Below are 60,948 nucleotides of genomic sequence, written 5' to 3'. Positions count from 1 at the left end.
GGGTGTGGGCATCCATTATTTGTCTTACCTCCTTGGAGACCCCTCATAATCTACACCATCCAACAAGACTGCATTTATCAAAGTTGGTCATAGGTATCGATCTTACACAATATTCCATATGTCCTTTGCAACAAGAAGAATATATTGCATCATAAAAGTTCATAGTGATTGTCCCCATCCAATGTTTTCCTCAACAATAGCATGTGAAAAACTTCATTTTGGTCAACCATTGCCAATGATTGCACCAATTAATTTTTTTTTAAGAAAAAATGCACAGAAATCCACATGTACTTTAGAGCACAACCTACAAAAGACAACAAACTACATGAAAGTTGTGTTGCAACCTAAGATAGCTTAGAGCACAACCCACCAAAAATATTACAAACTACCTGAAGGTTATGTTGCAAGCCATGTTAGCTTAGAGCACAACCCACAAAGTGCAACTCTCACAGAGATTGGACAAACAGACAAAAATACCTACACAAAGCCGTCTATAGTGGAAATGGAGGTCAAAATGAGCCCAAATGAAAATTTCAGGAACAAATAGCTTTACAAGCTTGTCTGAAGTTTATGTTGCCCTAAGAATGTTTAACATTTAAATCACCCTAATGTGAAAAGGTGAGACGAGATGATGGTGGCAACATCGATCGAGTTGCTAATGCCTACTTTGAGAGACCAATGTTGTATGTATTGAGGGTTTAGGAAAGCATAAAAAGCTTTGAGAACAAGTTGAAGGGCACACAACACTAGAAGTATTGTTCCTTACTGTGCAAGGACAAGGATGACTGATGCGCTACATCGATGGATGTTTGTACATACCAGGAAAAAAACCCTCCTATTGAAGGGGAAAAGTCCCTTGGCGGTCGTCACGGCAGTTACACAGTGCCATATTATTATGGTAATATCCTAGCTTTTTTTCTTAAGGTAGAGGGTTATGGGCGGTTTGCGTAGACAATCTGGGTCCTTTGGCTCAATAATCATGAGGAAACTTTGACATCCGCTAAACCCACTTAATTGGGGATCAGGTATGGTAGAATATGCAGTTCCATGACTCACAAGATATCATGCTTCATTTCTTTACTTAGTTCTTTTGATCGATCTATCGATGGTCAAGGCTATGGCTGTGAACAGTCCTCACTTTCTTGGAGGCATATTCTGCGGGTTTTTGCTTAAGACACAAAATAGTTAACAATATTGTGCATGCTACAATAGCAAAAAGCCCCAGCTGTCATCTCGAGCAACACCAAGGATATTGCACTTGTTCTCACTGTTGTCACTACAATGTAAAGTCGCTCGTACCTTAAAATCAACTGGGCTTTTCTCTGTAAGTCGATAATGCTGGCAATTACATGGCTCAAAAGTTGTTGATTTCAAAAGTACACTTTTGTTCAATAAAAGGAAAAATTTTAGTGTCACCATGTTTTGGTGGAAATGTTTCATCACATGGAGAGTAAAGGCCAGTGGACACATTTTAATCCTTTTGCAAAAACCTCGGCCATTAGTGTTGATCAATGAAAACTTTCTAAAACCTCACTGATCCATCATTAAATCCTTATGTAATTAGTAGGATTGGGCCTTTAATGGCAAGGAACTCCACAGGCCCAACAAAATTACTCGAGTGCAACAAAAGCTTTGAAGCTTTCATTGAGGATAGCATATGTACAAGATGCCATTATTATGAATATTGCTCCCTCAAATTGCAGCTAAAGACTGGCTAACATCCATGTTGAATGTGTTAAAAAGTAGGAAAGTTAACTGGGTTTGAGGCCGACAGCAAGAGATTAGCAACGGCTACTTTATTTGGTTATATGCATTGAGAACTAGCCATCGACTTTAGACACTTTATAACCTTCAGTATATAGACACCCTCCATATGATGTTCTCCTTGCCTCTTGGAATGCTCTAATTTGAGGACCACAAATGCACAAAAGAATTGGGCGAGCATTGCCTACAATTTTGGGCTTATTAAAAGACCTCTTTTATAAAGAATACAATCTACAATAAAAGCAAGAGAGAACTCCTTTTGGAGGTGTGTATGTCGAGATATCTTTTAGAAGAGTTCTTGTAAGTTGAATGTCTTCCAAGCTTCCTGCAAAGAGAAGAACGCATATTAGCATTGGACGTCTTGAATTAGTACAGAAGCACATAGACTGAATATTGAAAGAAAGAGAGAGAGTTATTGTCCTCAGGAGATCACATATGACCCATGGGACCAGAACACGCGTACAAAAGAGTATATTCTATCGACATGGAGAGGGAGATGGTTGTTTCATTGGGGCAGCAACCCGAAGATCGTACAACTTGGTAGTCCTCAGTGGCTGGATGGAAACGACCTCAAAATTACAAAATTACAAAACAGAACAAGAGGAGAAAATGGAGAAGAAGTTGGACAACTAAGGGGTGGTGTTCAGCATTGTTGTTAGAAAGGTTCCACCAATTCTAATCACCAAGGACAATATTTTTGAAGTTGATTACTATACATAGGATCTAAACAATGCTTTTGCCAAGGTAAGGGAGGCTTTGGGAGAAGTCTCAAGCACGGCATAGGAAGGCAGCAGACAAGTATCGACATCACTTGCAATTGAAGGAAAATGATTGGATGCTACTTAAGTTTGAGAAAGCACACCTACGAAAGCGAAAGGGTAAGGAGAGGCTTTTTCCAAAGCTTAGCATGCGATACTATGGGCCCTTCCAAGTAAAGAAAAGATAAATGATTTATCCTTCAAACTGAAGTTACCAGATAATTGGAAGATTCACAATGCATTTGTATTAGACTTGGACAACCCAAGCCATAGATCTACTGCAACACTCGCAAAACTTTGCAAGCAACTATGCAAAACTTGAATAGCAAGAGAGAGAAAAGGAGAGTCGACAAGGCATGGCGTAGTCCCACACCCCGATGCATTGGCCCCAAAGACTAGCGCCCCTTCTTCGTATTTCTTCATTATCATGCTTCACAAAGTACAATGTCCAAGGGTCGTCCTTTTCTCAATACTCCCTGGCTAATTTGAGTAGAAGAAAGGCCCTCAGCTCACATGTAAAGGCCCTTGGCCAAACTCAAAAGCAGTCACATGAAATTATGCACTTCTAAAAGCTACTGGGCCCGAAATTGGCGCTCCAAAAGCTCAGCGCAATTGCAGAATTTTGTATGGCCTACCACGACAGCAACGTGATTTGCAAAAATCAGTAAAAATGCCACGTCATCAGCCTCTACGCAAATTTTTGGGCCTTGCTTTATTTATTAAGGGTTTAGGCCCCTCAATCAAGTCCTGCAAGTTGGTAGTGTTAGGTTTTTAAACCTAATTCCCTTTTGGACGACTCCACCAAATCCTGCAAGTCCGCACGACTTCTTTGCTTCTTTTCACTTAGGGTTTTAGGCCCCTGGACCAATCCTGCAGGCCATGCCACATCATCACTTTGTGACATATCTCCCTCTTGAAAGAATTGTAATCGCACTCGATTACTCCTACAAAACAGACATAGGACAAAAACCGATTTAGTAGACGCTAACTCTAAGAACCGACGTACTAGACCACACATGTCTAGCACTTGCACGAAGACAACAATCGTTGAACATTCACAGCACTATCCGCGTCGAGATCTTAGATAAAAATCATGATCATCGTAACTTATTTAGCAATCACATCCAGACCAAGTGTCACGTGACACATTCAACCCTATGTGTCCGTGGACAAGCTACATCATGATCAAGGTTCAGTTCAGTCAAATCAGTCTAGATTTAGAAGTGATCTGGCACTTTTGTGAGTCTGTCGCAGACCGTGCATGCCAAGACACTTAGTATAGATGCATATCCTCTGGTTGCACACAACATGATCATAAGCATTCCCATCGGAATCCATCAGAATCCATTAGGGGAATTTTCCATTGCATTTAGCCTATTTTTCCTATTTTTGACATTTTTCGCTTATTATTTTTAAGTGACTTTTGTTGGAAAGTAGATAGGGCAAATTGAGTAAGTTTGTATATAAGCAAACCTACACTAGCACTAAATGGCAGAAGAGGCAACAGGAGCCAAGCTCAGCAGGCAACTTCTCCAACAAGAACTTGGTGGACTTTCACTCCAAGCAGAGATTCCCCCCATGCTAGCGTTTTCTTCAACAGCATCACCGCCAGGACCTTCCCAAGCCTAGCATTTTGCATCAGTGTCATTGCCACAAAATGTCACAAAAATACGGAAGCGTAAACTGACGTTTAATTGCACTTCAAATACTCAAGAGAATTAGAGGGAGCGAGAAAACTTGACACTTCATTGGGGACCAGAAGATGGACTGGTCCCCCCCCATAAAGAGAATATCTTTATTACTAAGGGAGAATCTTTACAAGCACAGGAACGGGGCATACGCCCGTCCTCTATTCTTTCTTCTGTTCTATTCTGACTACTGACTGAGAAAGTGTTTCCACTTTCTTTCTGCTTAGGGGATTTTCCATCTTCTGCGAGACTGGTTGGAAGCTCTCGAAAAGAGAGTCTATCTTCCAAAACAGCTCATCGGAAGCTCTCACAGAGGAGAGTCCATCTTCCGTTATGTATTGCCTTCATGCTCATTCATTCATGCATCGAACACAAAAGAGAAAACAAGCAAAATGCACACGCACATGCTTGCTGTAATTTTCTGCACATAACCTGAAATTCTTACCTGTGCGCACCCCTACGCCGAAACAGAGGTCTTCTTCGCGATGGAATCACGCCAAACTTGATGTAGACTTAGGATAAGGAGAGAGAAGAGAATTTCTATGGCTGATCTGCTGAAAACAGCCCTAATCGAGGTGATTAGGAGCTGAAAACAGAGAATTACAGCAGCCGCACTCTGCTAAGAGAGCGTCTACGACAGCTTCTCGCGATGAAACTTCACCAGAAGGTGTCTATGACTGTGAGATCCCTTGTTCTTGACAATGGGAGCACAAGGCTACCACATATGTCGCAAGGGGCTGCTCTCAAGCTTCAATGGAGGGCTCCACCGCGTAGAGCACGCTCACATTAGGGGGGGTAGGTGCACTGCCAGCCCTGAAAATGGGGGAGGGGGAGCTCCTAAATAGCCATCAGGGAGAGGGGGCGCTAGGAAGAGAGAGAGGGTGAGAGTGAGAGTGAGAGAGAGTTAGTTTGCATTGGTAAGTGTGCCACTTGGCACACTTACTTTAAAAACTTAAAAACCATTCAACTTTTGACTTTAAAAACTTCTAGCTCATTAATTAAAAATGTGCAACTAACTAACAACTGCTACCAATGATTCTTTTATGAGAACACCAAAGGTCTGTCGGCGCAATGCCGCACCGGCACTGCACCGCCTTTACCTGTTCACACTTGTCCGGCCGCCCGCCCGGGCACGGACCGTTAAATTTAATTTCACGAAACTTACCCTAAGGCTTTATTAGCTTTATTAGCCTTAGGGTCACTGTTCTAAGGACCCCATCTCATTCATGTGCTTGTACTGACGCGCGTATTTTTCTTGAGCCTAAAATCTGAGGCTACTGCTTACCCCTTTCTGAAGACCTGATTTCCCAATCACTAGGGCTTCAGGGTAATTTCTGCTAAGGTCCCTCTGAGGTGTTCTAGCCCGCATTTAGGCTCACCTGAGGCCTTAGAACTGCTAGGTCTATTCTGGTGTACACACAACTAATTAGATAATTCTTTTCTCGTAAATAAATTAATTATTTACAAAGTCTGACTTAGTTACATCCCTCTTGGTTCTAAACAGTTGACCTCAACTGTAGAGCGTCAACATAACTGTGCAAGATGTCAGGGTAGTCCTTGAGATCGGACTCAGGCATCCACTTTGCATCTAAAGGAGTGTAATTCTTGAACTTGACTAAATACTTTCGATGTAGACTCCCCGACTTGAGTTGTCTCTCCGAGTGGTGTATTATCTGTTCAGGTTGAAGGATTTCCTCAGTCTCTTCGACTTCTGGAGGATCTTCTTGTACGGGCGCCACTGGAGGAGGTCCAACATATGATCGGAGGAGACTGACATGAAAAGCATTGTGGATGCGCCAGTTAGAAGGCAAATCCAATCTGAAAGTCACATCATTGACTTTATCTGTAATTTTGAAAGGGCCGTAAAATCTATAGGAAAGTTTGACAACTTTCCCTTTGCCGACCCGCTTTTTCAATCTAGCTTTCTCAAACCGAAGCAGGACATATTGTCCTTTTTCAAGATTGAGATTCCTTCTGTGCTTGTCTGCTTTTCTCTTTTGTTGCTCTTGAGTACGAAGAATCGCTTGCCTTACTTGTTGATGGACAATATCAATATTGCGCACAAATTTATCTGCGGCGAAGATGTTTTCTTTGGTCACCATAATAGGAAGTAAGAGTGGCGTCCCGTAAATAATTTCGAAGGGGGCTTTACCAGTTGAGGAATGTATGGTATTGTTATACGCAAACTCAACTATTGGTAAGTACTGTTCCCATTCGGATTGTCGTTCCGAAACATAGCACTTGAGGAGATCTAAAACAGTGGCATTAGCGATTTCGCTTTGACCATCTGTTTGAGGGTGATAAGCTGATAAAAAATCAAGCTTAGTTCCCAAGTTTTCAAACAATACCTGCCAAAATAGACTAGTCATGCGGGGATCTCTATCGCTGACAATAGTCTTTGGCAATCTATGGTGTTTAAAAATCTGAGCTAGAAATATTCTAGCCATGTGATCAGCTTTGATCGTCTTTTTTACTGGAAGAAAATGTGCTTGCTTACTGAACCTATCTACTATAGTCCAGATTGCATCATTTCCATTCTTGGATCTAGGAAGATCCGTAATAAAATCCATGGCAATACTTTCCCATGGCGTGTTAGGCACAGGGAGCGGCTGAAGTTTGCCATAAACTTTATGTCTGTCATATTTCACTTTTTGGCATACTAAACACTCACGTACATGTTTTTCAATGTCCGCACGGAGTGTTGGCCAAAAGAAATACCTTTCGAGGGCACTAGTGGTGGAAGCAATTCCCCGATGCCCGGCATAAGGAGAATTATGTGCTTCATCCATCACCTTTTGTCGTAAAGGCTGAGCTATGCATATTGCTTGTTGACGATAGAGTGTATTATCCCTGATAGAATAAGGTGGCTTTGAGTGACCAGCTTGAAGATCTGCCCAAATTGTGGCGAAGTCTGGATCTTGAGGATACATCTCGCTGAGAGATTCTAGTTCCTCATGATAAATTGTTGTTAGTGCATTGATCTTTGGACGCCTGGAGAGAGCATCTGCAACTGCATTCTTTGTTCCAGAAGTGTGTAAAATCTGAAAATGAAACATTGAAAGAAAGTTGGCCCATCTCATCTACTTTTCTGATAACTTTCTCTGTGTGAGAAAGTAGCGAAGACTTTGATGATCTGTCTTGATAATAAAATCAGCTCCTAATAGATAGTGTTTCCAAATGGAAAGAGCATGAATTACTGCCATTAGCTCTTTTTCGTATATGGAGGCATGCAACTCTTGCATCTTTAAGGTGCCGACTTTCATAGGCTATCGCGTGACCCTCTTGGTTCAAAACTGCTCCTACACAATCTCCAGATGCATCGCAGTATACCTCGAAAGGTTTGCGAAGATCAGGGACGGTAAGAACGGGTCCGTGACTGAGTAGATACTTAAGCTTTTCGAAATCTTGTTTTTGTCCAGACCCCCAATGGAATGGAATCCGCTTCTTTGTCAGGTCATGGAGGGGACCTGCTATCGCGGCAAAAGCTCGAATGAAACGCCGATAATAAGAACAGAGGCCAAGGAAACTTCGTACATCATGTACTGTAGTTGGCGTAGGCCATTCTACAACTGCTTGAATCTTATCAGGGTCCATTCTCACCTGGTTGTGAGATACTATATGGCCCAAATAGTGGATTTCTTTTAGAAAGAACTCACTCTTCTTAGCATTCACAAATAATTTGTGTTTGCGTAATTCTTCAAACACTAAGGCGAGATGCTTATAGTGTTCGTCTTCCGTCTCTGAGAAGATTAAGACGTCATCAAAGAAAACGCCTGTAAAGCTTCTGTATGAGTGGAAGATTCTATCCATCATTCTGTTGAATGTAGCTGGTGCATTAGTGAGCCCAAAAGGCATCACTAAGAATTCATACAACCTGAAGGTTGTTCTAAATGAAGTCTCATGCACATCCTGAGGAGCTATGCGGATTTGATGATAACCGCTCTTCAAGTCTATACAACTAAAGACACTGGCTCCTTGTAACTTATCAAGAATGTCGTCAATCCGAGGGATTGGAAATCGATTCTTGATTGTGATCTTGTTTAGAGATCTATAGTCTATGCACATGCGGAATGTGCCATCCTTTTTCTGTACTAGCAAGACAGGTGAACAATATGGAGAAGTACTAGGCCTTATTAAGCCCTTCTCCAAAAGTTCGTTAACCTGCTTGAGAATTTCCTCTTGCTGCATTAGACTAACTCGATAAGGGGGCTGATTTGGAGGAGAACTTCCTGGGATCAAATCAATGGTATGATCCTCAGGTCGCGAAGGTGGGAGTTCATTTGGAAGTTCATCTGCAAAACAATCTTTCTATTAACTTAAGTCTTTTTTGCTCTAAAGAGGAAGAAAGTTGTGAAACAGACACATCTCTCTCTCTTGCAAAAATCAAGTACGCTGAAACACACTTTTTCATTTCTTTCTTGATGGCAATGTGGTTGGCGATAGGAATACGCCAATCACCTGCATCTGCAAGTACAAGATACTCCTTTCCTTTATGAGCAAAAGATAAGGTTTTCTGAACATAATCAGGAATGGGATGCATCTTGTAGTGCCAAGGCATTCCCAAGATAACCTCGCATCCTTCAAGTGAAGCTAGTAAGAAAGACTCTTGATCCTTGTAGTCGTCGACCTTTATATTCAACTTCCCTATGATTGGAGTAGAGTTTGAGTTCTGCCCTTTGAAAGCAGATTGCGCTTAAATAGAGACTCCAAAACGATTGGGCTGCAAGTTCAGGTCGTCAGCTAGCTTGGTAGAGATGAAGTTGTCTGTGCTACCAGGGTCAAACAAAATAAGAGCCCGCTGGTTGTTGATACTACCCCATGCTTTGAGAAGAGCTCTTTCTTTTCCATCCTTGGTTGTATTTCCCTGTACATCTGGGACTGCATTGGAGGAGGGTGGTTGTGGAGGTTTGGTTGGACAGTCACCCTTCATATGTCCAACTTGTCCGCACTTGAAGCATCTTCCTTCACTAATGTAGGTTCGCAACTTAGCAGGAGAGAGATATCTCCCTTTCTTGGGCTGATTTGGCTTTGCTTCTGCTTCGGAGGTGGTTCTTTTCTTCTTTTGAGAAGAAGTAGAAGAGGTAGGTTGCTCATGGAGAGCCTTCTGCTTGGCATGGTAAGTGCTTTGCTCCATCTTCCTTGGAGTACCCTTGTCATGTATTCCATCAGCTATGCGGGCTGATTCCATAAGTATCTACAAGTTACCTCGAGGGTAAAGCTTCATAGCCTTTTGCAAGGCTTCATGCAAACCTGCTTCAAACTTGCGCATCTTCTCCGAATCGTCAATCTTCTTGAATGGAGTGACTTTCAAGAGAACGTCCCAAAACCTATCCACATAGCGTGGAACAGTTTCGTTCTCTGACTGTGAAAGTCGATCCCATTCTTTCTTTACCTCTTCCTCATAGTCTGGAGGAAGGAACTGTGCGTAGAACTCCTTCTTGAAAGCGGTCCAATCTTGGGGTTTGCGATCTTCCAGGATAAGGGTTAACCACCAATTGCTGGCGGTGCCTTTCAGGTACAAACTAACATGGCGAAGCTTGGATCTTTCTTTAAAATTCCCTTCAGCAAATGCAACTTCAAATTGGCGGATGAAAGCCAAAGCTTTGTCATTATCACGCCGTCCATTGTAGGTGTCGAATTTCACATCTTTATCTCCTGACTTGAATGTTTTCTGCCTGTGGTGCTTCTTCTTATGGTGCTCCTTCTTTCGATGCTTAGACTCCTTGGGGACAGGAGTCCTTTTCCTTGAATGTACTTCTTGCTGTGACGGATCGTCAAGAAACATGTCTTCTGGAGAAACTGTCTTCCAGATCCTTCATGAAAGAGAACTGAGGGGAATCAGGGGGATCCTGCTCTTGAACTTTTGGATTAAACCGCACATGACGTTCTGGAGATTTCTTCTGCCTCTCGTGCATGCGGGAAGTTCCAATCAAAGGATCTTTTCTTGGTTGTGGTGCCTTTGGGTTCTGCGGGATTTCTCCCGACCCCATCGGCATTTTCTCCTTCCCTTTTTCAAGAGTATGGAGAATCTTTTGGACTTCTGGATGGGAGAGAGCTTTCTGCAACTCTTCCACCTGTTGTTGAAGGAGAGATAACTCTATCTCGCGTCCTCCCATTTCTGCAGTCTGCCAAGAGTCGTCAATCCCTTCAGGAAGAGAGAGAGGACCTTGCTCTGATACCACTGTCACAAAAATACGGAAGCGTAAACTGACGTTTAATTGCACTTCAAATACTCAAGAGAATTAGAGGGAGCGAGAAAACTTGACACTTCATTGGGGACAAGAAGATGGGCTGGTCCCCCCCCATAAAGAGAATATCTTTATTACTAAGGGAGAATCTTTACAAGCACAGGAACGGGGCATACGCCCGTCCTCTATTCTTTCTTCTGTTCTGTTCTGACTACTGACTGAGAAAATGTTTCCACTTTCTTTCTGCTTAGGGGATTTCCCATCTTCTGCGAGACTGGTTGGAAGCTCTCGAAAAGAGAGTCTATCTTCCAAAACAGCTCATCGGAAGCTCTCACAGAGGAGAGTCCATCTTCCGTTATGTATTGCCTTCATGCTCATTCATTCATGCATCGAACACAAAAGAGAAAACAAGCAAAATGCACACGCACATGCTTGCTGTAATTTTCTGCACATAACCTGAAATTCTTACCTGTGCGCACCCCTACGCCGAAACAGAGGTCTTCTTCGCGATGGAATCGCGCCAAACTTGATGTAGACTTAGGATAAGGAGAGAGAAGAGAATTTCTATGGCTGATCTGCTGAAAACAGCCCTAATCGAGGTGATTAGGGGCTGAAAACAGAGAATTACAGCAGCCGCACTCTGCTAAGAGAGCGTCTACGGCAGCTTCTCGCGATGAAACTTCACCAGAAGGTGTCTATGACTGTGAGATCCCTTGTTCTTGACAATGGGAGCACAAGGCTACCACATATGTCGCAAGGGGCTGCTCTCAAGCTTCAATGGAGGGCTCCACCGCGTAGAGCACGCTCACATTAGGGGGGGTAGGTGCACTGCCAACCCTGAAAATGGGGGAGGGGGGGCTCCTAAATAGCCATCAGGGAGAGGGGGCGCTAGGAAGAGAGAGAGGGTGAGAGTGAGAGTGAGAGAGAGTTAGTTTGCATTGGTAAGTGTGCCACTTGGCACACTTACTTTAAAAACTTAAAAACCATTCAACTTTTGACTTTAAAAACTTCTAGCTCATTAATTAAAAATGTGCAACTAACTAACAACTGCTACCAATGATTCTTTTATGAGAACACCAAAGGTCTGTCGGCGCAATGCCGCACCGGCACTGCACCGCCTTTACCTGTTCACACTTGTCCGGCTGCCCGCCCGGGCACGGACCGTTAAATTTAATTTCACGAAACTTACCCTAAGGCTTTATTAGCTTTATTAGCCTTAGGGTCACTGTTCTAAGGACCCCATCTCATTCATGTGCTTGTACTGACACGCGTATTTTTCCTGAGCATAAAATCTGAGGCTACTGCTTACCCCTTTCTGAAGACCCGATTTCCCAATCACTAGGGCTTCAGGGTAATTTCTGCTAAAGTCCCTCTGAGGTGTTCTAGCCCGCATTTAGGCTCACCTGAGGCCTTAGAACTGCTAGGTCTATTCTGGTGTGCACACAACTAATTAGATAATTCTTTTCTCGTAAATAAATTAATTATTTACAAAGTCTGACTTAGTTACACAAAAGACCGGCAAGCTAGCGTTTTTGGAGACACATCAACCTATCGTTTTTGCAGATTTGCAACGTTTTCAGCCACAGCAATGCAGCGTTTTCAGCAATGAAGAACCTGCAAGTTCAGCCCCTAAAAGAGTAGCAGATTCAGCCCGGAAAGACCAACAGTTCTCAGCCCTTAAGAACCTCAGTTTTCAGCCCTAAACCTGCAGATTTTCAGCGTCAAAGACCTACGACCCAGAATCAGCGTTTTTGGGCCTGCAGCAAATTTCAGCCCATAGCGTTTTTGGACAACAGATACCAGATTGTAGATTTCAGCCCTTATGTCGGTCTCGCCATCCCCGTCGTCATCGCCGACATAGCCTAGACTTGCATCAGTCACATGCATTCAGTTTGTACCAGTTTGTGCAATCATAAGTAGACCACTCTCGCCATGACACCCAAAAGCATCTTCTCTCAAAAGCCCACGCAAGAGCTGCCAACCTCTACCAACGCAAAACGCATAAATCCATACAACCTGTGTCACGTGCACATCTAACCCTATGTGCATGTGGACAAGCTACTTCAGGTCCAGGGTTCAGGTAAGCTTAGAAAGCATTCTGGCACCTTTGTGAGCCTGTGAGCAGGCCGTGCATGTCCAAGCAGTGAGGCACTTAAGAGTAGTTGCATATCCTCTGGTTGCACACAGCATGATCATCAGAATTACAGTCAGTACCCATCATGAGCATTTTACAGTGCACAAAACCCATTTCCCCTATTTTATCCATTTTTCACTTATTATTAATAAGTGACTTTGTTGGGAAACTAGGTAGGGCAATTTTGCTAAGCAAGTATAAATAAAAACCTAGCACTGACACTTTCTGGCAGAAGAGGCAGCAGAAGTTCCCACCACTTGCAGTGCACCTTCTCAGCAAGACCAGCAGGATCCCTTAGCGTTTTCGACCAACAAGACCTCTGGCGTTTTTCATCAGCAGAATCAGCCTAGCATTTTGCTTCAATAGATTCAGCCTGGTGTTTTTTTTATCAACAGTACTAGATCAGCCCTGGCGTTTTTGCAACCTGCAAATAGCATCAGCGTTTTGCAGTTTCTCGGCGTCAGATCAGCCATTCCATCAGCGTTTTCAGTTTTCAGCACTTAGACTCTACAAGATCAGCCCCTAACCTCACAGATCTCACCTACCCGCAGCAAATCCTCGCCGAACGTTCAGATCAGCCATCATTTTCGGATCCAGCCCGCTGTCCGCAAATTTCAACGTCTACGTTTTCAACGCGTCGTCGTCGCGTCGTCGCCATCGCCATCCTCACCAGCACAGTGTCAGAATTCAACAGTTAGCAGATTTGCAGATTTCAGCCCCTAGCGTTTTCAGGTTTCAGTCCGTCTCGTCGTCGTTGTCATTGTCGTCGACATCGTCGACAAGTCCATTGCATCTAGACCATTGTACCAGATTTGTGCAATCAATAGCATAGACCTCTCTCGCCATAAAGAGGGGGCCCTTGGAGGAGGGTTTGACAACTGTCTGGTGTCGTATTCTTCTCTCTCTCTCTCTCAGTCTCAGCACCTTCATTCACAATGTCATTCCCTTTGTTTGTGATCATTTGCACTCTTTCACTAAAGGAACGGAAGGCTCTCCCTTCCATAAGTTAAAGGAACCCTTGAGCACAGTTCGGAGCACTCATCTTGAGCAAAGTTCAACATTCACTTCCGTTGCACCTTACAACCTGCCACATCATCATGTCAGCACAAACCACAAAAATTAGCCCAGATGTCATGCTTTTGATATATTTTGGGTTTAGGCCCCACAGTCGGTGCTCTTAAGTTCTTCAAGTTGCGTATGATTAGGTTTTTAAAACCCTAATCCTCTTTTTAGGCCCCTCGGCCACAATTTCATCAATTCTTTTGGGTTCAATTGCTCTTGTCCTCTCGGCCAATCCTTCCAGTTGCACGTCATCACTTTGTGACATGACACCGTCTTGAAAGAATTGTAATCACCTGCAATTAATCCTGCAAAACAGCGAAAGGTCATAAACTTTTTTCAGTAAACACTGACTAATTAGAAGTGGTAAGGATGTCTCATGAGAGAACCATTAGGAGAACAAGGTAGAAATGGTAACGATGTCTCATGAGAAGTGCCATAGACAAGAAAGGAAATCCCAAAAACAAACATTTGAAGAGAAAAATGCTACATCGTGACGCTGTAAGCATGGCTAACATGCCATAGATGCTATCCCTTCTGAACTAATTATGTCCGTCGAAGAAGCACAAAGAGATAGGAAATGGCTCTTTCATTGGACAACTGTGAAGCCTCTGATTCATGTCCTCTGTGTATGATGCCGAAATGTCTTGCACACTCTGAAGCAGTTGAGATCGAGCCTAGGAGTTCAGACTATGTAAGCCATGCAAGGTCATGGGCATGGCACCTATGCATTGGGATTCACATAGTTACAAGGTATGGCAATTTTCAAGTCTCTGTTCCCCGTTTCCAATCCAACTTCCCCTTCCAAATCCTTGTTAGGGTATAAAGCCCAATGTGGTCGCCCAGGTAAGTGGGCGGGCCGCCAGGTATGTACACATATTCTTTTGTAAAAACCTAATAAGAACTCACTATGCTCTACACATTTACAGTAGAGCGAGTTCACCATATCGTCGTGCTCTTCTTCTCGCACTCTCTCTCGCGTCGCACTTCCGCTCGTACTCCTTCAACTGGTATCAGAGCTCAGATCGAGGCTCGGGGCAGCACTGCAGGAGGCTAGAGTCACCAACTCAGATTGGAGTGAAATTCGACAGGCGAAGACACGGCCACCGTTCCGCTTCGACAAAGGTCTGCGCAGGCCATTTTCGACTACGTGGTCTCAGCGGGTGCAGATCCAACTCTGCAAATTTGGGGTTTTCGGCCTACGACTGCAGGTGCTGAGGATATCGACATTCCCAGAGTGTTGATTTGTGGCTGTCTACACATCGAAGGACGGCTCACAGTTCTTGGAGGCGTGTCACATACGACATGGGCGCATCTACACACAGACTATAGGCGACATCCACTAGTTCATCAAGTAGCTTGCGTTTGCTGCTTGATATTCCAGATTTCATCCTGACATTGCAGGTACTTCCACATGGGATGTATTGTCAGAGATGATGTATGTCTGTTGAGGGTTTGCTGGCTGTGAGTCACGCAGCAAACAACCGCCGCAGCGGTTACAGCATACAGTGGGAAATTTGTGGATGTATGACTTTGTGGGAAGTCTATGTACTGTCAGATTTACTGCAGCCTTTGTTGAGGGTCGAGTGAGGTTTTATTGAGCTGGGGGATTCTCGAATGTTGAGATCCTTTCGGTGATATAGGTCTTGGAGCGATCCCTCGAGCACCCTTAGATAGGCAGCTAGGATGTATTGACTGTGAGTTAGATAGTTGGGATTGCATCTTTACTTTACTGCCGTTGAGGCATTGTCGCAATCTATGCTTATAGGACAGTGACAGGACAGTGAGAGACAGTACAGGTACAGGACAGGTTTACCCGCAGCTTACAGTGTCAGAGAGACACTGTTTTTTGAGCTGTTTTTGGTCTGTTTTTTAGTACACCAGAGCCATTTTACAAAGGAGACTGCCAAAATTTCTGCAGAATCTGAAGCTTTCTTGGTTCATTTGACAGGTTGATATTGGTTCAAAGGTCAGTTTACAGGGGAAACTCTGCCGAATTTTTCCTAGAAAAGTAAACTACTATGAAGCGTAGCTATGGCTGGATCACAGGACACTGCTCTTTACAATATCAAGAAGCTGGATGGAACCAATTTCCCATTGTGGAAGAAGCAGATTTGGCACGTGTTGGTACAAAAGAAGCAGATAAAACCTATAAAGCTCAAGGGGATAAAACCAGAAGATATGGACGCAGATGAATGGAGCGAAATGGATGAATTGGCACTTTATACCATTATGCTGACTTTGGCAGAAAGCGTTTACTTCAATGTAGTAGACGAGATGTCGGCTTATCAAGCATGGTTAAAGCTGAGTGATCTTTATGAGAAGCAGAGTGCAGCTTCACAGGTATACTGGCTTAAGAAGCTTGTTGACTTGAAGATGAAAGAAGGGACACCTATGTCCAATCATCTGAATGAATTCAACACAATCTATAGTCAGTTGTCAGCTCAAGGTGTCAAGTTTGATGAACTTGTTAGAGCTATGTTCCTGTTGATCACATTGCCGGAAAGTTGGACACTTTTCGCACAGCTTTGAGTAATTTTGCACCTCCAGATGGTTTGAACATAGCAGGTGTAGAAGGAAGTCTGCTTACTGAAGAAACCAATAGAAAGACAATGGACAAAGACAAAGGAACAGCCTTAGTTGTCAGGGGACGGACCAAAGAAAAGTACAAAGGTGGAAAGAGGAATCAGTCTCGTAGCAAATCTCGCAGTGCTATAGGCAAGAGTGACATAGAATGCTACCATTGTGGCAAGAAGGGTCACATGAAAAGAGACTGCAGAGAATGGAAAGCAGAAAAAGACAAAGAGAAAGATGAAGACCATGGTGAGAAGAACAAGTCCTCAGTGAAGATTCAAGAAATAAATGTGACAAACACTGTTGCAGAGGATGACAGTCTAGTGTCAGGAGACACCTACTTCTTGAAGAATACAATGGACTTAGCTCTTCTTACAGCATCTGATGGAAATGGACTGAGTGACTGGATTATAGACTCAGGGACATCACTTCATGTGTCTCCAAACAAGGAGTGGTTTACTTCTTATGTGACCACTAAAGATCATGTTCGGCTAGGCAATGGGCAGACATGTGAGATCTTAGGTGTTGTGGAGATGTTCAATTGAAGTTTCAGAATGGCTCTTCTTTCACGCTGAAGAATGTGAGACATGTTCCCGCAATTACAAAGAGCTTGATCAGCACAGGTTTACTTGATGATGCTGGCTACGTCACCACTTTTGGACAGAACATGTGGAAGATATCCAAGGGTTCTATGACAGTAGCACATGGAGTTACATGATTTATGTATCAAATGTCTCTAAAAATGTAATCAATGTAACCGAGCAGCCGAACGTTTCTTTGTGGCATAGCCGGTTAGGACATATGTCCAAGAAGGGAATGGAAATCTTGTCTCGTTCTGGTTATTTGCCTGGCTTTTCATTTAATGATTTTGAATTCTGTGAACATTGTCTGTATGATAAGCAAACATAGCAGCCACATTAGCATAGAAGCAGTAGAAGAGATACACAGTTGGCACTTGTTCATAGTGATTTGTGTGGACCTATGCCTAACCTATCTCTAGGGGAAGCTTCTTACTTTATGACATTTATAGATGATTACTCGAGGAAAGTATGGGTTTACTTTCTCAAGCACAAGGATGAAGCGTTTAGTGTTTTCAAAACGTTTGTGACACTTGTGGAGAATCAGAGTGGCAAGAAGCTTAAATGCTTACGCACTGACAATGGTGGAGAGTATGTTTCAAAGGCCTTTCAGGACTTTTGTGAGTCAAAAGGTATAAAACGTGAACTTACTGCTCCTTACAATCCTCCTCAAAATGGTGTTGCTAAGACGATGAATAGGACCATACAAGAGAAGGTCAGAAGTATGTTGTCTAATGCACAGCTGCCAAATGGGTTTTGGGCTGAAGCTGTATCAACAGCTGTTCATCTTGTAAATACATCTCTTAGCAAGGTTTTGCAGAAGGATTCAGTGCCAGAGATGGTATGGTCAGGCAAAATGCCCTCATACAAGCATCTCAGAGTCTTTGGCTGTGAGGCATATACTCATGTTCCAAAGGAATTTAGGAACAAACTTGAGCCAAAGAGTAGAAAGTGCATCTTTCTAGGCTATGGTAATTCTGGTGAGATGGGGTACAGACTTTGGGATCCCGAATCCAGAAAGGTTGTCCGCAGCAATGATGTTCACTTTAATGAATCCAAATATCATTCTAAACCAGAGAGGGTTGAGGAGATTAGAAGAGTTGTCTTCCAAGAAGATGGACCTGCACGTGCAAGACAAAATGTCAGGGCTCAAGAGGAGCAAGGACAGGATAGAGTGGAACCACAGGTTGTGGCTGAGCCTGAGCCACCTATTGTGCGTAGATCTGGACGTATCACGCGACCTCCTGATAGGTTTGTTCCATCTATGAACTATGTCATGTTACCTGATTGCAATGAGCCTTCATGTTACAAGGAAGCAGTGCAAATGAAGGACTCCCGGAATTGGCAATTGGCCATGCAGTCAGAGATGACAGCTCTGCATAAAAACCAGACATGGAAGCTAGTTAAATTACCACGGAGCAAAAAGGCTCTACCCTGTAAATGGGTTTACAGGTATAAGATCACCGCTCATGATAGTCAGCCAAAGTACAAAGCAAGGCTTGTTGCCAAGGGCTTTAAGCAAGAACAAGGCATTGACTTTGATGAAGTCTTCTCTCCGGTGGTCAAGATGACTACATTGAGATGCTTTCTTGCATTGGTTGCCATATTAGATTTGGTGTTGCACCAAATGGATGTCAAGACAACGTTCTTGCATGGTGATTTAGATGTGGAAATTTACATGCAGCAGCCAGAAGGGTTTGTTGAGAAAGGCAAGGAAGATTGGGTATGCCAATTGTTAAAGAGTCTTTATGGCTTAAAACAATCACCGAGGGCATGGTACCATAAATTCCACAAGTTTATGCTTTCTCAAGGCTACAAACGTAGTGAGTTCGATCACTGTCTATATACAAAGAAGGCTAAGGATGGTAGTTGGCTGATCCTTATTTTGTATGTGGATGACATGTTGATTGCTGGCAAGCACTTGGAAGAAATTTCAGCTTTGAAGTCAAAGATGGCAAAATCGTTTGACATGAAAGACATGGGTGAGGCAAGTCATATACTTGGTATGCGCATTGAGAGAGACAGATCAAAGAAGTTGATTTGGTTATCTCAAACAGAGTATATTGACAAGGTTTTGCAACGTTTCAATATGGAGAAGGGAAAGGCATTGAGTGTTCCATTGCCACCATATGTGAAACTTAGCAAACAAGATTGTCCTGTGTCTGAGGAAGAACAGGCTGAAATGGATAAGATTCCATATGCGTCTGCAGTGGGTAGTTTGATGTATGCAATGATTGCTACTCGCCCAGACATTGCATTTGCAGTGGGAGTAGTAAGTCGATACATGTCAAACCCAGGCAAGAAACATTGGGAGGCAGTGAAAGGAATATTGAGATACCTGAAAGCTACAAAGAGTATGTGTATATGCTATGGGAGTCAGGAGCTAAGTGTAAAGGGTTTTACAGACTCAGATTATGCAGGTGACTTAGACAACCGAAGGTCTACGTCAGGGTATGTCTTTACATTGGCTGGTGGAGCAGTATCATGGCGTTCTAGATTACAAGATTGTATTACTCAGTCTACTACAGAGGCTGAATGTGTTGCAGCATCAGAGGCATGCAAAGAATCAATTTGGCTTAATCGACTAGTAACAGATTTGGGAATCAAAGAAGAGATGCCTGTGTTATATTGTGATAGTCAAAGTGCTATACAATTGGCTCGCAATCCAGTTTATCACTCAAAGACAAAGCATGTGGATGTGAAGTATCATTTCATCAGGGAAATGCTCGAGGATAAGCAACTTCAGCTTGTCAAAGTTCACACCACAGAAAATCCTGCTGATCTACTTACAAAAGGACTTCCCTCAGAGAGCTTTGCGCATTTTCGCAAGCAGTTAGGTGTAGGATAGTACATCACTTCTCTACATCTCTTGTATATTAGCTTGTATAGTAGCTTCTCTCACACTTAAAGTACCACATTGGACTTTAAGTGGGAGGTTGTTGGGGTATAAAGCCCAATGTGGTCGCCCAGGTAAGTGGGCGGGCCGCCAGGTATGTACACATATTCTTTTGTAAAAACCTAATAAGAACTCACTATGCTCTACACATTTACAGTAGAGCGAGTTCACCATATTGTCGTGCTCTTCTTCTCGCACTCTCTCTCGCGTCGCACTTCCGCTCGTACTCCTTCAATCCTCGTTCCGTGTTTGAGACGTGAGTATCTGTAACAGGAAATGGCATTCATGCCTATTGCCGTTCCCCGTTCCGCGTTCCGATTTTCCATTCCGGGTAACTATGATTGAGAAGCTCTCTAGAGGAGACAATCGATGGGTAGGGGTGACTTCACAGAGGGAGCTTCCGAGGAGAAACACAAGACACTAGCACATTGGATTGTAAGTGTAGAATTAAGCAATCATATGTTGTTATAGTCTCAGTCTGTGTATGTTAAAAGAAATAACAGCATTCATACATAAGAGGTAGACTATGTCTTGACATCTAGACTTTGGATCTACGAATGTAATCCAAGCGTTCAGGGCAGAGCGAGTGGTCAAGTTTGTAGTGGCTATCACTCTGTATATATGCAAAATGCAAGAGGAATTAAAAATCTATCTCCGGAGTTAACAATAACCTAGGTTTGTAAAAGGGGCAAGGACGATTCCCCATGTACAACTTCACTGCCGGAGAGATGCACTATGTGAAAGGAGCCAAGCTCCTCAATGAGATGAAGCAATCCTCTATTGGTCGATGTTGGCTGATTGAGAAGGGTAAGATATGTTACCAGATGCTCCTCACGCTTCACTCCCAACTATGCCACCATCTTTGTTGAAATGAAGTTGGCCTTGGCACCATTGTCGAAGAAGATCAAGTATCGTGCATTCTTCTTTGCTTTTAGTCTTTCCCACACATGAAGCACTTGCCTTGTTTGAACCATTCCAGCTTTTGCCCAGCTGAAATCCATGGCTAGTAAGTCCTTTGACCAAACACTCCTTTGATGAACCCCTTAGCCTTCTTTTTGCCTTTCTTATGTTCCAACAACTTCTTTTTCAATTCTTCATTCTTGAATGCCAACACCCCAGTGAGCAAGGCGCATCTCCCATTGTTGAAAGTTTTCTACTTTAGGTAGTACCTTTTCGACTCAAGAGGCACCCCGGTCCCCATGGCAATATTTCTCCATCTGCTCTGCTCATCAATGTTGCCCTTATGGAAACACGCCCCCAGAAGAAAAGCATCCCAAAATTTGACCGTACGACTGGAAGATGTTGTTCTTGAACCATAGACGATTCCACAAAATCAATTGCCTAACATGCTAGTGTCAAACATGGGGGAAGCAAACAACCTTTTAAATCTAAATGAATTCTTCCATGCTTGTCCATGAATTTATGAAGCAATGAAGTACCACCACTATAAAGCACTCTCTTTGAAAAGGAAGGATAGTCTTCTAACCTTGGAGGCTTTGGTGAAGTTACCACCAAAGAAATGGCTATCAACCTGCTAGATAAAAGGCAAGTGCTCATCTCAAGGCCTTGAAAAGGTGACAAACTTACCGTTCTGGCTCCTTCTTTGCCATCCTTCTAGCCCACCATGTATCTCAACAAATCATATGCATTGGGTTGTAGAAGTGTTTCCCATAGTGCCAAAAGTTGGAAGCATCCCTCCTCCATAAATGCCACCAATTCCACCTTGGAAGAATCCATGAGGGTGTTGTTGCATGCTAGGAATCGTCCCATGCATCCTTCCCACGAATCTAGGCATCCTTGCTCCATATGGTCCATAGCCGCCTACTCCATAGGGACCGAATGGCATCCAAGACTGATTCTTGATCACCATATTCAAGAAAGTCAAGCTCCTGCCCAGAAAGCCCGGGTAGGGTGGCATCTACTGCTCCAGATGATGCTACTAGTTAGTAGCCAAATTAGAACCCTTCCTGCTGCTGGATGCTTTGGTCCCCATTCTCTCTACGAGACATTGGCCCCTCAATTGGCACCCCTTGCGGTATTTCTTTCTATATAGATTTAACTGTCGGGATCACAACTATTCTGCGTGCCCAGTCACATAATCTAAGAACTTATGACAACCGCGGCCTTTCTCTTATGAGCACTGGGCCCCAAAAGCGAAACACATCAATATGCTATTTACAACAGTGCCCCAAAAGTACTTAAATCATCTCCTATGTACAAACATGACAAAATTCAGCCAATAACCCAGCTTGCATAGCAACCAGACTGCCACATCAGCACACCATATGGATGCCCGCGTTTTGCGGCGTGAATTCCGAACCATAGAGTCTGCTCCTCTTGAGTCACTATGTTCCAGTTAGGTCTGTTCTGATACGGTGGCCCACATGCCACATCAGCTTTTGTGATAGGACCTAGGATTGGCAGCTACTTATTAGGACCTCCTCATCACTTCAGCCATCCCGTGACCGTGAGCTTGTCAAGAAGCCTCTTCTTCGGTGAGATATTTAAGAGAGAGCCTACCTTCTAACCGAGCTCACTCCAAGAGGTGTATTTGCACCTTCTTGCCAATACCCTCGTAGCATTAAAGGCACCCATTGTCATGGTCTTGCTTTGCCCCTGACGCCTTATGTGGTGAAAAAGACAACCAGAGGTTATCCAGGAATTTAATACTAAGTAGTAAACTTGGCAGAAGATCCAGGTGTATTACATTAAAGCTATCTTTCTTCAAAGATATGCAGCAAACTCCCCCCACCACCGGAAAAAAAAAAACCTTATAATTCTGATATTCATCTTCAATTGTCATTTGCTGAGAAACCTTAACACTTTATACTTTAAACGTGGCCATGATCTTAGAATCAGGTTTTACCTGAAGAATGTCAAAAACCCGTTCCGCAATGTATTTCTGTTGCAGAGTTGCTCCCTTCTGCTGCATCTTATCTGGATGCACAAAAAGCGTTGCCTTCCGATAAGCTTTCTTCACATCAGGTCCCTCTATCAATCCTGTCAGAGAAATGGGTTGCCACCCACTCTCTGGCCACAGCACCTATACAACATCCAAAAAAATAAAGAAACAAAATGGACATCAATATAACAGAGATTGCCACATCTTTATGCAATCCAAAAGTGTACATCACTCACATGTTGCAGATTAGATAGAAGAGCCCGTAAATTTCCCTCCTTTCCTGTGGCCCAGCGTTTGATTTGCCGGTCTGCACTCTCTGACAATTGCTGTGAACACATGACAAGAACATTGCTAAGCCAAGCTGAGACTATTGAATGACATCAAATGGCATGTATATCTACACTCAGATATCGGTGCCATAACTCAGCTTTGTGCATGCTCACCCTTACCTGCTTCGTTATACCTTGAGTTTGGTAATGCCAAAAAAGGGCATGGTTACAGAAGACAAGGCTTAGTCAGGCATAGCAAGCTCAAGATATTTAGGATGTGAATTTAAATAGGCACCTCCAACATTACCTCTCAATTCCAGAGATTCATTGCTATGTACAAGAGACACATCAAAGGGAAGACCTTGTAAGTTGTAACACTTCCAGCACAATCAGACCCCTTTAGTCATATAAAAAACAACACTAGATGGAATAACAAAAGAGTTAGGAGCCTTTTATAACAGAGGAAGATTGGGACATAAGAAATGGGCTAGGGGTCAAGAAAAAGGCTTATTACTCAAAGAGTCTCCACCAAGATGCCACTTTCAAAATAAAACTCTAGCCCCATAGTCAGGCACAGCCAGTAGTGTGTAGGCTATGTGGGCCAACACCCAGACAAGTGCGCAATGTAAGCCCACTCTCAAGGAGTCCGAGGGACATGAGGCTCATGACAGCAGTAGCACAACCTGTGGAGTTCCCAGTAGTACCATCATAACGAAGCCGCGGTTGTGCATAGAAAAGATATCCATAAGAGGATGGCTAAGGCTTTCAACTGGCACCTATCCAATAGGCAGAGATGCCAAGGAGGATGACTAGACCATGACACCAACATGGTCCATTTGCACACGTCCATCAGCCGGAAAGCCTAGGGTACATAACTGTCCATGAGACCTAACTCTCCTATTAGTAGTCGCACTCTATATTTTGCGATTGCTTACTCTAAGATCAGAAGACACTTCTTATTTGATAGAAGGCAAAATGTAGCAAATGCGCTACAGTGTATCCCAAGACTCAGCCCTTCAGAGCAGCCCGGCAAGCTCAATGAGGGCTGGCGGCATTTAGCAATAGGGAGTACCATATAAAACTAGAACCGGAGAAAAATGGATAGATCCCTGGAACAGTTCTTGACCATCACCAACCACTCTATAAGTTCTAACTGGCATCAGATAAGGTTTTCAAAGGGAGAAAAAATCTGTAAACTTACTTGCTTCTCTTCCTGCTGTCGTTGCACCTCTGCATCCCTTTGCTGCATCTCCTCCAGTGCCTTTGCCTGCCAAAACAGTTACACCTTCATGCTTCCTTCACATACTATCAGATACCCACTACAGATTAATCATCATGAAAATCTCACCACTCGCTCTTTTGAGCGTAAATGGCGCAACCATCTTGATTTTCTACGTTCCAGTGACTCCCCTTCTATGTCTTGGAATCCCTCCATAGAAGGATCCATTCCTGGTGAGCATTGGAACATCATTGAAGTGAAATCTGCTTGAAACATAAGATACCTAACTATTCAAAAAATCCACATTGCCTAAATACACTTTGGAAGGGTTAAGTCAAACCTATGAGGGAATCTATTTCCTCCAATCCTTCACTGACAACTTCTTCTTGTAGCTCACTGTACTGTACAAAGTCCTGCAAAATAGAAAAAGCTCATTGAGATCCTCAATAACCTCTTCAATAGCTGCAGCTATGCAGGTTGAAATGATATCAAGACCCTTCTAAAGGAAGCCACATCGTGAGAAAGAGCATCCTTTCAGCACATAGTCTTACACAAGACTAAGATGATGCTGAGGCAATTCCACCATTACATTGACAAAATACAACAAAAATATTATCAGCACAATGAGATTAGGAAAAAAAAACAAGGCACAGAAATGAGATTAATGAGTACGTATCTACTTTGTAAGCACTCAATAGGGTTAAGTTCAAAACTTAGTGTGCATGTGTAGCACCAACATTGGAAGGTCTGCGACTTTAGATCTTCTGGTGGTAGTCTCTCTGTAAACCTTTCTGATTAACATACCTATCACTTCTTTCTGGACACATTCCCACTGCATTTAGTATTGATTAAAAGGGCTTAAGAATGCACCTGTAAAGAACTATTCGTTGAACAGACAGCTCTGGCAGTTTCATTTTCATCCTTTGGAACCTTCAGAGGCTTCTCGTTCCCAGAAATCCGCACATCTTCAGCTCCTCTTTGTTTTGATTTCAAGTAAAGGTCTACATTACCCCCTCTATCTGAATCTTTTGTTAGGCCATTTGCAGACACCTCCTCCGCAACTACCTTCACAATCTCCTCCGGATCAAAAGGATCCTCCGCTTCAGACAATGCATTCAACATTGCAGGATTTTCAATTCTTTCTTGGAGAACATCCTGGGCACTGTGGACTGGAGCCTTTGTCAACTTGCTCTCGTGCGTCAAGCCTACCTTTATTGAATCCCTTAATGCGTCCGTCCTCTCTTTGCTGGAATGCTTTCTCCATGACTTCCAATGTAGCTCTGCCTCTCTGTCTTCAATTTTCCGTGAGCCTTGCTGATGAGAATGTGCTTTTGGCAACTTGCTTGGCTGTCTTTTCTCCTCCTTCACAAGGGGCTCTTGCAACTTGAAATCAAAAACACTCGGAGAATCTTGTGCTTGCCTTGCTGCAGTAATTTTTCTTTGTTCTCGATTTTCATTCATCTTCCAAGCACTGTTCAGCATGGCCTGAAGCTCCCTTTCTTCTAACTCCATAGTCTCCTCCAACGGCTTACCTTTAAGCGCCGTTCTAAGAGGTGAAGACAGTGTATACTTCCCTCCCGGCTGTTGTGCTGCAGAGTTATTTTCGAGCCGCTTAAAGGAACCAACCTCAACCAATCCCTTCTTGTGCTGTGACATTGTGCTGCCATTGTTAAGGTCTTTCTTTGTTGAATGAGCTACTCCAATAACGATGGATGAAGAAGCAGGGTAAATTGGCTGGCACATAGTCAAATCAGAAGTCCAATCCTTCCATGATTTGTGTTTTAGCTGAGAAGCTGGGGCCGGAGCTGGGGGCGGCCTCGCAGATGCCTTGTTGGGTGTTGATTGAGATGATACCTTCAGGTCACTTGCAGTTACCCACGTTTTCCCTGCTGCAGCTTCCACTTGTTCTGGTGTGGAATCACTTTGTCTGTCCATCCGGATCTCAATGAAGTCATCCTGCAATTCCTGATCTCCATCAGAAGAGGAGGAGCTCGATAAAGTGCGACTTAGACCTTCGAAAGACTCAGAAGACTGAGATGTGAATGGACTTCTAGGAGGCTTGTTTTGTGCCCCCCCTTTTGCTTGCGCGCTGTGGGTCCTTGACGGGGTAGAAGCATCATGATTGGCAGCTGGGAAAACTAAAGCATACGTCCTCTGAGGAAATCCGCCAAAAACATCATCAACATCCCCGTTCCTCGAGGCACCCAAGTTGTTGGCACTGTTAGAAGCCGTGAACCTATTGGCATTGCTGCGAGTACTGGTGTGTGGTGGAGAAGAGGGCAGGCTCAACCCAACTCTGTCCTTTCTTGAGGAACTATTGCTTCTTCCCTCATCGAACAAAGGTGAGGAGAAAGAATTTCGACTCCCCATATTTGACCTGTTCTAAGCATAAGTAAATGGAACAAAGTAAATCATAGAACCAGATTTACAGCTCATAAATGCACACAGGCGCAAAGGAATACAACTAAATTATGTGTGCAAAGAGTTTGCAAAAGATACCTGTCCTTGAAGAAAGCTGCTGTGTTGGCTGCTGCAAGAATTTCCTCTTGTAGAAGTTGCTCTGGTAAAGAAGCAGCAGGATGGACAGGACTCATTCGACGGGAGCTGGAGCGTGAAGTTGCTTTTGACTGCGGTCTGTTTCTATATAAGCCGACGGACCCCTGGTACACATCTGGTGTCTGCACCTCTTCTCTAAATATGTCATCGTAAGCAACAGACACAGGCCTTGGCTCATAGGTATTGCTACTGCCAAATACATCATCTCCAAAGACAGGAAGATCGAACACAGGCAAGGAGGGGGATCTGAATGATGGAGTCCTGGCACTCGATCTGTCGAGCATGACCGAAGGAGCCTGACTTGCCTGTGCTGCAAGCACTGATGCTGCAAATCTTGGAGGCCCCCCAAACACATCATCATAATCCACCAATGGTCCAGCTGGCCCATCTAAGCCTTTGCTGAGTGGAGACGGTGGCATTACCCGACTCGCCAAGAGTCCACCTCCATCAATCCTTGGTGAATACATGGGAGGCACCTTTGAAGCCACCTTTGGGCTCCGATCCACCCTATACGACATGTTGGTATGACAGACAGCAAGCTCCAAAGGAAAAATGGAGCCAGCACGATGAAGCACCTCTCATCAACGTATGCATGTTACACAATTTCTCAAAGGAGAGTAGACATCCAGAAAAGCTTTGCTCAAAAGTTCCCCGTACTCTGCCTCATCCAGTTCTACTAAAAGATGGCCATAGAGACCCAAAAGCGACGGTGACGTCGCAATTGGGAAATCAGGTGAGCATGAACACAACTATTTGATCAAGAATGGTCTCAGAACAGACGAGAAGGCGCGCAGTGGATACTCAAATCGACACATGCATTTGAAAACTTGTCGTTCTTTACGTGCTCTTAGCAGGTAACAATTTGCAATGCTCCAGTAGTTTTAATTAATAGCAGCAGGGCGATGGAGAGCTGCAGGAAAGCAAGCAGAAACGGATGACCGCAGAATAATTTGACGTAAGAGGAGCTCTGCGACTTCCGAGTACTCACGAACGGCACGAGGGAAGGACGGGAAGGGAGCACAGTATGTGTACGAAGCAGAAGGCAGGTGGAAGGCGAGAGGAGAGGAAAACCCAAAGCAGAAGGTCATGTGCTACCGCTCAAATTGGGTATTTAGGGCTCATGCGCGCGGATTGCAAGTAGCGTAGCAGGCCAACAGTTATGAGAGTGGAGTGAAAACAGAGCTGCAGGCACAGAGCTCGATCATTTTTTCGGAAAATTAGCGAAGCATTGATTTTGACTCCACGGACCGCTTGCTGTAGCCCACGTGTACTGCCTTCAGGATTCCTTCTCCGCCACAAGCTGAAACTCCGACCCCCAATTTCCAAACAGTGCCTTGATCACAAGTATGCCGCTCTATGCCGTGGTCTTATCTACTCTATATGAAATGATAGAATATTACTTCTATGGTATCCCCCACAGGGGAGGGGGTATTTTGCTAGAGAGGAAGAAGTGACCTTTTATTGCAGATCCGCTCACGCACACCCACATGAGGAGAGGATGGGGTAAGATGCCAATTAGTGGAGGGGCTTAAGCACTATTCGACACGGGGTATTAAATGAAGCCTATGCGTTGGGATTGACGATGGAGAAGTCCACACACATAAACAAAGGTGTGCGCATACGTCCGATGGGAAAGGTTAAACAAGGGTGGGATAAACAAAAGTTAACTTTATAAACATATGAACTCGCATGTGTTTCAAGAATCCTCATGGGTCTGCGTGGTTAACTCACCAAGCTCTCATCGTTGAGGTGCGACGTTCAAATCTCCAACCCCTAACACGAATTGACTTTTTTCTGCATCCTTCCCCTACCGAGAGATCCATGCACTCCACCCTCCGCCATCGATCCCACCACCCTGGGACATTTAAGACCTCATGTCAAGGGTGGAAGGGGGAGGAGGTAATTTATAACAATTATTGGGATACCCTTTTCACCAAACAAGAACATCCACTTCAAGTGAAACCAGTGTGCTGCACTACATGGTTCAACTCACGTCACGTACATTCATCAATGGCATCAAGTAATGGTATAATAATGTTTTGTGTGATTATGACCAGTTTGTGGGAGAAGAATTGTTAGCTTCATAGACAATGCATATGTATCGACAACATGAATTATTTGAAGTTTGCAAATGAAATCCGACAACATGGAATGGTGTGATTCACTTTCACCCTTCATCTTTCTCTTCTATTTTTTTGTGATACACTATCAATCGTTTGAGAATACCTAGGTCGTAAATTAGGAAATATATAAGGGATATGCCCGCCAGCATTGAGATCGCCCAGAGGAGGAGGGCCTAGAGCTACTTTATTGGAGAGTGATGCAACTTGGCGTCCATGCAGACAATGTCAAGAAAGGTGTCATGTAGCATTGTGTAGGTGTCCAAATGCACCAACATCATGAATGAACCAAGGTCAATAAAAGTCATACCAATTCCGTTCAATTGCAGCTATTGAACTCAAACAAGGTCACCATTACCGATGAATCTTGAGAGGAGAACGTAGTACCGGCTTGGTATTAGTGCACATCATAACCTCCTATATAGTAAGAAGGACATCTTTCCCCTGGTCTACCTAGGGTTGACAAAAGTGCTACCAAGTCGAGAAGAACAAATTGGGTAAGCCAGCAAGCTTTTAAACATGAAGCTCCATAATTGCTACACTGTGTAATAATAAAACTTTTCATGTCTAAGAGTGAAGTTGTGAAAAGATTAGGGCTTATAGTTTCCAATATACCAAGAAAGCATCAAGTCTCAAAGAGATGAGTTGGCTTTCTTTTGTGCATAAGCATGGTAATGGTTTACATCATCACCCAATCACAACAATGTATAAGCAGCTTAGTACGATAAGGTGCATACTATTTGTTCATGTACACTTTCACGTCATTTGCATCTTAAATTGTGATAGAAATGAAAGAAAAATAACTTCGCGTAGTTGTTTATTTTTGCAAGATTTTTGGCCATTATGCTAACCGGCAGGATGTGGTGCAAATTTGAGGTTGTGACATAAAATAATGTATGTCATTGATCTCTGTCACCCTCTCCCCAAATACAAAAGCATGTTCCTCTTTGAGAGAGCAGATTGTATTCAACCATTTACATGCTTGAACCTATTCTCTTACGCACAATCTCTACCATACCAACCATTTAGCTTAGCTCCTACCCTCTTAAATGTGAGACCGGACATTGAGGTAGTGTAGGAGAGCCTCCTTTTGTATACACATTATGTCCCTTTAAAATTTGAGAGTATTAGTAGTATACTCTACTTTAGTGCTCAACTTTGGATCACATCAAATTTCTTTTCTTACATTTTAGCCTGGAACATTGCTTTCTCTCCCAAAACATTATATTTGTCAATTGGGATCGTTATATCCATAGTCTTCAAGCATGCTACATGTTAAATTTAGTTCGGCCATAGGTCCATCTAATCTTTAAGGAGTCTCTCTCTCTCTCTCTCTCTCTCTCTCTCTCTCTCTCTCTCTCTCTCTCTCTCTCTCTCCATATGTATATCACTTGTCATGTAACTTTAACGTCTCTTTAGATTGCTCCTACACCCTTAAACATTTTGTTCTCTCTTTCTCTCTCCCCTCTTCTCCTTGTCGCATCATTTGTTGGGTGCTAAAAAATTGTCCTCTCTTTCTCTCTCTCTCTCAGGTTGATTTTTGATGAGCACCCTTGCATGTCAAAATTTAGAGAATTTATAAATTTTTAAGCATGTCCCATATTTAACTCTTGAAAATAAAAAGGACAAAATATCCCAAAATTGGTAAAAGCCTCCTCAATTGGGCAACCTCTCTCCCCATTTGGGGTGTCAATGTGAGTGTTTACTTTTGTCGGACATTTTATCAATTTTCTATGGGTGAAAAACATTAGCTACTCTTTTAAAAATACACTATGATTCCAAGAGAACCATAATATTGGAAATTTGAAGGGCTTGAAGGGTGCCCTTGGTGAGACAAAGTCCTTATGAGCTCGATAGTAAAATCTCTCTCTCTCTCTCTCTCTCTCTCTCTCTCTCTCTCTCTCTCTCTCTCATGGTCAATAACGTGAATAAGGATCCCTTCATTTGCATGCATGTCCTCAAATCGAGACAATCCCAAGTTGATGCTAGTCAAGCTTCTTTCTTTTTCTCAATCTCTTTAAAGAAATGTAAACTTTCAAAAATCCCTAAAACCCCTTAAAAAAATAAAGCCAACTATATCTTCAACTAGAGTGCTTCGTTAGGCTGTATAACCGGAAGTGGATAACAAACTGGTATAAAGGTACAAGCCTTCAAGGCGATTGCAATTAGAGAGAGCAAGCACTGAACAAGAGTATAGATCCGTAAAGAAGATTGTAGAAATGAAAGGTGAGAGAGAGAGAGAGAAAGAGAGAGAGCACTTATTATTTTTTTTGCAGAAATCTTCTTACGCCAAGTGAGTGTAAGTGACTGAAACGATTTGATGAAAATAGTATGCTAAAAAGTTGATGAATTAAGAACGGAACTTTGAATGTAGCATGCAATGATTTCTTTACAATGAAATGGACAAATCTTCTGTGGAGAAGAGAAGGAGGACTATATCGATAAGATGCTCTTCAAAGTTGCGCGTGTGGGTAACTGGTTCATAGAGAAATAGCGCGAAACGAATTGTTTATCTGACTGAAGGTGATTGGGGACCACATTAGAGTAATTTAATTCTATGGTCTCGAGTAGGCCGAGCACGTCCGCAATCTGCACGAACAACATACAGTGGTGTTTTGTGGAGCAACTAGCCAACACGGCGATGTCGATGGTGCTTTGTCGATTGAGTGTATTCCAAGTGATGTAATGAGGATGCCATGGGGTAGGTGGTTGAATTGGCCATGGAATGAACTCGCTCCATTTATGCATGTAGTGTTTGAGCACCCGCTCTTGCAAATTTGGGTAAAGACAGTATTGCAACTTGTACATTGCAGTCTCAAATTCTGGCTGCTGCTCAATCAGATCAGCTGGAATTGGCCTACCCATTCTAAACTGAAAAGAAAAAGCATTTAAATCAAAGCAGTTGATAAGTTGTCATGTCTGTCATAGTTTGAATGGAAACAAAAAGACATTGTTGTAGGCAATGATCAAAGTTATGTGACAAAGACAGTGAGCAAAACAATGAAATAAAGACGGCAGTAGTTCGTAGCTATATTTTCTTGTGATTTTTCAAAAAATAATATATTCTCAACCTTGGTGGATGTCCGGAACAAACGTTATAACCTAATGCAGTTGTTGTTTTGTGTTGTTTAATATAGAAATGTTCTAAGTTTCTAGGTTTATGTATATTGGTACTAGTTGCTAAAGTGGTAATTTCAAAATTGTCCACAAAAAAACATTGTTGTAGGCAATGATCAAAGTTATGTGACAAAGACAGTGAGCAAAACAATGAAATAAAGATGACAGTAGTTCGCAGCTATATTTTCTTGTGATTTTTCAAAAAATAATATATTCTCAACCTTGATGGATGTCCGGAACAAACGTTATAACCTAATGCAGTTGTTGTCTTGTGTTGTTTAATATAGAAATGTTCTAAGTTTCTAGCTTTATGTATATTGGTACTAGTTGCTAAAGTGGTAATTTCAAAATTATCCTCGAAAGGAATATGTGTCTGCATGTCCGCTCGCATTCTCTTCGAAGGATTGCGCTTGTGCTGGTCAATGCGTTTATGGATGTTATTCGTAACTCTGATATATCTCCTATCGTTTTTCGTGCATCGTATACTGTAGACTATGTATTCTTGCCGCGATGTTGCTTTTGCTGGGGTGGAAGGACGATGCTTGTCTCTAGTTGTTGATGAGTGTCTAAATCTACAGTCCATGCAGATTGGTTAGGTAAATAAAAAAATGACGGTGCTACGGAGAAATGAATGGAAGCTAGTGATACTTGTTATCACTTGCCTTGGTCTGTTGCAACTAGCTCGTATGGGGAGGCTGGTTGGCCGTAATTTACTGCCTTGTGTTCGCTGTGTAGTGCCATGCTACCTTCTGGATTGTGATAGGTGGATTAGTTGTGTCGTGCATGTGGTTTGCCGAAGTCATGAAATTTGTCAATATAGCGGCACATTTTTCTTGAGTAGCTTTTGAAAGTTCAGCCAAATCAATGTTGTAACCAAACCGCAGCTGCTCCATCGCGTACAATGTAATTCCTTCAGTTTTTGTGTCGAGGAGTTGTTGTGCTTCAACATTACGCAACATACTCTCATCATCCTCGCATTGGATATCAAGCTCTTCAAGTATTTGCTTCATGAGACCTGCAGGATGTAGGAGCAAGCTAGTTAGCACAACAGACAGAAGGCATTATATTTTCCTTTTCTAATAGTACCTGTTGTCATCCTGTCTGTGTTTGGTGTGGCCATCGTTTGTTCTAGAGCTTTATATCTTAAGTCGCACTTATTCATGAAGTTGCGACGCTCTTGAAATGTATGGAACCCCTCAATATACACATGGGGTTTCTCGCCTGCTGGGTTTGCCAATCTCATATGCTTAGTCGTGAGGTAAAATCTCTTAGGTTGTATCATTGGTTGTGTTTCCTTTGCGTTGTTCGTGTATTGCTTGAAGAGCTGCACAGTAAGATGAGTGATTGATTCGCATGTGTATATACAGGCAGATGCAAGATCAGAGAAGCGTGCAAATGTACCGTGTTGTGATCCATTCTTTGATTTAGTTTCCTGCATGTAAAAAAATTTATTTTGATGACCTCTTACAGTATTTTTGAAGCATAAGATCCGACAAACGTTTAAACACAAATGAATGAAGTGAGGAAAGGAAGAGTAGTAAATTTGCAAAAGGTGGATCAGAGTGAGCTGGGGTGAGAGGGAAGGTGTCTCAGCAGTGCAACATATTGAACATGACAAGTCGACAGAAGAGAAGATGAGCAGTTGAACAAAAATTCATGCTTTGTATAGAAGGCAGTTACAAGGCGATTCAATCTGTTTAATAGAAAGAGGAATTGATATTGAAGAGGGGGAAGGAAACTTTCACGTTTAGATGGTCAAAAATCTAGATGGTGTGAACATCTCTGACGTAGGGAGCTCTAGTAAATGTAGCCGGGTTCGCTCAGTGACGCGTGACAGCATCACGTATAGAAGGCCAGGGGCGAAAACTTCTTTTACAATGAGCAAAACGTTGGTGTTGATTGTTGCACCTTGGGACTTGTGTCCAGTCATACATAGGCAAGAGCTATTGGAAATGTGGATTTATGGTACCAGTGCCCATTGAATGTCCGCCTGCTATGCTTAGACCATCGAAGTGTAAGTTCCTATTTGGATGTTTCTAGTGTGACTTTGATTGCTTTGACGCCTCCTTCTTCATCTTGGAGGATTTCGTCTACACGACATATTGATCCATTGGCTGCTCCAATTGTTAAGTCTATGTTCTCTGTTATCAGCGCCTTTGCTCCGTCTGCTATTCTGTCAATTGTGTGGAAGTCGGGATCTTCAAGCCATGCTTGGAGCTCAGGGACGTTGTGTGCATTCGTTTTGAGGCTGATTTGGATGATGTGACTATGCCGATGGAAGCGTTCCAAGAGAAGGTTATTATAATATTGAACGTCACTCTTGTGTGTGCAAATGATTGTCATATTCCTATCCATGTGCTGCTCTATTTGATCCTGCTTTATGATGCGATCACCGAGCACATCGTGGATCTCTTTCTTTGTGGGGAGCCTTACTCTTATTGTATTGAGGAACTCTATGAAAGAGATATCTTTTGCATGGCGCACTGAGCAAGACATAATGTACGTAGTAGCAGTGGACCAATAAGTGGAGCTTGTGATGTGGCATGAGTGGCACTGATCACATTTATGCCTGCATACTGGTGGCAATTGTGCCAAATCACCAAACAAGAAGACCTTTTTATCTTTGAATGGGTCTAGCAGTGTGCCGTTAGTGACATTCACAATTTGTCGTACTATGAGATCAAAAGTTTGCTTTGTCAACATAGAAATCTCGTCTATGATAATCGTGTCTGCCTCTTTAATAATGACGTATCTGTCATCAGTTTCGGAGATTGACAGGGGATATTGTTGTGTGCACACTGGTATCTTGAATTGGTAATGGACAGTTGTTGCGATGCTGCTTAACCTAGTGGTTGTTGCACCAGTCGAAGCAGCGACTGTGACAATTTTCCCTTGCATTATGAGTTGGCTTGTGATATATCTTACGAGGAAGCTTTTGCCATTCCCAAGAGTGCCTGTGATCACATGCAGTCCACCCTTTGCCGCTGTGAGCTTCTTATAGATCTCTTCTTGTTTAGATGTCAGTGACGTGTTTTGGACGTTTTGAAGCTCGTTTAGAAGAGCAGAGATACGAGTTGATGTGTCGTAGTCTGTTTGCACATCTGGAGATTGAAATGAGGCAGCCTTTGTTGAGGATGTCTACTGTAGTATCATGTTGTGAAATTGGTGTGTTTGGTCTGTCGTGAGCATATTTTGTTGTGTGTACTCTGTGATGTACATCACAAGATCCTCATCTGTCAGTATCAAATTTCTAAGCTTGCACTCAAGATAGTATGACCTGGACGTGTTCTCTGGTGAGAGCAGCTGGGATTCATTTCTGAAGGTGATGCTCTTTAGCAGCATGTTGTAAAAGAAAGCCTCCGGATGATGCCCTGGGTGAAAGTCTGTGAAATGGACCAGTCAGTGTTGCCGCTGCAGTGGTTGGCCGTAGGTATTCTCCTCTGAAATATTTTTTTTCCTTTCTTTTCCCTTTGTTACTATGTAATTCTTGTGGAAGTCGTAGAATGTAAGCTTCTCCAGAGTTTGTGGTCGTGCGCAATACAGATCAAGAGGGTGCAGGACGACATCATTGTTGTGAGAAATGATTTGCTGTCGTAGTGCCGGGGGTGATGAGTCGACGTATTGGACGCTGATTTGCAAAAAATTTAATGCCACTTCTGTTGCTGAGATAGGTTTTGACAGTAAAGAGGTTGAGATCAGCTTCAATTTTACAGTGTCAAGGCCACCTAGGCCTAAGCGCTCTGCATCTTCTGAGCGGATGTTGAGATGGCCCATTGGTTCAGTTTTGAGTGCATACTTCAAGAGGTAGTAGGAGAGCTATGATTGGTGACCCGCTGTATATTCATATGTGCACCCCATAGCAAGAGCAGTGTAGGGTGGTACGGTACGACATATCTGTCTTCATGCCGGGGCCTAAAGTATTGCCATCTGTGATTTTGTTCGTTGAAGACTGGGTTTGGATTTGGCTGCGCATGAAATGGAAACCCGTGTTTACATACTCCATCTCTTTGACCGTGGTAACAACTTGTACGGCACTTGTGAAGTTGTTTCCTAAGTACGAGTTCTCAGAGCCTGCTTACTTCTGGCAAAACCACAGAGCCAGTTTCTGTCGGGATATATGCAGCTATTTCAGCAGATAGTTTCTCTTTGTCTTCTTCATGGATCTACAGTATGACATGAGCATGCAATGATCCTCTATTTTGGACCTCATATCTAACCAAGTGGTGTTGCACACGGCCCAACACACCTTTTGCAAGTATATATTAGGACATAAGCATTTGGAACTTAGAGTGGAAGGTGATGGCGCATTCCACTGGGCAGTCTGTCCAAGTGAAGAAGGCGTTCAACTGACGTGCAATTAGCTCGATTGTGTCAATCTCAAGCCATCTTGTGTTTGTAACCTCATCGGCAGTGAAAGTCAAAAAGAAATCAGGCATTCCCCATTCGTCCACCATTGCTATCAAGTCCTTTAGGTTCTTGCGGTGGCACGAGCAGGAACCTGGCATGTTGGAAGGGGTGCTATACAGAAGCACAGGTCTCACAGTATCTTCGTCAGATGCTGTACGATTGGCCCTCTTGTAGTTGTCAATGTCCTTTTGCAACAAGCTCGTGTGTGTATTGTTAGCAACCATAAGTGCCTACTTTATGTTGGGGTATAAAGCCCAATGTGGTCGCCCAGGTAAGTGGGCGGGCCGCCAGGTATGTACACATATTCTTTTGTAAAAACCTAATAAGAACTCACTATGCTCTACACATTACAGTAGAGCGAGTTCACCATATCGTCGTGCTCTTCTTCTCGCACTCTCTCTCTCTCGCGTCGCACTTCCGCTCGTACTCCTTCAACTGGTATCAGAGCTCAAATCGAGGCTCGAGGCAACACTGCAGGAGGCTAGAGTCACCAACTCAGATTGGAGTGAAATTCGACAGGCGAAGACACGGCCCCAAATCTCGTGGGATAGCCCGAAGGCCTTGGTGTTGTCAGAATTTCATTCTGAGGTCATCTCGGCCACCGTTCGGCTTCGACAAAGGTCTGCGAAGGCCATTTTCGACTACATGGTCTCAGCGGGTGCAGATCCGACTCTGCAAATTTGGGGTTTTCGGCCTACGAATACAAGTGCTGAGGATATCGACACTCCCAGAGTGTTGATTTGTGGCTGTATACACATCGAAGGACGGCTCACAGTTCTTGGAGGCGTGTCACATACGACACGGGCGCATCTACACACAGACTATAGGCGACATCCACTAGTTCATTAGGTAGCTTGTGTTTGCTGCTTGATATTCTAGATTTCATCCTGACATTGCAGGTACTTCCACATGGGATGTATTGTCAGAGATGATGTATGTTTGTTAAGCGTTTGTTGGTTGTGAGTCACGCAGCAAACAACCGCCGCAGCGGTTACAGCATACAGTGGGAAATTTGTGGATGTATGACTTTGTGGGAAGTCTATGTACTGTCAGATTTATTGCAGCCTTTGTTGAGGGTCGAGTGAGATTTTATTGAGCTGGGGGATTCTCGAATGTTGAGATCCTTTCGATGATACAGGTCTTGGAGCGATCCCTCGAGCACCCTTAGATAGGCAGCTAGGATGTATTGACTGTGAGTTAGACAGTTGGGATTGCATCTTTGCTTTACTGCCGTTGAGGCATTGTCGCAGTCTATGCTTACAGGACAGTGACAGAACAGTCAGAGACAGTACAGGTGCAGGACAGGTTTACCCACAGCTTACAATGTCAGAGAGAAAGTGTTTTTTGAGCTGTTTTTTGGTCTGTTTTTAGTACACCAGAGCCATTTTATAAAGGAGACTCTGCCAAAATTTCTGCAGAATCTGAAGCTTTCTTGGTTCATTGGACAGGTTGATATTGGTTCAAAGGTCAGTTTACAAGGGAAACTCTACCGAATTTTTCCCAGGAAAGTAAACTACTGTGAAGCGTAGCTATGGCTGGATCACAGGACACTGCTCTTTACAATATCAAGAAGCTGGATGGAACCAATTTCCCATTGTCGAAGCAGCAGATTTGGCACGTGTTGGTACAAAAGAAGCAGATAAAACCTATAAAGCTCAAGGGGATAAAACCAGAAGATATGGACGAAGATGAATGGAGCGAAATGGATGAATTGGCACTTTCTACCATTATACTGACTTTGGCATAACGCGTTTACTTCAATGTAGCAGACGAGATGTCGGCTTATTAAGCATGGTTAAAGCTGAGTGATCTTTATGAGAAGCAGAGTGCAGCTTCACAGGTATACTGGCTTAAGAAGCTTGTTGACTTGAAGATGAAAGAAGGGACACCTATGTCCAATCATCTGAATGAATTCAACACAATCTATAGTCAGTTGTCATCTCAAGGTGTCAAGTTTGATGAACCTGTTAGAGCTATGTTCCTGTTGATCACATTGCCGGAAAGTTGGGACACTTTTCGCACAGCTTTGAGTAATTCTGCACCTCCAGATGGTTTGAACATAGCAGGTGTAGAAGGAAGTCTGCTTACTGAAGAAACCAATAGAAAGACAATGGACAAAGGCAAAGGAACAGCCTTAGTTGTCAGGGGAAGGACCAAAGAAAAGTACAAAGGTGGAAAGAGGAATCAGTCTCGTAGCAAGTACCGCAGTGCTAAAGGCAAGAGTGACATAGAATGCTACCATTGTGGCAAGAAGGGTCACATGAAAAGAGACTGCAGAGAATGGAAAGCAGAAAAAGGCAAAGAGAAAGCTGAAGACCATGGTGAGAAGAACAAGTCCTCAGTGAAGATTCAAGAAATAAATGTGACAAACACTGTTGCAGAGGATGACAGTCTAGTGTCAGGAGACATCTACTTCTTGAAGAATACAATGGACTCAGCTCTTCTTACAGCATCTGATGGAAATGCACTGAGTGACTGGATTATAGACTCAGGGACATCACTTCATGTGTCTCCAAACAAGGAGTGGTTTACTTCTTATGTGACCACTAAAGATCATGTTCGGCTAGGCAATGGGCAGACATGTGAGATCTTAGGTGTTGGAGATGTTCAATTGAAGTTTCAGAATGGCTCTTCTTTCACGCTGAAGAATGTGAGACATGTTCCCGCAATTACAAAGAGCTTGATCAGCACAGGTTTACTTGATGATGCTGGCTACGTCACCACTTTTGGACAGAACATGTGGAAGATATCCAAGGGTTCTATGACAGTAGCACATGGAGTAAAGTCTGGAGGACTTTACATGATTTATGTATCAAATGTCTCTAATAATGTAATCAATGTAACCGAGCAGCCGAACGTTTCTTTGTGGCATAGCCGGTTAGGACATATGTCCAAGAAGGGAATGGAAATCTTGTCTCGTTCTGGTTATTTGCCTGGCTTTTCATTTAATGATTTTGAATTCTGTGAACATTGTCTGTATGGTAAACAAACACAGCAGCCACATTAGCATAGAAGCAGTAGAAGAGATACACAGTTGGCACTTGTTCATAGTGATTTGTGTGGACCTATGCCTAACCTATCTCTAGGGGGAGCTTCTTACTTTATGACATTTATAGATGATTACTCGAGGAAAGTATGGGTTTACTTTCTCAAGCACAAGGATGAAGCGTTTAGTGTTTTCAAAACGTTTGTGACACTTGTGGAGAATCAGAGTGGCAAGAAGCTTAAATGCTTACGCACTGACAATGGTGGAGAGTATGTTTCAAAGGCCTTTTAGGACTTTTGTGAGTCAAAAGGTATAAAACGTGAACTTACTGCTCCTTACAATCCTCCTCAAAATGGTGTTGCTAAGACGATGAATAGGACCATACAAGAGAAGGTCAGAAGTATGTTGTCTAATGCACAGCTGCCAAATGGGTTTTGGGCTGAAGCTGTATCAACAGCTGTTCATCTTGTAAATACATCTCCTAGCAAGGTTTTGCAGAAGGATTCAGTGCCAGAGATGGTATGGTCAGGCAAAATGCCCTCATACAAGCATCTCAGAGTCTTTGGCTGTGAGGCATATACTCACGTTCCAAAGGATTTTAGGAACAAACTTGAGCCAAAGAGTAGAAAGTGCATCTTTCTAGGCTATGGTAATTCTGGTGAGATGGGGTACAGACTTTGGGATCCCGAATCCAGAAAGGTTGTCCGCAGCAATGATGTTCACTTTAATGAATCCAAATATCATTCTAAACCAGAGAGGGTTGAGGAGATTAGAAGAGTTGTCTTCCAAGAAGATGGACCTACACGTGCAAGACAAAATGTCAGGGCTGAAGAGGAGCAAGGACAGGATAGAGTGGAACCACAGGTTGTGGCTGAGCCTGAGCCACCTATTGTGCGTAGATCTGGACGTGTCACGCGACCTTTGATAGGTTTATTCCATCTAGGAATTATGTCATGTTGACTGATTGCAATGAGCCTTCATGTTACAAGGAAGGAGTGCAAATGAAGGACTCCGGGAATTGGCAATTGGCCATGCAGTCAGAGATGACAGCTCTGCATAAAAACCACACATGGAAGCTAGTTAAATTACCACAGGGCAAAAAGGCTCTACCCTGTAAATGGGTTTACAGGTATAAGATCACCGCTCATGATAGTCAACCAAAGTACAAAGCACGGCTTGTTGCCAAGGGCTTTAAGCAAGAACAAGGCATTGACTTTGATGAAGTCTTCTCTCCGGTGGTCAAGATGACTACATTGAGATGCTTTCTTGCATTGGTTGCCATATTAGATTTGGTGTTGCACCAAATGGATGTGAAGACAACGTTCTTGCATGGTGATTTAGATGTGGAAATTTACATGCAGCAGCCAGAAGGGTTTGTTGAGAAAGGCAAGGAAGATTGGGTATGCCAGTTGTTAAAGAGTCTTTATGGCTTAAAACAATCACCGAGGGCATGGTACCATAAATTCCACAAGTTTATGCTTTCTCAAGGCTACAAACGTAGTGAGTTCGATCACTGTCTATATACAAAGAAGGCTAAGGATGGTAGTTGGCTGATCCTTATTTTGTATGTGGATGACATGTTGATTGCTGGCAAGCACTTGGAAGAAATTTCAGCTTTGAAGTCAAAGATGGCAAAATCGTTTGACATGAAAGACATGGGTGAGGCAAGTCATATACTTGGTATGTGCATTGAGAGAGACAGATCAAAGAAGTTGATTTGGTTATCTCAAACAGAGTATATTGACAAGGTTTTGCAACGTTTCAATATGGAGAAGGGAAAGACACTGAGTGTTCCATTGCCACCATATGTGAAACTTAGCAAACAAGATTGTCCTGTGTCTGAGGAAGAACAGGCTGAAATGGATAAGATTCCATATGCGTCTGCAGTGGGTAGTTTGATGTATGCAATGATTGCTACTCGCCCAGACATTGCATTTGCAGTGGGAGTAGTAAGTCGATACATGTCAAACCCTGGCAAGAAACATTGGGAGGCAGTGAAAGGAATATTGAGATACCTGAAAGCTACAAAGAGTATGCGTATATGCTATGGGAATCAGGAGCTAAGTGTAAAGGGTTTTACAGACTCAGATTATGCAGGTGACTTAGACAACCGAAGGTCTACGTCAGGGTATGTCTTTACATTGGCTGGTGGAGCAGTATCATGGCGTTCTAGATTACAAGATTGTGTTACTCAGTCTACTACAGAGGCTGAATATGTTGCAGCATCAGAGGCATGCAAAGAATCAATTTGGCTTAATCGACTAGTAACAGATTTGGGAATCAAAGAAGAGATGCCTGTGTTATATTGTGATAGTCAAAGTGCTATACAATTGGCTCGCAATCCAGTTTATCACTCAAAGACAAAGCATGTGGATGTGAAGTATCATTTCATCAGGGAAATGCTCGAGGATAAGCAACTTCAGCTTGTCAAAGTTCACACCACAGAAAATCCTGTTGATCTACTTACAAAAGGACTTCCCCTAGAGAGCTTTGCGCATTTTCGCAAGCAATTAGGTGTAGGGTAGTACATCACTTCTCTAAATCTCTTGTATATTAGCTTGTATAGTAGCTTCTCTCACACTTAAAGTACCACATTGGACTTTAAGTGGGAGGTTGTTGGGGTATAAAGCCCAATGTGGTCGCCTAGGTAAGTGGGCGGGCCGCCAGGTATGTACACATATTCTTTTGTAAAAACCTAATAAGAACTCACTATGCTCTACACATTACAGTAGAGCGAGTTCACCATATCGTCGGGCTCTTCTTCTCGCACTCTCTCTCTTGGGTCGCACTTCCGCTCGTACTCCTTCACTTTAGTTGGTATATTATGAGCAGGTATTGCTTGTACAGGGTGTAAACGGAGAACAGAGTCGATGCATGTATCTTTACATATATACTGAAGTTGATTTTACCATCATACTGGCCTTTCTCGTAAGGGAACAGGAATGGAAATGCTGCCGTCTCTATTGTGATGTCGTTCACAGAGCTTGATGAGGCAGGCATGCCGTTGGGCTTGAAAGTAATTGTTCTCTTAATCAATTGTTGACGGCCACGGAGTTGCAAAGAAGCAAATTCGTAAGTATCGCTAGCGGTGAATGCTCTTCTCCTGACTGGTTCAACGATGTTTTTGATGATACCAAACATCAAACTTGTGTCAAGCTGCGCCATTAGTGCAAACGGTGCGTTGTCTTGTTGTTGCTGAATGATCTTGCTCACACTATCTTGACTTAGTATGCAGAGGCCAAGCTTCCTATTCGGTCGTTCAGCCATCGACATGTACTTCTGTAGTACGAAGTTGTTCTCAAGATTGAATGCAAGTATGTCTGCCACTTGTGATGTAGCTAGGTCTTGCTCTGTGAAGGTTGTTCTATGCTCTTTACTCCATGATAGCAGAGGGTTAGCTAATATTGAACGTATGTCTAGTGTACCACGTGCAATTGTTGTCACTGTTGAGATGGCATTGATAGATATGTCAATGACGCTCAATAGATGTATGTGAAGTTGATTTTCGTTCAGTATTCTTCTTGTGTAGTCTGGAAGTAACGGCACACAATATCTGCGACGTGCACTTGAGTTCTCACAAGTGGAGCACTGCACCCATTGTGTTTCTATGTGTGTAGCCTCTAAGCTGGATACCAGTAGACTGCTAGCAAACATTGTAACCGATGTCTCGTCTGGAGCTCAAGTACAATCAAAAGAGGCACTTCTTTGGATGAAAACTACACCACAAACAAAGCATATGCTTAAAGGTCTGAATACCGCTGCAACGTTTGAACTCCATCGGTATACTAAATTGACGATATCAATCCATGATTGTGAGCATGGTAGAAATCTAGCCTTCTTCTTGATTGAAGTGTGATGTCTCGCTTTCGATCTGCTGAGGTGTATCCTACACTTTCGGTGATGGTCCATTGAAGGCTTAAGTCGAACTCAATCTTAATGATTCAATGTGATGAGAACCTTGTGATATTTACTTACTAGTAATGTCTAAGCAACGGACAGTTCAAGCGTTTGAAACAACCATGTACCTGGTGCTGGATTGCGCTGTTGCGGGGTTTCGACCTGGGAAGAGGCAAGCGGTAGCTGATTTCCTGAATGTCCCTTGCACAGAATAAGTACGAAGCGTTAGAAAAGTAATAGCACAATGTTTAAGGTTATGAGAGTAATCTAATTATTTGTATGTGTTCTTTACTTCTTATGTTATAGAAAAAAAACGTGCTTGTGTCCCTGCACGGGGGAGTTTGCACAATCCTCCCCAATTTTTATAATATGAGGGAACGTGCCATTCCCACGGCAGCATGCAATTTTTGGTGTGTTCCTTTTTACTATGTCCTCAGCGTTCAAGATTAAAATGTGGCACTTTGTACTCACCGCACGCTGCAATATGTCGCTGTTGCAAATGAAGAGGAGATTTGTCCAAGTTTCTCTTTATATGTTTGCAGTGAAACACGGTAGAGTTAGGCCATAAATAGTTGCGCCTGCAGAAACGAGCTGAGTAAACTAGAACAAAAAAAAGTAAACTAGAACACCTTTAAAATCGGATGGTTGAGATCCCATGACCGGGTCTTCATTTTAGTCGTGAGACGATGCGATGGTTGGAGCTCCAGACGATGCAACATTAACTAGCCTACAGACAGAGGCTAAGCTAGAGAGAGACCGTTGACTCGTAGCGCATTTGAGAGAGAGAGAGAGAGAGAGAGAGAGAGAGAGAGAGAGAGAGAGAGAGAGAGAGAGAGAGAGAGAGAGAGAGAGAGAGAGAGAGCACTTGCAATGTTGGACATCGCTACTGTACTGGGATTAATCTCTTCAATCATCCAAATTTGTGAAGCTCTCATGTGTGCTTACCGCAGAACTATGAACGGCTCTCAGCTGTCACAAAAGCTTGAGAAAGTATGGTACTATGCAAGCTGGGTGCAAAAACTGCTAGACGGAAAACTCCAAAATGCACACGCCTCGGTGAAGAGGCATCAGGTATTGCCATAAGTCTGCAATCTCTGAAGCAAACTCTACAAACCATTCAGCCAGCGAATTCGACTTGGTCCCATGTCGCATTTCCTTTCTATGGCCTTCTACACAGTCGCAGTCTTAATAAGGAGATTGACGCTGCAGTCGCCGAGCTAAACTCTCTTGTAAATCGTATCACACTTATTTTTGCCTCCCTTGCCAAGCTTCCCTCTGATGCTATGTTCACTGATGAAGCTCCCATCACCAAAATAGGCTTGGATCGAGCTAGCGAGGTTTTGCAATTTATTACAGGATCAGCCAGTTTATAGGGCATGACGGCTCTGTCTAGTGGGTATAGTGGGCCAAGGTGGGCTCGGCAAAGAGATGCTCTTGGCTCACATTTTAGAAGAGCTACAACAATCGCAATGTGCATTCAATCATGTGGCACATGTGGAATTTGTGAATGAAAGCCCTGATAGTATGGGGATCAGAGAGACGCAATCATCCCTGCTGTGGCAATTAGGAGGTCAAGCCACAGACTTCCAAAGTGTGCTGGCAGGGAAAGGAAAATTGAAAGAAAGGCTGGAAACTCTACAAACATCATGAGCATCTGTATGCATTGCCATCGACAATGTCTGGAGAGCACAAGACTTGGAAGATCTGCTTCCTGCAAGATTTGCAACTCTTCTGCCATCACTCCATATTTGCATCATAATCACATCATGAGCGACGAGTACAGTGGACATGCTGAGTTCTCACTGTGGGGGAAATCCTTAGGTTCTGACATTCAAGCCGCCACTTCAGGTTGAGCCGGCTTCACGAGAGTTCCTTATGGCATATGCCAACCGGAGGGTGTACAACCCAGTAAAGCCACATGAATTGCCGCTTGTGGTGCTTCCGCCAGCGCGCGCAGACCTAGCCCAGAATATGGAGCAATTGTGGATGAGAGAGAGAGAGAGAGAGAGAGAGAGAGAGAGAGAGAGAGAGAGAGAGAGAGAGAGAGAGAGAGAGAGAGAGAGAGAGAGAGAGAGAGAGAGAGAGAGAGAGAGAGAGAGAGAGAGAGAGAGAGAGAGAACCTGAGGTTGCGAACCTGCCTGTGGAGAAGATCAACCTGAGGCTGCGAACTGTGAAGCTGCCGTCAATCCTGCGCACTGTCAACCTCCGAACTGCTCTGCTGTTTTTATTCCGCGTAGCTTTTGATGGCGCAGCTTTTGGCAGGAGCTCGTTTTTTTTAGCACTGGAAAGCGCTGCCATGTGGGTGAATGAGAGGGGAGGGATTAAGAAAACGCTCCTACGCTAACAAAGTTAAAAAGTAATTATCATTAAATAAAACAAGTGAAAGGGTCACGACGGCTTTCAAAAACACTAAGAAAGTGATAACATTATTAGGTTGAATTAAACTGGTATAAGTGTTCGGGAAAGGATTGCCTCAGCTTAGTCTTGAGCCGATTGAAAATCGAGACTAGCTAGCTCCAAACCATGATAAACGGAAGAAAGACCGATAAAATATGTGAGAAAGTCGTCCAAAAATTTTGTAAATCTTAAAATTTCTGCTAGTATTTCCGGTTTTCTTCTTTGTGAGGAGGAAACTCGATCAATAGCCGCTTAATAAAAGAGACTTTTTCAAACGTTAACACTGACTGGAATCAAGCTATAAAAAATGCAAGAAATGTAAAGCCATGTGAAGTTGTAAAATGAAAGGTGAAATAAAAAGAACTAATTAATATATATGTGTGTGTGTATAGAATTTATTAGACTTATGCAAGATGAAGCTTCACTTTAGCATTCTAAAACAATAGAATGCAAAAAAAAACATATATATGTGTGTGTGTATAAAATTTACTAAAATTATGCAAGGTGAAGCTTCACTTTAGTATTCTAAAACAATAGAATGCAAGAAAAGTTAAGACATGTCACTATATGAAATGAAAGGTAAGCCTCCATCGTGCATTGAAAACTAAGAAAGTCTCTCTAACCCAACACAACACTAAGGGTTTCTTTTAGAAAGCCAAAAATCTATACTAAAATTATTTCTTTTTTGTTATGTGCATTTAGACTTGACCGTCTACTCATGTAGAGCATACTCATTTGACTTTAGAGTATGAAATTGTCCGTTCTTACAATGTTACCCTTTACTTTTGCATTTGACTTTAGAGTCTGAAAAGCTTGTCATTTCTAACAATGTTATCCTTCACTTTTGCATTTTCAGCCTTACCCTTTACTTTTGCATTTTAGAGTAGATGTTTGTTAAGGCTTTCTTTCAAGTGAACCAATGAGTGACACATGGATAACTTCTCTTTCCTTGAAAATTTTAAGCTACATTGTATATAGTACGAGCTCGCGTGACCCGCCTACGGGCAGGTCTCACTCGCTCTTACCAATGGGCCATCTCATTAACGGACATTTTTCCCGATGGCTAGTCCTATACAGTTTCTCAAGGTCAATCATGAGCACACATAGAAACAGGCACACTATATAATATGAGCAGGACAAATGGGCATTTCCAACTTACTTTAAAAACCTCTTCAAGATACAAGCATAAGAAGCGACACCCATTTTTTTGTGTCAAATAATGAGACATGTCACATAGACCTAATACTCAATAGAGAATTGGGAAAACAGTCTACACCAATATAAATTCAAAGTAGATTTTTTCCGCTAATTATTCTTGCATGCTAAGGTAGAGGTTGGGTTGAGCTTGTAACCATGCCAATGTTGAGGATGTCGATGCAAAGAGTGAGTGTTGAGATGCATGGCATGGGATTTTAGAGGCGCCCAAGAGAGAAATACCTGATTGTGAGGGTTGCCCTCATGAATGAAAGAGCTGCTCCTTGGCTCTTAGGTGAAGATGGCAAGGGACATGTGTGTGTGTGTGTGTGTGTGTTACGACAATGCCCACGCAAGATCTCTTAAAACTATCGACTCTTCATTGTTCATCTTCAGGTTCATGCCCGGCCAATACAGGCTCTCTTTGTTTCTGTTGTTCACGCCTCCCTTTGCCTCCTATTCACCTCCTACAGGCCAACATGGCATGCTAAAGAGAAACCCATAGATGAGATGACAATTACATGGATGAATGGATTGGAAGCACTCTCATCTAAGACAATTTTGTAAGTAGGTGCTTAGAAGTGGAAGTAGACCAACAACCAAGATGTGTATGAAGGAGCGAAAACAATTTGAGAGCAGGCAAGAAGGGAGCAGTTTGAGAGCAAGCAAGAAGGGAGCAGCCAAAGTATCCAAGGTTAGGTGGCATCACAATATTCAAGAGACGAAGCGACACATTGAGAGAGAGAGAGAGAGAGAGAGAGAGAGAGAGAGAGAGAGAGAGAGAGAGAGAGAGAGAGAGAGAGAATCCAGGGTGAGCTTGCTTACAGTATGGCTGACGCTAGCACTTGGACTGCTCAAAGCTTTTATTTAGTGCCACATTTTTAGGCTAGCCATTATAGGATCAATTAGATGTCCTTGGGTCTAATACATCACGTCTCACATGCTTCAATGCATTGAGGATGCCTACAAATGTACATGCAAGGAAGCTTTTTTAAATATCAAGCATAGGTTTTTTATATCTGTGTGGTTTGATATAAAGAAGATGGATCCCCGACTAAAGACGTGGCCTAAATTATAATGCAGCTTATATTGGTAGGCATAATATCTAAACCAAGCAATGTTCCTCTTAAAAGAAGACAAAGAATAGGATCAAATTAAGAATGGAAGACAAACCCCAAGGAGGAGGGAGAAAGCAATCACATGCCAAGAGAGAGAAAATAACGTTAAGGTAGCCACTTGCATAGTCAATTTGGGATCGGAGAGATAGCCACAACCATGCAATGCATGGAGACACACACAAAGAGAGATCATGAGAAGCCATGGCCAACTTGCTTACAGGATGGCCGGCGTTGGCACTTGGATTACTTGAAGTTCTTATTTAGTGCCATGTTTTCAGGCTTGCCATTATACGATCAAATAGATGTCCTTGGGTCATCGTGTCTCACATGCTTCAGTGCATTGAGGATGCCTCCAGATGTACATGCAAGGAAGCTTTTTAAGATACCAAGCATAGGTTTTTAATATCTGTGTGGTTTGATATAAAGAAGATGAATCCCCAACAGAAGACAGAGCCTAAATTATAATGCAGGTATAGTGGCGAGCATAATATGTAGACCAATCAATGTTCCTCTTAAAAGAAGACGAAGAAAACCAAAAAGTAAGAATGGAAGACAGGCGCGCGGGGGGGGGGGGGGGGGGGGGGGGGGGGGGGGGGGGGGAAGAGAGCCAACACGTGTGAAGAGAGAAAAAATAACGTTAAGTTAGCCACTTGCACAGTCAATTTGGGACCGGAGAGACATTACAACCATGCAATGCATGGAGACACACACACACACACACACACACACACACACATAGAGAGAGAGAGAGAGAGAGAGAGAGAGAGAGAGAGAGAGAGAGAGAGAGAGAGAGAGAGAGAGAGAGAGAGAGAGAGAGAGAGAGAGAGAGAGAGAGAGATCCCTCAAGGGCACTTCCAATGAGCTAGAATGGTAGGGAATGTAGATGTGCATATCAACAATAACCTCAGGTGATTGTAATCTAAACCACCAACTAAACCCACTTAGGACGTCATCACACCACCTCTCGAGTGCAAGGAATGCAACATGCGATCATCTTCATCACCATTGTCATCCTCACTACTATCATGTGCTTAAAGGCTTGCAAGCCACCATCATTGCGATGCTTACCTCTCCACTGCAGCCATGCACGCACGCAACAAACTGTCTGTCATTAGGCAATTTTTGTTTTTGAATTCGATGAGCAGCCAATATAACCCTGTGTTGACGTATTGTATCTAACTTCACATCAGCCAGACTAACCCATCAGACCCCCAAGTTTCTCCTAGCTCCAATGTAGCACCAAGAACAACGATTAGGTTACATGTTTGCTTGTTTCCTAGCTAGTTGAGGATGTCCATCGTATCTGCATGGACCATTAACCTTCGCAGCTTTGGAGCCAATATGCTTGCAAAAGGAAAGAAAGTGCAGGCTCTTGGATTTATATATATACACATAGAACTTAGAAGAGTCAAAGCTACGCTCGCAAAATGAGGGTACTTACCTGCAAAACAATAGATTAGCTTTTGGCTGCTAATGTGGTGCGCTTCATAAGCACAAAACAATGTATGCCAGGTGTGGTGCACTTCATAAGTACAAAAGTGACTGAGAAGCTTCGTGTCCAGGTTGTCGTATTTTGGAATGCACTGATTGTGGGGCAGAATATGTATGCCAAATGTGGTGCACTTCATAAGCACAAAGGTTCCTGAGAAACTTGCTATCCCAGTTATCATGTTTTGAAATGCACTGATTGCGGGATATGCGGAACTTGGGCAAGGCTAAGTAGATCAAGGTTGTTGAGAGAGAGAGAGAGAGAGAGAGAGAGAGAGAGAGAGAGAGAGAGAGAGAGAGAGAGAGAGAGAGAGAGAGAGAGAGAGAGAGAGAGAGAGAGAGAGAGAGAGAGAGAGAGAGAGAGAGAGAGAGAGAGAGAGAGAGAGAGAGAGAGAGAGAGAGAGTTGTGTCACCTGCCTATGCCCAACTCAAGAGATGTAATATGCTCTTCAGGGTTTTCGAGGACAAAGAGAGATCTTTGATCAAAATACTATGTATAATGGGGGAGGGATTCCGGCCCCTCCTCCCAAACACGTGGCAAATGCTAATGAGTCCGGCCAATGTGCCCTGGTAACGTGGCGTCACAAGCAAACAACACACTTCCCGCAAAACAGTCGATTAACTTTTGGCCGCTTGTCACCTGTGCTCCCACAAACAGCACTTTGTTACCTATAAACATACACTTTTGGAAATGGAGTCTCTGTGGTGATCTGGCTTCCTACTGTACGTGCATGGACCATGCCACGCAGGCTGCAAGTAAGTTAAATCTACATGAAGCAGGGATTCTGGGAGAAGAGAAGAGGGCAAATGCTACCACTTGGGTGAGCATCTTTTGCCTTTTTATATAACATATATATATATATAAAATAAGATTTCAAACATTACTCGGAAAACTATTCACAAAGCACTTGCTTTGAATGATCCTTACCACTCTCACGAAAGAGGTTAGTGTCATTCATTTGTTATGTAAGCATGCTTTTCATGAGCATGATGTTCCATGCTATTCGCAGTTATGTGCAATTGCTTATGCAATTTCAAAGGTTGTACCAGACCCTCTTGACCCATGATATACTTGGAAAGAATATGATGTTGTTGCTTTGAATGTGTCAGAATATTATGTAGCTCCTCTTGTCCTTTGAACAGAAGTTGCATGTCGATCACTCAAGGGTTCTAAATGTTCTCATGCTTGCATAACGCAAAAGCTATCTTGGAGTGTAGTTCAGTATGGAAAATGGTCCATCAAGAACATACACGTGCATAATGGTGGCCATGGCCCTGTAGGAATCCTTGCAAAAAGATATGACTCATCCAAGGATCGCAATACATTAGCTGTTGTAGCCATGGATTGCTCCCAATCCTCTAGCAACAATAAAGAAGAGGTTAGACAGAGAGGAAGAAGAGTGACATCGTAGTTGTAGCCCATGAGATTGGAGTGCTTCTAGGTAGCATATGAGACATGTTAGTGCAATTGGGCTCATCCAAGGATCACAATACATTAGTTGTTGCAGACATGCCCCTCCTTGCCATTCTGCACGCCACTCTCCCACTCCTACAATTCAAAGTGGACGCTTCGACATAGATGATATGGGCCCTCAGTTCAATTGAGCCTACAATTAATACTGCTCTTCTCTCTCTCTCTCTCTCTCTCAACCTATTTGTCTTCCATTTACAATTGAATAAGGCTATTCACCTCCGATGCGGCATCCTCTGAGCACCCTCGCGTTCTCTTTCTATGCCACATGGCATGCATCAATTGCCTTCTTCATTAAATGATCAAATAGATAGGAAAATTATTCCTTTTTTGTTATGTGCATTTAAACTGGAACATTTATTCTATGTAGTGTACAAAGTCATTTGACTTCCCAGTCTAAAAAGTTTGTCATTTCTTACAATGTTACCCTTCACTTTTGCATTTTCAATCTTACCCTTTACTTTTGCATTTTAGAGTAGATGTTTTGTAAGGCTTTTCAAGTGAACCAATGAGTGACACATGGATAGCCTCTCCTTCTTTGAAAATTTTAAGCTGCATTATATATACTATAGAATTCAAAGTGGACGCTTCAACATAGATGATACGAGCCCTCAGTTCAATTGAGCCTACAATTAATAGTGCGCTCTCTCTCTCTCTCTCTCTCTCTCTCTCTCTCTCTCTCTGACTATTTCTCTTCCATTTACAGTTGAATAAGGCTATTAACCTCCGATGCGGCATCCTTTGAGCACCCTTGAGTTCTCTTTCTATGCCAACCTGGCATGCATGAATTGCCTTCTTCAATATAGGATCAAATAGATATAATTTTTTTTCCTTTTTTGTTATGTGCATTTAGACTGGAACATGAATTCTATGTAGAGTACAAAGTCATTTGACTTCCTAGTCTAAAAAGCTTGTCATTTCTTACAATGTTACCCTTCACTTTTGCATTTTCAATCTTACCCTTTACTTTTGCATTTTAGAGTAGATGTTTTGTAAGGCTTTCTTTCAAGTGAACCAATGAGTGACAAGTGGATAGCCTTTCCTTCCTTGAAAATTTTAAGCTGCATTATATAGTATAGAAAATATATTTTAATGTTGTAGGATCCTTCCCACGAAGACTGAGAGACTTTTACTCCATACACAAGAGGGATAGCCAATCCACCCATGAAAAAAACCCCAAGAGCTCTTATGTGAAGACATCATTGGAGATACATTCAACAAGGATTTATCCTTGTGGGAAAATGTTGGAATTAGGGTTGCAGAGAAACGCACACAACTTGGAGAAGATGAAGGAAGCTCAAGGCACACAATAGAGAGTGTGTTACTTAGTGTGCAATTGAAAATATTGATAGCCCTAGAGTGATGGGCGTATATACAATGCTCGGGGGGGAAAACATCCTAAAGAGGGAAAAAATGCCCCTGCAGTCCTAGTGTGTTCACACACATCACTACCCCATGTATATGGTAACAAATCCCCCCTGGAGTGATGCGGTGAACGAGAGCTGGCACATGAGTAAATGGAAGTGCCATGCCCTGAGGACATGATCAGTCCACAAAGGGGAGTAAGCCCAAAGCTTTGCGGAAAGCTTCAAGCTCCTCACAAGACAATGCCTTTGTTAGAAGATCTGCAAGGTTTTCCTGTGCTGGCACATAAGCCAAGCTGATCTCTCCTGCTGAGAGCCTCTCCCTGATATAGTGGTAATGCACCTCAATGTGCTTTGTGCGAGCATGAAAAACTATGTTCCTCGCAACTGCCAATGCGCTCTGACTGTCAGTGTAGATAGTGTTGGCAGTGTCCTGTCCAACACCCAAATCAGCCATAAGGCGTCTGAGCCATACACACTCAACCATAGCTGTGAAAACTGCCCTGTACTCAGCCTTACAACTCGAAGTGGCCACAGTAGGTTGCTTCTTGCTCAACCATGATATACATGAACTTCCAAGCATGAAACAAAAACCACTTGTGGACACTCGCGTGTCAAAACAACCAACCCAATCTGAGTTCGAAAAAAGCATGTAAGTCTGGCGGAAATGACCCCCCCTTGGGATAAAACAAGCCAAGATGTAAAGTGCCACTAAGGTAGCGAAAAATCCTCTTGACAGCGTGCCAATGCTTAGACCCTGGGCTATGCATAAATCTGTTGACCTGTGAGACTGCAAACTGAATATCTGGCCTCATGTTGCATACATAAATGAGGCATCCAGCAGCAGTTTGGTAAAGAGTGACATCGGCAGGATCACCAACATCATGTAGACTCAATTTCAAACCTATTTCCATGGGAATGAAAATAGGTTTGCAATCCTCAAGTCCAAACTTATATAGCAATGTCTCTATGTAACTTTTTTGACACAAGGCAATACCACCATCACACTGCTTAAACTCTATGCCCACGTAATGATGCAAAAGCCCCAAATCTTTCATCTTGAAAGTAGCATTCAAATCAGCTTTAAATTCAGCAATATGTCTCTCATTTGGTCCAGTGATCAACAAATCATCTACATAAAGAACAACAATGAGAAGAAGTACATCACCCTCACGCTTTACATATAATGTGCTTTTTGTTGGATCGTTACAAAAGCCTTGTTTGACCAAATGAGTGTCAGCTTTCTCATACCAAGCACGAGGAGATTGCTTCAACCCATACAAAGCCTTGTTACATCTGCACACTTTGTCCTCTTGTCCTTTCTTGACAAAACCGCGAGGCTGCGTTACATAAACTTCCTGAAACATGTCACCATTCAAGAAAGTAGTAACAATGTCTGATTGATATACATCCCAACCAAAATGAGTTGCCAATGCACATAGAAAATGCACAATAGTCATATGACAAGTGGGAGCAAAAGTCTCTTCATAGTCTATGCCTTTTTGCTGTGCATAACCCTTTGCAACAAGTCGAGCCTTATGGCGATCGATCTCACCATCCGGCTTGCGTTTCAACTTGTAAACCCACTTCATAACAATGGCCTTTTTGCCAGGAGGCAAATCACATAAAGTCCATGTGTTATTTTCTATAAGTGCATCATATTCTGATTGCATGGCAGCCATCCAATTTTTTGAATTCTGTGCTTCATCAAAAGACAAAGGTTCCTCAACATCATGTAAGCAGCCAAAGCATAACAATCTGATGCATAAGATCCATGGCAAGAGCCTGAACAAGTACGACTAGACAAAGGTGCATCCAATTTACTGTCACACAATGTATGCACCAGCCATTTTGGCATACCTCTAGCCTGCTCATTTTAGTCCTTTCCTCATCAAGTACATCATGTACATCTGCATTTGTTGGATGGGAAGCGACTCACACACCCATGAAGTGCATGCAAACACTACCTAGATGAACATAATGTCAATCGAGGACACAGATGACACGATAGGCACACGGAGGAAATCTCTTAAGCTTGTCAGGCTGAGACCATCCTACACATACAACACTCTGGAAGGCCAACTATACCACAATCAAGAACCTCACTGCTCTCAACTACACCACCTAGCCACATACACACATACGGAAGGTAACTCACCTAATCATGCCAGATTCGTAGGAAACTTAAGCAATACCATCCCCTCACTAGGATACACATGTCCCTAAGCTTCTACATCAAAACCCTCACTCTAAACCCATCTGCGGAAAACACGTAGGATGACAGAGCCGAATTTTGAAAGTGCCCGAAACTGAAATTTATGAGTACCTATGCGTAGCTTATGTCTTCATGATTCTACAGATTACTAGCACGCAGAAAACAGACATCGTTTGATACACTTACGGCCACAAATAGCTCGTAGATGCGTCGGCGTGTGCGCTTCTTCTCACGTGGAATGCTTGACGTTGTCGCGTAGCTCTCCTCGAGCCTACAAAAATGGTGCAGTCGGATCTCCAATGTGTTGAGCGAGCCGGGTGTAGCGAGAGGATGAAGCTCACTCTCACTCTCTTTCTCTCTCACACACAGTAGACGGCAGCGCTAAAGTTTGATTATGATAAAAGTCCCCCTTTTTACAAAATGACCTAGGTACCTTATATACTAAGGCTACCTTAGGTTTAACCAAAAAATGGGGTTGAAAGGGTCAAATGGATTTGTATTTACAATCTGGAAGTGCCATTGCACCCCGGATTTTGAAACTAGAATAACTACTCATTACAAATGACGTTTATAGCCATAATCCGCAGCATTTCATAACTCGCAAAAGATAAGACTTTGGTACGAAACTTGAGTTATGTCGTGTTGTTGACCCAGCGGTCAACATTCCCCCCTTCCTCGTTCATGTCGTCCTCGACATGACCTGATTGTCGATGGCGATGTGGTCTTTGCTGTCGTTTTGTTGTTGTAAAGAAAGTATAGACTATAGCCTTTGCAGTAGCTTGTCTTGTTCGTCCAATTCAATGTACATAGTCTTCACATGATTCAGGAAAATCATAATTGATGACGAGCTTTATGTCTTTCACATCCACGCTCCGAGCTGCAGCATCTGTTTCTGTCATTATGGGTCTATTGCCAGATCTAAATTCAAAAAGAACCCAATGTCGTTTAACTTGACTATTATCATCATGGATAGAGAAAGCTCCATCCATCATTTGCTCCAGCAAATCTGTGAATTCGGAGTATTTGTAATTCTCAGAAACAACTTCTACAATCTGTAGAATTAAGTGATTGGATTTCTTGAGTTATGTAGTGTTGTTGACCCAGCGGTCAACACTTTGCTGTTGTTTTGGCTTCATCTGTTGCACTTCTTGTATCTATGTCGAACCACAACAAGAACTATGATCCATTAGAGCGGACGTCTATCATTGGAACCATTCATCTGTTGAGATCCTCTAATTACTTTTATGTCTGCTCTTCTTCATTGGGGACTTCTTTGTTTTTGTGCAATCATGTTGTTAGTGTTGTCTGCAGCTTTGTCATTGTAGGCCATTCTTCGACTCGCCATTGAGGAGAAGTATGCTATGATCGGAAAGTGGTATTCCAATTCATGTGTCAATTGTTTTGAGTAGCATTTTCTTATTGTTGATGTAGAAGGAATATGTACAAGAGGATGGTGATAGGTGTCTTTAATTAGGGTCTAAAACCTGGATGACCAAAGGGAAAAAACCCGGTGGGAAAAAATGCCTTTGGTATACGCTCTTATTGGAGTTGAGCAGTTGAACGTGAAGTACATGTTCATGAAAGGTGAGTGCTTGGGTGAAACACGGAAAGAGTGCCTGATGCAAGTGCCAATTATGGGACACTCTATATGCATATGAGAAATTTGTCAACAAAAGCATGCAATGTGAAAGAAGGAGATGATGGGTGTTTCGAGGAATAAATGTAGCACATGTGACATCAAAAGATGTTTCAATAGCTTCCACCTTTCCACGAAGGGTTTTCGATGTAGAAGTTTCTCCACTCGTATCTCACTGTGCTCAATATGTGAGTGTCTTTTGGACCTTCTCCTTCACTTCACCAGACTTAAGTACTTAGACTTCGACTCTTTTGCTCACCTATACCAGCATGAGCGACACAACGTAAATATGCTCAACTCTTCCAGCTTGAGCAGCACCTAGAATAGGTAAGACCCTTAGACCACAGAGAATATTACTTGAAGCTTTGGGACTAACACCTCACACTCATATTGTGGCTTAGCTGCTCGACTCTGACTTGTATGACTTGTCGGTTGCATGTTGACACTGCTTTGTGACAAGTTCTTCGGCTGTTGTAGTGGCTGCTGAGACATACTTCGTGAAGTTTCATCGTTTCCCTGTACCTTCTTCTCTTTGTAGTGCTCAGGCCTCTCATCAGTCTTTTCTTCATGTGGATTATGGATTTTTAAAAATTTTTCTTAATAATAAACAAAGAAAATCTTAAAACAACTAAACAAAAGAAAAATCATTCAAATAGAAATATAAATGCTATGTACACTATACACATGTCCCTAGGGGCTCATATATGGATTTTGTCCCCATACTCCTCTGTAACACTACTATGAGGGCATATACTCTAAATTTCGTAAAACATTTATCACAATAAAACGCAAAAATTCAATGCATCTCACAAAACATTGGCCTCTAATAGTCATAATGTTAGGTCCGCATTCAGAATGCCTCCCCCCTTCCTATTTGGAGTCATCCTTTACGATAGGGTATCGCAAAGGGTATGTGTTGTGCTCGGGCAATTAAAAGTTGTGCCTATGCAGGCCTTGTAATGTAGCCCTATTATGCATACACGGTCAATGCATGGAAAAGATTTATGTTGTGCAAGATGTGGGTATAAGCAATTTGCTTATTGTCATTTGTTGGCGAGGCTTCCTATTCTAAGCAATGTAATGGTCTTTGAAGCTCCTGTATCGTTGCTTGATTGAAGCGACTTGCTCTCTTCTAACTGTACTGTAATCGTAGGAAGAATTGTAAGAATTCAAGCGGCGATGCACTGACAACAGTTTTGTTGTTCGTCTTTGGGACCCATTTCTTTGCGATTATTGGCTGTTTTGTTGCTGACGCTTGTTTGGGAACCCATACTTGCCCGTGCTTCGTTTGTGTTTGAAGAGACTTCTTTGGGATCCACCTTTTTGTTGTGTGAGTCAATAGTGGTCTTTGCTTCAGCCCTTGTACACTTGGTTGGTGACGGGATTCAGGCTTTGAAAGTTGATACTGTGGTTGTTTTGGAATCCAAATGAATTCCTGACTTTTTCGTGCTTGAATCAACTTCTTTCGAGTCCATACCTGAGTTGTGAAAGCTTGCGACTTTTTGATATTCTTACCTGTTCGTGCACGCTTTCCTTATTTCTGTTTTGGTGTTGGATCTTGTGATTTGTCATTAGAGATCTTTGTCTTCTTGATCCATATCTGTTTTTGGCCGATCTGGCTTTTTGGTATCCAGATTTGTCGAGCTTTTTGGCTTTGACTTGTTGTCGTGTTCTTTTGACGTGTCATGGTTGTTGTTGAAGGGGTTGGTGATAGTGATGGCCTGAGTTGATGATAGGGGATGTCGTAAGATTCATCACTATCGCTACTATCCTTAGCAAGGTTGACTTCTTGTACTTTCCCTTGATTTTTTGGCTGGTATTGGAAAGTTACTGTCTGTTTGCTCGTGGGTGGTAGTTTCTTGGAGGACTTTTCTAGCCCATTGATTGGAGCATTGTTAGCTCGTTTCTTTGGTCGTATTCCTCCTAGCTGAGTCTTTGCATCCTTATTAGGAGCCATGTATGAGGATGCTTGTGGTGGCTGTGTCTTCACCGAGGACTTTGGAATCCACTTTTGATGCACTTTATTCGTGTAGCAATGACATTGATTCCGGGTCGTTGATCTTCTTGAAGCTCGAAGTGTTCTACAGAGTCATAGATTTCGTCGTCTTCTTCATCTTTTGATTCTCCACATTTCTTTGTTTGCTCCTTATTTTGAGAGCTTGTTGATGTCTGGTTCTCTTCGTTTTCCTGGATTACACTCACTGCAAAATAAGGAACGACATCATAGCCATTTTCATCACAAAACTTTGTTGTGGGAGCATCCTCCACGGCGCACACGTCCAGAGTAGCCAAGATGTGTCCCCATCCAAAAGGCTCTAACTCTTCTTCAGGAAATGGTTCTGGGATATAGTCCATATCCTCTATAACCCGCTCTAGGATACATTCCTCACGTTTCAAGCTACCACATTGTGAAGCTCCACACATCCACAGTTCTTTAGGCTTACCTAACCAAGCTGGAGGTTCTGATCCTGCTACTGTGGCGGAATCAAACTTCTCAACTGGTGTTCTCGTCACATCCCCATAGCTATGGTCCCTCAAGTTTACCTTTGTTATGGTTTCCATATGTCTCAGGTATATATGGTCATAACCCCAATCTTGGACCATTTTCAATTGTCGCATGAATGGTCTTCCCAGAATGATGTCATAGTTGTTCTTCTTGCCAAAGTCAACATCAGCAAAAGTGTGTTCATATTCAATGCCACAAGAAGTAACAAGTACTTTTTCTAGCAATCCTAGGGGCTTTTCCTTGTGTCCGTCTGCAAGCCGCAGGGTCATTCATGTGGATATCAAGGCAGGTTTTCCCCATTTTTTCCAAACCTCTTTGGTTACAATGGCCACACCAGCTCCACTGTCAAGGATTGCCATGGTTTTTACACCATTGAATTCCACAGGAAGGGTGGTGTTTCCATCTTCTCCCTCGTAATACTCGCCTACCTTGTTTAATGGCACTGGCCTAGTATTTAGTTGAGGCATTTCAAGCTCTTTGATGCCTTCCTCGATTCGAGTCATTGGGGTTTTTACACCAAATTTCTCTAGACATTTACCCACATTAGCCCACATGTTTGGTCTTATTGTGAGCAACTCGGCTAACATTATTGTACAGGTGACTGGGGTAGATAGAATATCTACTAGCCGCTTTGAATCAATGGCCTTGTTGGGAGACAGTCTCTGTGATGGGACTGCAACCACATCTGACTTGGTTTCGTACTCTCCCATGTAGGACGGTAGAAACACTCCTCGTTCATCACCAGTCTTGTCTACTCATCTTCTTAGGTCATCGGATTCATTGGCCTCTCTGACTTGTTTCCATAATTCGTCAAGACCATCTATCTCTTTACAATCCTCAGGTATAGCGTGGTGAAATCCCTCGGGAGAGTTATCCGTGGTATTCAGTACTATCCTTGGTTCTAATGCTAGGTCTTTGAGTTTTGGTCTATGCTCATGACTAGAATCTGGCTCTTTTAGTTCCTGGTTTGGTGGGATTACTTGTGTAGGCATGACACGGATCACATCCTCAGGTTTTGCAACTGGTGGTTCTAGTAAAGCTTGGGCTATTTGAATCATTTTCTGGCACATTTCAAACCTTTGCTTTTCTAGTTCCGCATAGGGATATGTCATCCACCTGTGTTTTTGGGTTTGGTTGTTTTTGAGCCTCACATCATAGGCTTTCAAGAGGGCATCTAATATCTCATTAACCTTCTCTACCAACACAGATCCTCCTGAACTAGCACTTCTCGGTTTCTCATCCGTGGATGGTTCTTCTAGAGGTTTAACCATCTGTGTAAGAGAAGGTGCCTCCTTTTCCTCATGTTGTTTAATCTTCTCCTCAGCTTCGGTAAGCTTCTCAGCTAGGGATTTTTGCTCTCGTTCGCTGCGTGCTTTCATCCTAGTCTTTCTAGCTTTCCAACTATTTCGTTTGCTCTTGGTTTTCTGACTAGGTGTGTCTATCTTTGGTCCATCATTTGTCTTTGGACTCATGTCACTTTCCGTGTTCTTTGTCTCTAGATTCTCATCAGATTTCTTTTGAGCTTGTGCTCTCGTAACTACTTGAACTGGTACAACATTTTCATTTTCTGAGCTACTAGGTAGCTGAACAATCCCTGATACATTTGTCGTGATTTTCCTGATTTGGTTTGGTTTTTTCCGGCAATCGGGGATCAAGTGGGTGATGCCACACTCAAGACAATAGGCATTTACTTCAGTGATCTCCGTATGAGGACATTGTTTGACCAAGTGGTTGTCACGACTTTTGTGACAATCTGTCTCTGGTTGAGGAGATTCTTTTATCATTTCCTCTTGGCTATAAGCAAGCTTTGACCTAAATAAGCTGCTATTTGCAATGAATCGCAATGTCCTTTTGTCCATTTCATACCTTCTTTCTTTCGACTGAAACCCAGGAGGTGGAGGTTGTACTGGCCTCACCACTCCATGTGTTTCTCTCACATTTTGTTTCTCCGAAGGGTAGTACCCACTTTGGTTGCTATACCACATTGTAGCTGGTACTGGCGTTGGTTTATTTGATGCTTCCATCATTGGCATGTATCTCATGTCTACTTGCATTCTAGCACCTGGCAGCGGAGGTTGTTGTCCTAAGACAAGTTATGGCTTTAAAACTCCTACTGGTCCTGGCGCATTCCCCGTAATGTATCTAGGTGGAGTAGGCGCTTCTAGAACAGGTTGTACATACCTCTCCCTAGAATTTTCCATGCTATAATAGCACTCTTCTCCCGTATGGTTTGTCCATTTTCTCTCAATTTCACACCACTTCGGCTCTCCCGAATCAAACCTTACAAGAGGAATCAACCTCTTGACCAAGTTGTCGATAAGCTTTTCTTGATCAATAGGTGCCGTTGGCTTGGCAATGGACTCACTTATCTGTGAAACACTGTGCTAAGAGGATGTGTCATCTCCTTGACTCTTTAAGTCCTTTTCTTTGTATGCCTCACAATTATC

The 60,948-nt window shown here is 42.9% G+C and overlaps 1 protein-coding gene and 1 pseudogene across 2 annotated transcripts; one reads left to right on the top strand and one right to left on the bottom strand.

The window, feature by feature from the left end:
- Positions 1–1,619: 1,619 nt before the first annotated feature.
- On the bottom strand, positions 1,620–27,888 carry LOC147423654 (uncharacterized). 2 transcript variants are annotated; one of them, XM_086501071.1, is made up of 8 exons: positions 26,529–27,888; positions 24,900–26,406; positions 24,370–24,442; positions 24,159–24,292; positions 24,012–24,077; positions 22,778–22,867; positions 22,506–22,682; positions 1,620–2,089 (listed from the first exon to the last, which is right to left on the bottom strand). In XM_086501071.1, exons 1-8 carry the CDS (start codon positions 27,101–27,103, stop codon positions 2,051–2,053), a joined length of 2,661 nt encoding a protein of 886 aa, XP_086357197.1. In that variant the 5' UTR covers positions 27,104–27,888; the 3' UTR covers positions 1,620–2,050. The 2 variants fall into 2 exon arrangements, with proteins under 2 accessions (XP_086357197.1, XP_086357198.1); XM_086501072.1 differs by having other exon boundaries at positions 24,159–24,259; positions 26,529–27,887.
- Positions 27,889–43,982: 16,094 nt separating this feature from the next.
- Positions 43,983–47,270, top strand: LOC147423653 (uncharacterized; annotated as a pseudogene).
- Positions 47,271–60,948: the final 13,678 nt, after the last annotated feature.

This window comes from Adiantum capillus-veneris, chromosome 26 (assembly GCF_014529385.1).
Source record: "Adiantum capillus-veneris isolate H3 chromosome 26, ASM1452938v2, whole genome shotgun sequence".
Classification (NCBI taxonomy): domain Eukaryota; kingdom Viridiplantae; phylum Streptophyta; class Polypodiopsida; order Polypodiales; family Pteridaceae; genus Adiantum; species Adiantum capillus-veneris.
The sequence above is the reverse complement of the archived record's forward strand: the minus strand, read 5'-3'. Positions and strand labels throughout refer to the sequence as shown.

Bases quoted from the DNA above. Each gene is read 5' to 3' on its own strand.
- LOC147423654 (XM_086501071.1), bottom strand. From the start codon at position 27,103: ATGTCGTATAGGGTGGATCGGAGCCCAAAGGTGGCTTCAAAGGTGCCT. The intron at 26,407-26,528 runs GTATCTTTTGCA...TGCTTAGAACAG, and splicing joins GCAGCTTTCTTCAAGGACAG to GTCAAATATGGGGAGTCGAA. The intron at 24,078-24,158 runs GTGAGATTTTCA...CTGTTTTGGCAG, and splicing joins TACGCTCAAAAGAGCGAGTG to GCAAAGGCACTGGAGGAGAT.